This window comes from Archocentrus centrarchus, unplaced genomic scaffold (genome assembly GCF_007364275.1).
Source record: "Archocentrus centrarchus isolate MPI-CPG fArcCen1 unplaced genomic scaffold, fArcCen1 scaffold_99_ctg1, whole genome shotgun sequence".
NCBI lineage: Eukaryota > Metazoa > Chordata > Actinopteri > Cichliformes > Cichlidae > Archocentrus > Archocentrus centrarchus.
In genome coordinates, this window is record NW_022060308.1 from 75,059 (window position 1) to 147,147 (window position 72,089).

A 72,089-nucleotide genomic window follows, 5' to 3' on the forward strand; every position below is an offset into this window, starting at 1 on the left:
CATTCAGTAGCATGGTACAGTATTTGTGAGCTATGGCATGTGCAATGAGGTGTGTGTTATAGCATATGTATAAAAGGCAACTACTTGGTGATAAATTTGAGTAATATTAGTACTATAAAACATAAAATGGCACAGTATTATGTTTCACTTGAATCAACTTTCAAACTTTGGTGTTGAATGAACGCTCTGATATTTGAAAGTTTATCAAGAAATGATTTTGTTGTTGAGAATTGTGCACTTTGATGTCAGAGTACAGCTGGGGACATATCCTGCACTGTAAAAAATGAAACTTTAACAAAATATTACAGAATTTGTCCTTATAAATTTTACAGATTAAAGTAAAAATAAAGTCAGACGTTTAACATAATTTCATGAATATGTCGTGTTTATTTTAAAAATGAAACAGTTAAATTCTGGTTTATTGCTGTAAATACATATCTAAAATCTGATGCATTGAGTGTAAAACGACACAAAACATTTACCTGGATTAGTTCATTAATAACATACATTATGTCATTATGGAAGTTTTCACCACTAAAATGGTGGGGAAAAATGTATAATTTTTGTTATTCAGTCCACCCATCCATTCAAGGTGTTCCCAGGCCAACCAAGAAATATAATTTCTCCAGTGTGTCCTGGATCTGCCCTGGTGCCTCCTCCCAGCAGGACATGCCTGGAACACTTCACCCAAGAGACACCCAGAAAACATCCTAGTGAGATGCCCAAACCACCTCAACTGGCTCCTTTCGATGTGGAGGAATAGCGACTTTACTCTGAACCCTTCCTGAATGACTCTAAGGGAGAGGGCTTCCACTTTTCCAAAGAAACTTTCTGAAGAAGCTGTGTGCTCGGAAGCTTAGCAGAGTTGGACCTGGTTAGTACTTGGATGGGAGACCACCAGGGAATACCAGGTGTCGTTTGGAGTGGCTGATAAGCAGGTCACCTACTAATCAGATGGTTGATAGTTTTATTCCTGGCTGCTTCAGTCTGGTGAAGTATTTCTGTTTTGTTTTTGTATGTTTTTTTTTTTAATGTTTTATTATAGTATTTTTCTGGCTCCCTAGCTGCTGGAATATTTTAGTTTGCCTCTCAAGATAACAGAAAATTTCTGTTTTCTATGGCATTATTTTTTTGGCAGGGGGTTACAGATTTTGACTGTTACGAATGTTATTTCTCAGGTGTGTTGACGTGTTGGACTTTCAGAATGCAGCGCTCACAGTTCAACTGGAGAAGGATGTTGGACAGGAACTATGAGAGAGGAGATACTCAGTGATTATGCAAGCATGTCACATCCGATGCTGTATGATTTGTATTCAAAGGCAGCTTTTACTTACACTGGATAAAGCCTCTAAAATCACATCTTTGTTATGCTGATCATAGGATAAAAGTGAGGCTTTTAGGTGAAAAGTCACTGTTTGGAAATCTAAAAGCAAGGTGCAAATAAAAATACACTTATTTAAGTACTAGAAAGCTTTAATGTATTTAAACACTGAAAGATGCACGTTTTATTGACTGTACCTTTGTCTGAGCTGGTACCAGTTGAGGAAAATGTGTTTTTGTTGGGAACACCAGCTTTGTTTCCATCTCCTGGGAAAGATATTACACTCCCATTATCCAGATTTGCACTGGCTTCTAACAGTCTCTGTTCTGGCTGATATATAGTGGATGTTTCTTCTAGAAATGCAAGAAAACTGAAATGATTAAACAGTAGAATTAAATATAAAAAATCATCATAGCTCAAAAATCATCATTGATGTAAACAGTAAAACAAATACTCAAAATAATCACACAAAAGGTTGCCACAAAAAATTCTAGTGCATTTTCAGTGAAATAAATATTCATGAATGCTTAAAATAGCTTTTACGGGGGACAATTCCATAGTAGGAAAGCAGGTTTATTATTGCTTGCTGGAGGATGCCCTCTATTATACCTGCTTATATACTGAAAATTGAGCTGTGCTTGTCTTGCCAAGATTATCAACATGTCTTTCATGATATGGGCCCATTTAGACACTGACCAACCTGCATCAGTGGAGACTGATGTTATGAAGCCATCTAAAGGTGGAGATGCAGTAGTGCTGCTTTTTTTGCTGGTTGCTGTTGTTGGAGATGGTGTGAATGCTGTACTACTCCTTGTTGTACTGGGTGCTATTGCTGAAGACATCACTGGGGTGCTCATATGTGCTGGTGCAGATGTAGTGCTGGTGGTTGCTGAAGTAGTTGGCAGTGTGGATGCTGAGGATGTGCTGGGATCAAATTCAGATTTACTGTTGCTTGTTGTGCTGGTTGCTGTAGAATCAGAGACTGCAGGCACCAAAGTTGTGTTGCCATAATCGGGTGTATCAGTGGTTGCTGCTGTTGCATCAGAGACTGATGAAGATTTTCTGCTAATTGCTAGTGTCGAAGTATCACTGTTTGTCTGGCTGGTTGATGAAGATATTGGCACTGTGGATGCTGAGGTTGTGCTCACATTGATTGCACTGAGTAGTGGTGTGGTGATATTTGTATATGCATTTGTAATATTGCTGCTTCTTGTGGTTGGTCTTTTTGTTGGTGTTTGAGTCACAGCTGTAGTAGAGAAGAAAGATTTACACTATAAATAATCATCTCTGTCTCATTTTCAAATTCTTAAATGCATAAATGAATATCTTGCTGTTTTGCATGTTCGTTGTAACTTACATTCCATACAGGTTGACCTGTAGTCAGGACAGCAGTCACTAAATGTCATACAGAGCTGGTCACAATAACACCCCCTGAAACAACTGGAGTTTGTTCCAGGACAGCATAGCACTGGTGGACCTGCACAGCCTAGACACAGCACACACACCACAGCTTTTGGGTTGAAACTACAAGATCATCAGGGCACAGAGTTCTAACTATGACCTCAAGATAACTCTGACTTTAGAATAATTATCTAACAAACAGTAATAAAGCAGATGAATAATATTCAATAAAGAATAAATGAAATTGTTGATGTCTTAAGTATTGAGAAATGTCTGAAATATTTTGTGGATAACCTACAAAGCATTTAGGGTGCAGGAGTAAGTTGGTATGATAACAGTAATGATAGCATCATTCAAGCTGCTGCAGATTTGTCAACTGCACATGCAACTCTCCTGTTCCACCATATCTCAGAAGTGCTCTATTGGATTGAGATCTGACTGTGGAGTATCATGAACTCATTGTCATATTCAAGAAACCAGTTTGAGAGGATTTGAGCTTTGTGACAGGGCACATTATCCTGGAAACAGCCATCAGAAGATGGGTACACTATGGTCATAAAGGGATGGAAGTGGTCAGCAATAGCTAGTGTGTAGTGTTTAAACACAAAGGGGCCCATATGTGCCAAGAAAATATCTCCTATACACCAGCAGCAGCCTGAACAACAAGGGAGGATGGAGCTATGTTTTCATGTTATGTCAAATTCTGACCCCACCATCTGTATGTTACAGAAAAAAATTGAGACTCATCAGACCAGACAATATTTTTCTAATCTTCTATTTTCCAATTTTGGTGAATCCACGCCTGGTGTAGTCTTCTGCTGCTGTAGCTGACTGAGGCATGCAGAGATGCTCTTCTGCATATCATGGCTGTCATGAATTATTATTTGAGTTACTGCTGCCTCCCTATCAGCTAGAAGCACTCTGACCATTCTTCTCAGACCTCTGGTATCAAGATGACAGTTACCATGTGATGAACTGTATTGAGACACAGTTGAACAGGTGTCCCTAATAAAGTGGCCTATGAGTGTAGGTGTGCCTTGAATAAGTGACAGAAAGCTAGATGAATATTGTGGGTTTGAGGTGGAGGCAGTGTCTGTTGCATTGAACATGGTGGTTAATTGTATGAATGGTGTTGTGGATGTTACCTGTTGGTCTGGTACTTGGAACTGGTGTTTGGGCTAGAAAATTGAAACGATAAATAAGATAAATACATTTATTATTAACATACAATTAGTTTTTTCTCAGTGCCTACCGTATTTTCCGGAGTATAAGTCGCACTTTTTTTCATAGTTTGGCTGGGGGTGCGACCTATACTCCGGAGCGACTTATATGTGAAATTTATAACACATGAACCAAAATACTCCAGCCACTTGACATCTCCGTGAACTGCAGCTTTAAGGCAGTCTTGCGTAACCTGTGGGCGCAGTGGATGATGGATGGAGAGCACAGCTTAACGGCAACTGGGAGAATGCACCACCCAACTTTCCTGGAAGTCATTGGATGGATCAAGAAAACATGGGCTTCAGTGACAACCAAACCATCCTGTTGGGATTCAGAAAGGCTGGAATAATTGGAACTGCAGCTGACGACGAGTCTGATGAAAGCGACACAGAAGAGGAAGCGGCGCTTCGTCTACGTACGGAGTGTGCGGAGTTGTTTAGAAGTGACACCGAGGATGAAGAATTCAATGGATTGATGGTTTGGTTAACTTGTTAGCGTGTTCTTTATGCTATGGTTATCTAAATAACTTAATGTTACGTTAACATACCAGACACGTGTTCGTTGTGCGTCATGTAGCTGAATTAGCAACGTTAGCATAACGTAGGCGTAACCGTGTTCGCCCTGTTCTTTAATCCATTATTATTTTAAATTGCCTTTCAAGATGTAATTTCTGCTCTGAGTCTCGGATTCTATCAAATAACCCCCCCCCCCCCCCCAAAAAGTGCGACTTATGTTTTTTTTTTCTTTATTAGCCTTTTTTGGCTGGTGCGACCTATACTCCGGAGCGACTTATAGTCCGAAAAATACGGTATTTATGTGTGCAACTTTGCTAAAGACATTCCAGTAGCATGTGATGTAAGTGTTGCTAGAAGGACTTAAATTCATATTAACATTACTTTTCCTGCCATTTTGATGTTCATTCTGTATCTTCTCATTGTCAAACTTTAGTATAATAACCTCAGCATCAGCTGTCACTATTAGCAGCCTCCATGGTTCAATTTCTCCAAATCATAACTCTTACACACTCAGTCAGATCTTCATTATTTAGAATCGTTTGCTTTCTTGTTTCAAAAGCCTGTAGATTTTTTCACCTGCTACTTAAGTGAAATCCATCACCAAAAACAGAGTGCAGTCACCAAAAATGTTGACCATGCAACGACCAACACCCAAATTATCAGCCTAAAAAATATATTTGCGTCATAACATTAGAGGGAATCCAGCCCAAAACACAGTAACCAATTAAATCCGTTAAAGATGCACATTCAAAATATATATCTGAAATTAAAGTAATTTTTTTGTATTATGAGATAATTATGCCATAACATATTAAACTGTTAAGTAGTACTTTCAGTAGACATAGTTTCACTTACCATCACAGAGAAACCTTAAGAGAAGGAAGAGGCATAGAACAAACCAATTCATGACTCTGTGTGACTGCTGAGTGTCATAAAAGTTTATTTATAAAGGGATTAGACAAAGACACACACACACACACACACACACACACACACACACACACACACACACACACACACACACACACACACACACACACACACACGTACTTTCCAAACAAGAGTGATCTTATTGTTTGCTAGAAAAAAGAATTACTTTCCTTTTACATCTCATATTACAGAAGTTCTGTGTTATTTGTTTTTCCTACATGGGGTTTGGAGATGTATGTCGAGTATGTCAAGAATGCTGTTGTAGCTAAACTTGAAATTAAATGACTCCACACAAAGCAACACAAATGTATTTGCAGTGCATTTTTAATTAGAGCAGTAAGGATTTATCAGAAAACCTACAACGCAGGAAGTAAAACACACATTATGAGCATGTAATTATTTACCAGACACAATTATTTATTTTTAATAGTATCCAGTGATGGTGATTCAATTTGCAGTCATACATTTTCATTCTGTGTAGCTTAAACGAGCACATTAATATGTGCTAAAACAATATTAACTTTGAATAAATAGTGTGACAGTGACAAACAGTGTAATTCGATAGATAATCATTAAGAGTTCAAAGATTCTTTCAAATATGTGTAGAAATCTCAGAAATTCCATTCAGTATCTAAAACATGTCCAAGTCCCTGAAAAATGTGACTTCAGTAGGTTAACAGTTATTTTTGTGTACTTCTTGTGCAACAGCAAAACAGTGTCATAGACCTGCAAAGCAGAGCTAAAGAAAAATCTAAATAATTAAAACCTTGTGTTCTTATTTATCCATTCAACTTGTGGTCATGACCTCCACTGCCCACATTCTAGGACAGTGTCTCATCTGGCCTTCACACTCTCCAGCTCTCTCCAAACTCTCGAGTGCTTCTGGCCATGGTACCATCTGGCTTCATCTTGTCATTCTTCTTCTGACCATCAAAGTTTCCACACAGGCCTCCCACCTTCCTTCTATAAATGCGTGGTAGAACAATCTCTGTAGAATAAATATGATTGGTGAGATTTAATTCATTGTATGAACAGAGCAAATAACTCATTGTTTATCATCTAGGAGAGGAATTACATATTAAAGAAATTACATCAACTGCTGATGTTATTAGATTTGTAGGGGGCAAAAATTAGCTACCTGCTGTGCTGTGTCTATCAAACTCCACCGACAGGCCAAAATCAGTTTGTAGGTAGATTCGAGAGGAACGTTCCCAGATTTTTAGACCACCAGTCACTGAGATGGGTGTGTCAGTTCTCTTTCCATCCACCTGAAGAGAAACAAAACAATATGTCAGTGTGATTTATCATATAATCAAAGTATATGTAGATGTTTGTTCCACTGTTCAGTCTTGTATGATTGTGTTTGTTGTGTTAAGAGATTTTTTTTGTTGCTATGAATTCACATGGGTCATTGTAATGTAGGTTTAACACAACATAATATATCTTAACTGTAGAATGAAAATGCCATGAAATTTACTACAGACATTCTTTCATACAGGATGATTCCTGTAATGACTTTGGTTAACCTTGAAATTTAATCTACTTTCATCTATTTAGTTTATAATTAAGCAATGAGGAATTTTCACATCTACAGTGTCTTTTTGTAAAATCTTGTGTATACCTTAATGTTCCTATTAGCATGAAGACTTGGCTATATTACCAAGTAAGTGCAAGTTGTTCATATTTCCATCAGCCTTCAGTGCTCAATATTTTCCATGGTAATATGTGCTAAATCACAAGTATAGTACGCTATAATATTTATGATGTTTACAATCCTTAACCATACCACATTTTCATTGTCATAATATTATAATGACAATGCAATTAGCTAAAAGTGCTGCTGTGTAGCTAAAATCTCACAGAGTTGCTCACATGGCCTCGAGCTCAGTGCAGCACTCAATACTGGTGAGATTAGAGCATGCCACAGGCATTAAAGGTACCATGCTGCAGTGGTTTGAATCATATTTAACTAATAGACTCCAACTTGTTAATGTAAATGGAGAGTCTTCTTTATGCAGTAGGGTTAATAATAGAGTTCCACAGGGTTCTGTGCTAGGACCAATTCTATTTACATTATATATGCTTCCCTTAGGCAGTATTATTAGAAAGAATGTATACATTATCACTGTTATGTAGATGATACCCAGCTTTATCTGGCCATGAAGCCAGATGACACACATCAATTAGTTAAACTGCAGGAATGTCTTAAAGACATAAAGGACTTCTAATTTCCTGCTTCTTAAATTCAGATAAAACTGAAGTTATTTTACTCGGCCCTACAAACCTTAGAAACATGGCGTCTAACCAGATATTACTCTGTATTGCCTTGGCCTCCAGTAACACTGAGAGGAATTTAGGCTGCTGGGGAGTTGCCATGAGTTTCTTTTTCATTCACTACTTTTGATTCTCCATGTGTTTATACACCACTCTGCATTTAATCATGAGTTATTGTTGTTAATCTCTGTCTCTATTCCACAGCTTGTTTTGTCATGTCTCCCCCCCCTCACCCCCAACCAGTGGCGGCAAATGGCTGCCCCTCCCTGAACCTGGTTTTGCCAGAGGTTTCTTCCTTTTGAAAGGGAGTCTTTCAATCCCACTGTCGCCAAGTGCTTCCTCATATGGGGTCAATTTTGACTGTTGAGTTTTCTCTGTAATTATTGTATGGTTTTTACTTTATAATATAAAGTGCCTTGAGGAGACTGTTGGTGCTACATAAATAAAATCTAATTGAACTAATCAGTCTAGTTTCAGAGTTTCTGTTCATTTTCAGTCTAGTCAGAGTTTCAGGGCAGTTGGTGCTTAAATATACAGTATTTAAGCTCAAGTATTGCTGTTTTTTGAATAGTGAGTACAATATAAATTTACTTTATGCCTTCTTAGAATTACATCACTTGGACTCAAACACAATAATGTCTTGTTCTTGGATAAACATGGAATATTGTTATTGTCATTTTTAACACACTGTCTCTCTTTTTCCTTCTCATACCTACAAATGTGTAAAGTGAGAGGGAATAAGATAACACAACATAATTTAGCACATATAACATCATGTCCCTCGCTACTGTTGTAACACCTTAAAGGGAAAATGTGAAGAGGTGCTGGTTTCTCCTCAAGTGCTTTTACAAATGTTTGTGTGGAGGTAGCATCACACTGTGATGCAGTAAAATGCTAAGAAGTGAATGTGTTGTTAAAAATGCTCTTGATACATACGATCAGGTTCCGATTCTTCTTGAACTCCACAGTGTGATTGTACACTCTGATCTTAAGCTCTTGTAATCTATGGTGTTTGTTTTGTTTTTTGCTGTTGTCATCATCTTCATCTTCATCTTCTTCATCATCTTCCCCGACTCTGCTACTCTGATCTTCTTCAATGCTACTTTCACTTTCATGCTGACCATCACGATCACCTAAGGCAGGTGTGTTGATGCCTTCAATGTAGATGTCTGGAAGGTTATTTGGCAAGTTGCTGGTCCTGACCAGCACATAGGAGTGTTCACCCTCAAAATCATGCTTCATTTTATCAAATGTTCTATACTCCCCTTTGATAGTGCACTCATCGAAGCCTATGGAGAAACAAGAAGAGAAGTTAAATAAATAGGGACGAAATGAAACACACTTTAGGTACACTTTAGAGCTTATTAATGGCCTCTACAGTACCTGTAGACTGGCAGTAATAATTGCCATTTTCATTTTGAAGGCAGACAGCATTTCCACCACACTTATCTTTGTCATCACAGTCAATTTTCCCTATTCCATCATCCTCCTCACATTCACATTGCTCACTGCAATGATCAGTGTACCACTTTTCATTGAACTGAAAAGAAAGAACATGTGGTCAGCATACTTTGACCAAATGTTCATGTTTTTTTTTTATTTGCAGTAATGATCATCAGACATTCAGAGATTGTCTCAAAATTGTCAAAATGTCTTACTTGATGTTTGGTGCCATTCCTGTCCACACAGCCACATTGTTGCAGAGGCACGCAAACCTGACTTTTCAGCACAAATCCATCATCACATACACATCCAGGAACACAAGCCTCATTGTTACTGCAGTGCGGTGGGCCATTCAAGTATAAACAGGTTGGACTACATGCGGGGACACAAGTGGCGTAGTGACTATTTTGTGGGCAGGACAGTGCTGGGGAAAGACACATATACACAGTCAGAGAACCGGCAGACACTCAGAATAAAAGTTAAATGAGGGAAAAAAAAAAAAAGTTGTTTTGTGAAGGTTTTGAATTTCTGATGAAAGTAGGAGCCGACCTAATTTGTAACATTTCAGTTAAATCAGATAAACAGGATTACCTGCACACTGCCCACGATGAAGCATTACATCATCTATTGCCACATCAGATTGATCATTGGAACCTCGTCGCCCTTCAAATATGATCTAAAAATGCAGAGGTAAATGATGAATTGCATTATTATTGTAAGGCTGTTACCTACAATACAAAGAGCCTTAAGGCGACTGTTTGTTGTGATTTGGCGTAATATGAATGAAATTGAATTGAATTGAATTGAATTGAATTATACGTCTCACAGTGTACAGAGTGATTATGTTACATTTAAAACTGTTGCAAGACTTGCACTGTGAATGGTTTGCTCTGCAGGTTTCCAAAAGGAGACTTGGCAAATAAAGTAACATCGTTAATGGGTAACTCACCTGGAATTCTTCTATTGCTTCAATGTCCACCTGAGCCAGGTGCCACATATTTCCTTGGTCATTCCTCTTCTTCCAGATCTGATTGGCTGTTCTGTTTTGGATCAGGTAAATGTGTAGGCCCATTGTATCTGCTGAGCCATACATATGGTACCAGAACTGCAGACACTGAGGACCAGGGTCAGAGCACACAGAGCTGATGAAACGAGCCGTGTCTCCATATGAAGCGCTGTTGGCTTCGATGTAAAGATAGTGGCCATCTGAATGGGAATGTACATCCAGTGAGTTAAAGATCCATTTTTAGACAATAAGAATAAAGAATAATCCAGCCAATTCTACAAGTTCATGTCATTTACAGTCAGAGCTGCATCTATTTGTTAATTTTTTTCACGCGGATTGAAAACAAAAGTCCTCAACTGGCTTTAACAGCATAGCTGTGAGCAGTAAACTGAAAAATAGTGTGCAATTGGTTTTATTTTTTCTGGAAGTTTAACACTGTACACAACCTTGGTTTACCAAATTTTTTCGGATTGTGTCATAAAGTTAATTACCTCCTGTGGTGTGATCTGAGGAAGGTCCAGTATTCATAGTAGGCGTGGAGCCACTCTGCCTTGTCCAATCAAAAGCATCAGTAGGCATCTGATTCCACTGACATAAGTCTTGCTCAAAGTTACAGAGGAGCTGGCATACTGTAAAAAAAAAGAAGAGAAAGAAATTCAGTATGATTACATCAGGGACACATGAAGGACACATGTAAACAGTTAACTGTAAAAGGCTAAAAGTGGCATACGAGAGCCGCTGTAAAATTATTTCTGTACCTGGGTGCAGGGGTGGTCTGTTATCTGAAGCTTCAGTAAGATTGTCCTTGCTAATTAAGTTGGTTGTTTCTTCCACGGTGGGAGCCACAGTGATATTTGTTATTGGTGGCTGAAAGGATGTATGTACAATAGGAGGCTGTGAAGCTGCAGTGGTTTGCACAGGGACACTTGGGGGAGCTGTTGGATTTAGATCAGGTTTAGAAGCTTGTGCAGTAATGCAACCACGCAGATCTGCAACAGTGTTATTAGGGGTCTGCATTTGTATGTGCTTCTTACCTGAGCAGTGACCACGAATAAGATTTATATCATCTATGGCCACATCTGACTGATCATTGGATCCTCTGCGCCCCTCAATGATGATCTAAATGATAAAGTGGAATTGATTGATAAGTTTGCATGAAACCATTTGTCATTAGAAAGCAGGCCACAGTCTGAGTACATGGCTTGAGATGAGTCACCTGAAAAGCTGTGGTTGCTTCAATGTCCACCTGAGCCAGGTGCCACATATTTCCCTGGTCATTCCTCTTCTTCCAGATCTGATTGGCTGTTCCGTTTCGGAGAAGGTAAATGTGTAGGCCCATTGTATCTGCTGAGCCATACATATGGTACCAGAACTGCAGACACTGAGGACCAGGGTCAGAGCACACAGAGCTGATGAAACGAGCCGTGTCTCCATATGAAGCGCTGTTGGCTTCGATGTAAAGATAGTGGCCATCTGAATGGGAATGTACATCCAGTGAGTTAAAGATCCATTTTAGACAATAAGAATCAAGAATAATCCAGCCAATTCTACAAGTTCATGTCATTTACAGTCAGAGCTGAAACTGGTTTTTAATTTTTTTTACACTGAATGGATAAAAAATTATTCAATTTGCTTTAACAGAGTGACTATGGTTAATATAAAACACAAAAATAGTGTATTTTTACTGTAAGTTTAACACTGTATACGACCTTGGTTTACCAAATTTTTTCAGATTGTCACAAAGCTAAATACCTCCTGTGGTGTGATCTGAGGAAGGTCCAGTATTCATAGTAGGGGTGGAGCCCCTCTGCCTTGTCCAATCAAAAGCATCAGTAGGCATCTGATTCCACTGACATAAGTCTTGCTCAAAGTTACAGAGGAGTTGGCATGCTGTTAAAAAAAAACAAAAAAGCAAAAAAGCAAAACAAATGTGACTACATCAGAGATGCATAAAGGACACGTGTAAACCATTAACTGTAAGAAAATAAAAGTTGTGGATAAGTGCTTTTATGAAATTATTTCTGTACCTGGGTGCAGGGGTGGTCTGTTATCTGGAGCTTCATTAAGATTGTCCTTGTTAATTAAGTTGGTTGTTTCTTCCACGGTGGGAGCCACAGTGATATTTGTTATTGGTGGTTGGAAGTAAGCATTGACAATAGGAGGCTGTGGAGCTGCAGTGGTTTGCACAGGGACACTTGGGGGAGCTGTTGGATTTAGATCAGGTTTAGAAGCTTGTGCAGTAATGCAACCACGCAGATCTGCAACAGTGTTATTAGGGTTCTGCATTTGTATGTGCTTCTTACCTGAGCAGTGACCACGAATAAGATTTATATCATCTATGGCCACATCTGACTGATCATTGGATCCTCTGCGCCCCTCAATGATGATCTAAATGATAAAGTGGAATTGATTGATAAGTTTGCATGAAACCATTTGTCATTAGAAAGCAGGCCACAGTCTGAGTACATGGCTTGAGATGAGTCACCTGAAAAGCTGTGGTTGCTTCAATGTCCACCTGAGCCAGGTGCCACATATTTCCCTGGTCATTCCTCTTCTTCCAGATCTGATTGGCTGTTCCGTTTCGGAGCAGGTAAATGTGTAGGCCCATTGTATCTGCTGAGCCATACATATGGTACCAGAACTGCAGACACTGAGGACCAGGGTCAGAGCACACAGAGCTGATGAAACGAGCCGTGTCTCCATATGAAGCGCTGTTGGCTTCGATGTAAAGATAGTGGCCATCTGAATGGGAATGTACATCCAGTGAGTTAAAGATCCATTTTTAGACAATAAGAATAAAGAATAATCCAGCCAATTCTACAAGTTCAGGTCATTTACAGTCAGAGCTGAAACTGGTTTTTAATTTTTTTTTACACTGAATGGATAAAAAATTATTCAATTTGCTTTAACAGAGTGACTATGGTTAATATAAAACACAAAAATAGTGTATTTTTACTGTAAGTTTAACACTGTATACGACCTTGGTTTACCAAATTTTTTCCGATTGTCACAAAGCTAAATACCTTCTGTGGTGTGATCTGAGGAAGGTCCAGTATTCATAGTAGGGGTGGAGCCACTCTGCCTTGTCCAATCAAAAGCATCAGTAGGCATCTGATTCCACTGACATAAGTCTTGCTCAAAGTTACAGAGGAGTTGGCATGCTGTTAAAAAGAACAAAAAAACAAAAAAGCAAAAGAAATGTGACTACATCAGAGATGCATAAAGGACACGTGTAAACCATTAACTGTAAGAAAATAAAAGTTGTGGATAAGTGCTTTTGTGAAATTATTTCTGTACCTGGGTGCAGGGGTGGTCTGTTATCTGGAGCTTCAGTAAGATTGTCCTTGTTAATTAAGTTGGTTGTTTCTTCCACGGTGGGAGCCACAGTGATATTTGTAATTGGTGGTTGGAAGGAAGCATTGACAATAGGAGGCTGTGGAGCTGCACTGGTTTGCACAGGGACACTTGGGGGAGCTGTTGGATTTAGATCAGGTTTAGAAGCTTGTGCAGTAATGCAACCACGCAGATCTGCAACAGTGTTATTAGGGGTCTGCATTTGTATGTGCTTCTTACCTGAGCAGTGACCACGAATAAGATTTATATCATCTATGGCCACATCTGACTGATCATTGGATCCTCTGCGCCCCTCAATGATGATCTAAATGATAAAGTGGAATTGATTGATAAGTTTGCATGAAACCATTTGTCATTAGAAAGCAGGCCACAGTCTGAGTACATGGCTTGAGATGAGTCACCTGAAAAGCTGTGGTTGCTTCAATGTCCACCTGAGCCAGGTGCCACATATTTCCCTGGTCATTCCTCTTCTTCCAGATCTGATTGGCTGTTCTGTTTCGGAGAAGGTAAATGTGTAGGCCCATTGTATCTGCTGAGCCATACATATGGTACCAGAACTGCAGACACTGAGGACCAGGGTCAGAGCACACAGAGCTGATGAAACGAGCCGTGTCTCCATATGAAGCGCTGTTGGCTTCGATGTAAAGATAGTGGCCATCTGAATGGGAATGTACATCCAGTGAGTTAAAGATCCATTTTTAGACAATAAGAATCAAGAATAATCCAGCCAATTCTACAAGTTCAGGTCATTTACAGTCAGAGCTGAAAGTGGTTTTTAATTTTTTTTTACACTGAATGGATAAAAAATTATTCAATTTGCTTTAACAGAGTGACTATGGTTAATATAAAACACAAAAATAGTGTATTTTTACTGTAAGTTTAACACTGTATACGACCTTGGTTTACCAAATTTTTTCAGATTGTCACAAAGCTAAATACCTCCTGTGGTGTGATCTGAGGAAGGTCCAGTATTCATAGTAGGGGTGGAGCCACTCTGCCTTGTCCAATCAAAAGCATCAGTAGGCATCTGATTCCACTGACATAAGTCTTGCTCAAAGTTACAGAGGAGTTGGCATGCTGTTAAAAAAACAAAAAAACAAAAAAGCAAAACAAATGTGACTACATCAGAGATGCATAAAGGACACGTGTAAACCATTAACTGTAAGAAAATAAAAGTTGTGGATAAGTGCTTTTCTGAAATTATTTCTGTACCTGGGTGCAGGGGTGGTCTGTTATCTGGAGCTTCATTAAGATTGTCCTTGTTAATTAAGTTGGTTGTTTCTTCCACGGTGGGAGCCACAGTGATATTTGTTATTGGTGGCTGAAAGGATGTATGTACAATAGGAGGCTGTGGAGCTGCAGTGGTTTGCACAGGGACACTTGGGGGAGCTGTTGGATTTAGATCAGGTTTAGAAGCTTGTGCAGTAATGCAACCACGCAGATCTGCAACAGTGTTATTAGGGTTCTGCATTTGTATGTGCTTCTTACCTGAGCAGTGACCACGAATAAGATTTATATCATCTATGGCCACATCTGACTGATCATTGGATCCTCTGCGCCCCTCAATGATGATCTAAATGATAAAGTGGAATTGATTGATAAGTTTGCATGAAACCATTTGTCATTAGAAAGCAGGCCACAGTCTGAGTACATGGCTTGAGATGAGTCACCTGAAAAGCTGTGGTTGCTTCAATGTCCACCTGAGCCAGGTGCCACATATTTCCCTGGTCATTCCTCTTCTTCCAGATCTGATTGGCTGTTCCGTTTCGGAGAAGGTAAATGTGTAGGCCCATTGTATCTGCTGAGCCATACATATGGTACCAGAACTGCAGACACTGAGGACCAGGGTCAGAGCACACAGAGCTGATGAAACGAGCCGTGTCTCCATATGAAGCGCTGTTGGCTTCGATGTAAAGATAGTGGCCATCTGAATGGGAATGTACATCCAGTGAGTTAAAGATCCATTTTTAGACAATAAGAATCAAGAATAATCCAGCCAATTCTACAAGTTCATGTCATTTACAGTCAGAGCTGAAACTGGTTTTTAATTTTTTTTTACACTGAATGGATAAAAAATTATTCAATTTGCTTTAACAGAGTGACTATGGTTAATATAAAACACAAAAATAGTGTATTTTTACTGTAAGTTTAACACTGTATACGACCTTGGTTTACCAAATTTTTTCCGATTGTCACAAAGCTAAATACCTCCTGTGGTGTGATCTGAGGAAGGTCCAGTATTCATAGTAGGGGTGGAGCCCCTCTGCCTTGTCCAATCAAAAGCATCAGTAGGCATCTGATTCCACTGACATAAGTCTTGCTCAAAGTTACAGAGGAGTTGGCATGCTGTTAAAAAAAAACAAAAAAGCAAAAAAGCAAAACAAATGTGACTACATCAGAGATGCATAAAGGACACGTGTAAACCATTAACTGTAAGAAAATAAAAGTTGTGGATAAGTGCTTTTATGAAATTATTTCTGTACCTGGGTGCAGGGGTGGTCTGTTATCTGGAGCTTCATTAAGATTGTCCTTGTTAATTAAGTTGGTTGTTTCTTCCACGGTGGGAGCCACAGTGATATTTGTTATTGGTGGTTGGAAGTAAGCATTGACAATAGGAGGCTGTGGAGCTGCAGTGGTTTGCACAGGGACACTTGGGGGAGCTGTTGGATTTAGATCAGGTTTAGAAGCTTGTGCAGTAATGCAACCACGCAGATCTGCAACAGTGTTATTAGGGTTCTGCATTTGTATGTGCTTCTTACCTGAGCAGTGACCACGAATAAGATTTATATCATCTATGGCCACATCTGACTGATCATTGGATCCTCTGCGCCCCTCAATGATGATCTAAATGATAAAGTGGAATTGATTGATAAGTTTGCATGAAACCATTTGTCATTAGAAAGCAGGCCACAGTCTGAGTACATGGCTTGAGATGAGTCACCTGAAAAGCTGTGGTTGCTTCAATGTCCACCTGAGCCAGGTGCCACATATTTCCCTGGTCATTCCTCTTCTTCCAGATCTGATTGGCTGTTCTGTTTCGGAGCAGGTAAATGTGTAGGCCCATTGTATCTGCTGAGCCATACATATGGTACCAGAACTGCAGACACTGAGGACCAGGGTCAGAGCACACAGAGCTGATGAAACGAGCCGTGTCTCCATATGAAGCGCTGTTGGCTTCGATGTAAAGATAGTGGCCATCTGAATGGGAATGTACATCCAGTGAGTTAAAGATCCATTTTTAGACAATAAGAATCAAGAATAATCCAGCCAATTCTACAAGTTCAGGTCATTTACAGTCAGAGCTGAAACTGGTTTTTAATTTTTTTTACACTGAATGGATAAAAAATTATTCAATTTGCTTTAACAGAGTGACTATGGTTAATATAAAACACAAAAATAGTGTATTTTTACTGTAAGTTTAACACTGTATACGACCTTGGTTTACCAAATTTTTTCCGATTGTCACAAAGCTAAATACCTCCTGTGGTGTGATCTGAGGAAGGTCCAGTATTCATAGTAGGGGTGGAGCCACTCTGCCTTGTCCAATCAAAAGCATCAGTAGGCATCTGATTCCACTGACATAAGTCTTGCTCAAAGTTACAGAGGAGTTGGCATGCTGTTAAAAAAACAAAAAAACAAAAAAGCAAAACAAATGTGACTACATCAGAGATGCATAAAGGACACGTGTAAACCATTAACTGTAAGAAAATAAAAGTTGTGGATAAGTGCTTTTCTGAAATTATTTCTGTACCTGGGTGCAGGGGTGGTCTGTTATCTGGAGCTTCATTAAGATTGTCCTTGTTAATTAAGTTGGTTGTTTCTTCCACGGTGGGAGCCACAGTGATATTTGTTATTGGTGGCTGAAAGGATGTATGTACAATAGGAGGCTGTGGAGCTGCAGTGGTTTGCACAGGGACACTTGGGGGAGCTGTTGGATTTAGATCAGGTTTAGAAGCTTGTGCAGTAATGCAACCACGCAGATCTGCAACAGTGTTATTAGGGTTCTGCATTTGTATGTGCTTCTTACCTGAGCAGTGACCACGAATAAGATTTATATCATCTATGGCCACATCTGACTGATCATTGGATCCTCTGCGCCCCTCAATGATGATCTAAATGATAAAGTGGAATTGATTGATAAGTTTGCATGAAACCATTTGTCATTAGAAAGCAGGCCACAGTCTGAGTACATGGCTTGAGATGAGTCACCTGAAAAGCTGTGGTTGCTTCAATGTCCACCTGAGCCAGGTGCCACATATTTCCCTGGTCATTCCTCTTCTTCCAGATCTGATTGGCTGTTCTGTTCTGGAGCAGGTAAATGTGTAGGCCCATTGTATCTGCTGAGCCATACATATGGTACCAGAACTGCAGACACTGAGGACCAGGGTCAGAGCACACAGAGCTGATGAAACGAGCCGTGTCTCCATATGAAGCGCTGTTGGCTTCGATGTAAAGATAGTGGCCATCTGAATGGGAATGTACATCCAGTGAGTTAAAGATCCATTTTTAGACAATAAGAATCAAGAATAATCCAGCCAATTCTACAAGTTCAGGTCATTTACAGTCAGAGCTGAAACTGGTTTTTAATTTTTTTTTACACTGAATGGATAAAAAATTATTCAATTTGCTTTAACAGAGTGACTATGGTTAATATAAAACACAAAAATAGTGTATTTTTACTGTAAGTTTAACACTGTATACGACCTTGGTTTACCAAATTTTTTCCGATTGTCACAAAGCTAAATACCTTCTGTGGTGTGATCTGAGGAAGGTCCAGTATTCATAGTAGGGGTGGAGCCCCTCTGCCTTGTCCAATCAAAAGCATCAGTAGGCATCTGATTCCACTGACATAAGTCTTGCTCAAAGTTACAGAGGAGTTGGCATGCTGTTAAAAAGAACAAAAAAACAAAAAAGCAAAAGAAAAGTGACTACATCATAGATGCATAAAGGTCACGTGTAAACCATTAACTGTAAGAAAATAAAAGTTGTGGATAAGTGCTTTTATGAAATTATTTCTGTACCTGGGTGCAGGGGTGGTCTGTTATCTGGAGCTTCAGTAAGATTGTACTTGTTAATTAAGTTGGTTGTTTCTTCCACGGTGGGAGCCACAGTGATATTTGTAATTGGTGGTTGGAAGGAAGCATTGACAATAGGAGGCTGTGGAGCTGCACTGGTTTGCACAGGGACACTTGGGGGAGCTGTTGGATTTAGATCAGGTTTAGAAGCTTGTGCAGTAATGCAACCACGCAGATCTGCAACAGTGTTATTAGGGGTCTGCATTTGTATGTGCTTCTTACCTGAGCAGTGACCACGAATAAGATTTATATCATCTATGGCCACATCTGACTGATCATTGGATCCTCTGCGCCCCTCAATGATGATCTAAATGATAAAGTGGAATTGATTGATAAGTTTGCATGAAACCATTTGTCATTAGAAAGCAGGCCACAGTCTGAGTACATGGCTTGAGATGAGTCACCTGAAAAGCTGTGGTTGCTTCAATGTCCACCTGAGCCAGGTGCCACATATTTCCCTGGTCATTCCTCTTCTTCCAGATCTGATTGGCTGTTCCGTTTCGGAGAAGGTAAATGTGTAGGCCCATTGTATCTGCTGAGCCATACATATGGTACCAGAACTGCAGACACTGAGGACCAGGGTCAGAGCACACAGAGCTGATGAAACGAGCCGTGTCTCCATATGAAGCGCTGTTGGCTTCGATGTAAAGATAGTGGCCATCTGAATGGGAATGTACATCCAGTGAGTTAAAGATCCATTTTTAGACAATAAGAATAAAGAATAATCCAGCCAGTTCTACAAGTTCAGGTCATTTACAGTCAGAGCTGAAAGCGGTTTTTAATTTTTTTTTTACACTGAATGGATAAAAAATTATTCAATTTGCTTTAACAGAGTGACTATGGTTAATATAAAACACAAAAATAGTGTATTTTTACTGTAAGTTTAACACTGTATACGACCTTGGTTCACCAAATTTTTTCAGATTGTCACAAAGCTAAATACCTCCTGTGGTGTGATCTGAGGAAGGTCCAGTATTCATAGTAGGCGTGGAGCCACTCTGCCTTGTCCAATCAAAAGCATCAGTAGGCATCTGATTCCACTGACATAAGTCTTGCTCAAAGTTACAGAGGAGTTGGCATGCTGTTAAAAAAACAAAAAAACAAAAAAGCGAAAGACATGTGACTACATCATAGATGCATAAAGGACCCGTGTAAACCATTAACTGTAAGAAAATAAAAGCTGTGGATAAGTGCTTTTGTGAAATTATTTCTGTACCTGGGTGCAGGGGTGGTCTGTTATCTGGAGCTTCAGTAAGATTGTCCTTGTTAATTAAGTTGGTTGTTTCTTCCACGGTGGGAGCCACAGTGATATTTGTTATTGGTGGCTGAAAGGATGTATGTACAATAGGAGGCTGTGGAGCTGCAGTGGTTTGCACAGGGACACTTGGGGGAGCTGTTGGATTTAGATCAGGTTTAGAAGCTTGTGCAGTAATGCAACCACACAGATCTGCAACAGTGTTATTAGGGGTCTGCATTTGTATGTGCTTCTTACCTGAGCAGTGACCACGAATAAGATTTATATCATCTATGGCTACATCTGACTGATCATTGGATCCTCTGCGCCCCTCAATGATGATCTAAATGATAAAGTGGAATTGATTGATAAGTTTGCATGAAACCATTTGTCATTAGAAAGCAGGCCACAGTCTGAGTACATGGCTTGAGATGAGTCACCTGAAAAGCTGTGGTTGCTTCAATGTCCACCTGAGCCAGGTGCCACATATTTCCTTGGTCATTCCTCTTCTTCCAGATCTGATTGGCTGTTCTGTTTTGGAGCAGGTAAATGTGTAGGCCCATTGTATCTGCTGAGCCATACATATGGTACCAGAACTGCAGACACTGAGGACCAGGGTCAGAGCACACAGAGCTGATGAAACGAGCCGTGTCTCCATATGAAGCACTGTTGGCTTCGATGTAAAGATAGTGGCCATCTGAATGGGAATGTACATCCAGTGAGTTAAAGATCCATTTTTAGACAATAAGAATAAAGAATAATCCAGCCAATTCTACAAGTTCAGGTCATTTACAGTCAGAGCTGCATCTATTTGTTAATTTTTTTCACGCGGATTGAAAACAAAAGTCCTCAACTGGCTTTAACAGCATAGCTGTGAGCAGTAAACTGAAAAATAGTGTGCAATTGGTTTTATTTTTTCTGGAAGTTTAACACTGTACACAACCTTGGTTTACCAAATTTTTTCAGATTGTGTCATAAAGTTAATTACCTCCTGTGGTGTGATCTGAGGAAGGTCCAGTATTCATAGTAGGGGTGGAGCCACTCTGCCTTGTCCAATCAAAAGCATCAGTAGGCATCTGATTCCACTGACATAAGTCTTGCTCAAAGTTACAGAGGAGTTGGCATGCTGTTAAAAAAAACAAAAAACAAAAAAACAAAAAAGCGAAAGACATGTGACTACATCATAGATGCATAAAGGACCCGTGTAAACCATTAACTGTAAGAAAATAAAAGTTGTGGATAAGTGCTTTTGTGAAATTATTTCTGTACCTGGGTGCAGAGGTGGTCTGTTATCTGGAGCTTCAGTAAGATTGTCCTTGTTAATTAAGTTGGTTGTTTCTTCCACGGTGGGAGCCACAGTGATATTTGTTATTGGTGGTTGGAAGTAAGCATTGACAATAGGAGGCTGTGGAGCTGCAGTGGTTTGCACAGGGACACTTGGGGGAGCTGTTGGATTTAGATCAGGTTTAGAAGCTTGTGCAGTAATGCAACCACGCAGATCTGCAACAGTGTTATTAGGGGTCTGCATTTGTATGTGCTTCTTACCTGAGCAGTGACCACGAATAAGATTTATATCATCTATGGCTACATCTGACTGATCATTGGATCCTCTGCGCCCCTCAATGATGATCTAAATGATAAAGTGGAATTGATTGATAAGTTTGCATGAAACCATTTGTCATTAGAAAGCAGGCCACAGTCTGAGTACATGGCTTGAGATGAGTCACCTGAAAAGCTGTGGTTGCTTCAATGTCCACCTGAGCCAGGTGCCACATATTTCCCTGGTCATTCCTCTTCTTCCAGATCTGATTGGCTGTTCCGTTTCGGAGCAGGTAAATGTGTAGGCCCATTGTATCTGCTGAGCCATACATATGGTACCAGAACTGCAGACACTGAGGACCAGGGTCAGAGCACACAGAGCTGATGAAACGAGCCGTGTCTCCATATGAAGCGCTGTTGGCTTCGATGTAAAGATAGTGGCCATCTGAATGGGAATGTACATCCAGTGAGTTAAAGATCCATTTTTAGACAATAAGAATCAAGAATAATCCAGCCAATTCTACAAGTTCAGGTCATTTACAGTCAGAGCTGAAACTGGTTTTTAATTTTTTTTTACACTGAATGGATAAAAAATTATTCAATTTGCTTTAACAGAGTGACTATGGTTAATATAAAACACAAAAATAGTGTATTTTTACTGTAAGTTTAACACTGTATACGACCTTGGTTTACCAAATTTTTTCCGATTGTCACAAAGCTAAATACCTTCTGTGGTGTGATCTGAGGAAGGTCCAGTATTCATAGTAGGGGTGGAGCCACTCTGCCTTGTCCAATCAAAAGCATCAGTAGGCATCTGATTCCACTGACATAAGTCTTGCTCAAAGTTACAGAGGAGTTGGCATGCTGTTAAAAAAAAACAAAAAAGCAAAAAAGCAAAACAAATGTGACTACATCAGAGATGCATAAAGGACCCGTGTAAACCATTAACTGTAAGAAAATAAAAGTTGTGGATAAGTGCTTTTCTGAAATTATTTCTGTACCTGGGTGCAGGGGTGGTCTGTTATCTGGAGCTTCATTAAGATTGTCCTTGTTAATTAAGTTGGTTGTTTCTTCCACGGTGGGAGCCACAGTGATATTTGTAATTGGTGGTTGGAAGGAAGCATTGACAATAGGAGGCTGTGGAGCTGCAGTGGTTTGCACAGGGACACTTGGGGGAGCTGTTGGATTTAGATCAGGTTTAGAAGCTTGTGCAGTAATGCAACCACGCAGATCTGCAACAGTGTTATTAGGGTTCTGCATTTGTATGTGCTTCTTACCTGAGCAGTGACCACGAATAAGATTTATATCATCTATGGCCACATCTGACTGATCATTGGATCCTCTGCGCCCCTCAATGATGATCTAAATGATAAAGTGGAATTGATTGATAAGTTTGCATGAAACCATTTGTCATTAGAAAGCAGGCCACAGTCTGAGTACATGGCTTGAGATGAGTCACCTGAAAAGCTGTGGTTGCTTCAATGTCCACCTGAGCCAGGTGCCACATATTTCCCTGGTCATTCCTCTTCTTCCAGATCTGATTGGCTGTTCCGTTTCGGAGCAGGTAAATGTGTAGGCCCATTGTATCTGCTGAGCCATACATATGGTACCAGAACTGCAGACACTGAGGACCAGGGTCAGAGCACACAGAGCTGATGAAACGAGCCGTGTCTCCATATGAAGCGCTGTTGGCTTCGATGTAAAGATAGTGGCCATCTGAATGGGAATGTACATCCAGTGAGTTAAAGATCCATTTTTAGACAATAAGAATAAAGAATAATCCAGCCAATTCTACAAGTTCAGGTCATTTACAGTCAGAGCTGAAAGTGGTTTTTAATTTTTTTTTTACACTGAATGGATAAAAAATTATTCAATTTGCTTTAACAGAGTGACTATGGTTAATATAAAACACAAAAATAGTGTATTTTTACTGTAAGTTTAACACTGTATACGACCTTGGTTCACCAAATTTTTTCAGATTGTCACAAAGCTAAATACCTCCTGTGGTGTGATCTGAGGAAGGTCCAGTATTCATAGTAGGCGTGGAGCCACTCTGCCTTGTCCAATCAAAAGCATCAGTAGGCATCTGATTCCACTGACATAAGTCTTGCTCAAAGTTACAGAGGAGTTGGCATGCTGTTAAAAAAACAAAAAAACAAAAAAGCGAAAGACATGTGACTACATCATAGATGCATAAAGGACCCGTGTAAACCATTAACTGTAAGAAAATAAAAGCTGTGGATAAGTGCTTTTGTGAAATTATTTCTGTACCTGGGTGCAGGGGTGGTCTGTTATCTGGAGCTTCATTAAGATTGTCCTTGTTAATTAAGTTGGTTGTTTCTTCCACGGTGGGAGCCACAGTGATATTTGTTATTGGTGGCTGAAAGGATGTATGTACAATAGGAGGCTGTGGAGCTGCAGTGGTTTGCACAGGGACACTTGGGGGAGCTGTTGGATTTAGATCAGGTTTAGAAGCTTGTGCAGTAATGCAACCACGCAGATCTGCAACAGTGTTATTAGGGTTCTGCATTTGTATGTGCTTCTTACCTGAGCAGTGACCACGAATAAGATTTATATCATCTATGGCTACATCTGACTGATCATTGGATCCTCTGCGCCCCTCAATGATGATCTAAATGATAAAGTGGAATTGATTGATAAGTTTGCATGAAACCATTTGTCATTAGAAAGCAGGCCACAGTCTGAGTACATGGCTTGAGATGAGTCACCTGAAAAGCTGTGGTTGCTTCAATGTCCACCTGAGCCAGGTGCCACATATTTCCTTGGTCATTCCTCTTCTTCCAGATCTGATTGGCTGTTCTGTTTTGGAGCAGGTAAATGTGTAGGCCCATTGTATCTGCTGAGCCATACATATGGTACCAGAACTGCAGACACTGAGGACCAGGGTCAGAGCAAACAGAGCTGATGAAACGAGCCGTGTCTCCATATGAAGCACTGTTGGCTTCGATGTAAAGATAGTGGCCATCTGAATGGGAATGTACATCCAGTGAGTTAAAGATCCATTTTTAGACAATAAGAATAAAGAATAATCCAGCCAATTCTACAAGTTCAGGTCATTTACAGTCAGAGCTGCATCTATTTGTTAATTTTTTTCACGCGGATTGAAAACAAAAGTCCTCAACTGGCTTTAACAGCATAGCTGTGAGCAGTAAACTGAAAAATAGTGTGCAATTGGTTTTATTTTTTCTGGAAGTTTAACACTGTACACAACCTTGGTTTACCAAATTTTTTCAGATTGTGTCATAAAGTTAATTACCTCCTGTGGTGTGATCTGAGGAAGGTCCAGTATTCATAGTAGGGGTGGAGCCCCTCTGCCTTGTCCAATCAAAAGCATCAGTAGGCATCTGATTCCACTGACATAAGTCTTGCTCAAAGTTACAGAGGAGTTGGCATGCTGTTAAAAAAAACAAAAAAACAAAAAAACAAAAAAGCGAAAGACATGTGACTACATCATAGATGCATAAAGGACCCGTGTAAACCATTAACTGTAAGAAAATAAAAGTTGTGGATAAGTGCTTTTGTGAAATTATTTCTGTACCTGGGTGCAGGGGTGGTCTGTTATCTGGAGCTTCAGTAAGATTGTCCTTGTTAATTAAGTTGGTTGTTTCTTCCACGGTGGGAGCCACAGTGATATTTGTTATTGGTGGTTGGAAGTAAGCATTGACAATAGGAGGCTGTGGAGCTGCAGTGGTTTGCACAGGGACACTTGGGGGAGCTGTTGGATTTAGATCAGGTTTAGAAGCTTGTGCAGTAATGCAACCACGCAGATCTGCAACAGTGTTATTAGGGGTCTGCATTTGTATGTGCTTCTTACCTGAGCAGTGACCACGAATAAGATTTATATCATCTATGGCCACATCTGACTGATCATTGGATCCTCTGCGCCCCTCAATGATGATCTAAATGATAAAGTGGAATTGATTGATAAGTTTGCATGAAACCATTTGTCATTAGAAAGCAGGCCACAGTCTGAGTACATGGCTTGAGATGAGTCACCTGAAAAGCTGTGGTTGCTTCAATGTCCACCTGAGCCAGGTGCCACATATTTCCCTGGTCATTCCTCTTCTTCCAGATCTGATTGGCTGTTCCGTTTCGGAGAAGGTAAATGTGTAGGCCCATTGTATCTGCTGAGCCATACATATGGTACCAGAACTGCAGACACTGAGGACCAGGGTCAGAGCACACAGAGCTGATGAAACGAGCCGTGTCTCCATATGAAGCACTGTTGGCTTCGATGTAAAGATAGTGGCCATCTGAATGGGAATGTACATCCAGTGAGTTAAAGATCCATTTTTAGACAATAAGAATAAAGAATAATCCAGCCAATTCTACAAGTTCAGGTCATTTACAGTCAGAGCTGAAAGTGGTTATTTTTTTTTCACACTGAATGAATAAAAACTCACTCAGCGTGCTTTAACAGAGTGACTATGGTTAATATAAAACACAAAAATAGTGTATTTTTACTAGGGATGGCACGATACCACTTTTTTATTTTCGATACCGACATCGATATTTTACATTTGGATATCGGCTGATACCGATATAAATCCGATATTTAAAAATGGTTCCAGGCATTTAAAAACATTAAAAAAAAAAGAAAAAAAAAAGAAGTCAACATTCTCTCAAACAACAAAATCAAAGTCTTTTAGTTGTCCCACATACAAGACTAAGGACCAGGGCGGGCAGAGCTTTTTAGGCAGTGGCACCAAAGCTCTGGAACTGTTTACCACTCCAGCTCCATTTAGCTGACTCTGTGGCATCATTTAAAAAATAGTTGAAAACTTTTCTGTTTAACCAGGCTTTCTGGTTTCTGACTTTATTTTTATTCTTTTTCTTTCAAAATGGTAATGTTATTATGTTTTTAACATAGTGTTTTCTGGGGGTGGGGGGGTGATATTGTGTTTTAATTATTGTACAGCGCTTTTCTGTCTGTGAAAAACGCTATATAAATAAACTTTACTTACAACAATAACTATCACCTGAATCCTGTTGCTTCTGTGTGAGAAGGTGATGCTTATGGCATGTTACAAATTTCATTAGGGCTGCAACTATCAATTATTTTAGCAATTCTGTATTCTATTTATATTGATTACCCAAGAAACTGGATAAGAAATACTTTTTTTCATATTAACAGTTCATCTGCATATTTTAACTTCTGTACTGCAGTTTTTCCCTATGTGAAACAAACAGGGTGGATGGAGCAGCTACAAAGTTCTCGTTTCTTCACTTACTGATCAGGTGGTTGATGAAGGACCTCCAGCTGTTTCCCAGTAAAGGTTTAATGGAGGTTACAGGGACGAAAAGGCTTCTTTTGGACACTAGAAAAACATTTCCTTCTGCTCCATCTGAGCGCGCCGGCTCCGCCTCTTTCCGCTTGTGCAGACAGACTGCACGTAAATCAGCTGACTGCTGCTGTTGCGTCATCAGTGTTCACGTGAAAAACTAGGGGCTGCGTGAGCGGAATCTTGTAATGCTTTATATTTACAAGCATTCTCCTAAATACGTTTCTACTGCAGGTATATATTTAGTCACAAATTAGGGATTAAAGTATCAAAAATATTTTGACGGGGAAGGGGTTCTTCCGGTACCAGACGGTCACTAGTGCTAATAGCTGCGCTCACTAGCAGTATGTCCGGGAGCTGAAGTAGAGAAAAAAAATAACAGCTGATTCTCAGCACAGCGAGCACAACACACAAACAAGGCAGAGAGCGGTGGAGGCGGAAAAACATGTCAGCAATGATCGCTCAGTGTCAAAGGGAATCCGCAGCGACCGGAGGATCTGAGGGGGTTGTTTTCTAACTCCAGATCCCCACTCCATTCCAGTAGGTGGCGGTAATGCAGCTCTAAGCTGGTTTGGTCAACCGCAAACCCACAAGAAGAAGAAGACGACTGAGCCCTGTAATGCAGCTAATGTGAGCGAAACGTTATTTAATGTATCGGATTACATTTTTTATTTCCTTCCGATATCCGATCCAGTAATTTAGGCCAGTATCGGACCGATACTGAATATCGGATCGGCGCATCCCTAATTTTTACTGTAAGTCTAATACTGCATACAACCTTGGTATACCAACTTGATTTGGCTTGTGTCACAAAGCTAAATACCTCCTGTGGTGTGATCTGAGGAAGGTCCAGTATTCATAGTAGGGGTGGAGCCACTCTGCCTTGTCCAATCAAAAGCATCAGTAGGCATCTGATTCCACTGACATAAGTCTTGCTCAAAGTTACAGAGGAGTTGGCATGCTGTTAAAAAAAACAAAAAAACAAAAGAAATGTGACTACATCATAGATGCATAAAGGTCACGTGTAAACCATTAACTGTAAGAAAATAAAAGTTGTGGATAAGTGTTTTTGTGAAATTATTTCTGTACCTGGGTGCAGGGGTGGTCTGTTATCTGGAGCTTCAGTAAGATTGTCCTTGTTAATTAAGTTGGTTGTTTCTTCCACGGTGGGAGCCACAGTGATATTTGTAATTGGTGGTTGGAAGTAAGCATTGACAATAGGAGGCTGTGGAGCTGCAGTGGTTTGCACAGGGACACTTGGGGGAGCTGTTGGATTTAGATCAGGTTTAGAAGCTTGTGCAGTAATGCAACCACGCAGATCTGCAACAGTGTTATTAGGGGTCTGCATTGAAAGTTGGAAACAACTTTTCAGACCTATTATTGCACTTTCTCTTTTGTATGTGCTTCTTACCTGAGCACGGACCATGAATAAGTTTCACATCATCTATGGCCACATCTGACTGATCATTGGACCCTCTGCGCCCCTCAATGATGATCTAAATGATGAAGTGGAATTGAAAGATACGTTTGCAGAATACCATTTTGTCATTTGTCTAGCACCTTGAGGCAAATATTTTTTGTGATTTGGCGCTATATAAATAAAATTGAACTGAATTGAAAGCAGGCCACAGTCTGAGTACATGGCTTGAGATGAGTCACCTGAAAAGCTGTGGTTGCTTCAATGTCCACCTGAGCGAGGTGCCACATATTTCCTTGATCATTCCTCTTTCTCCAGATCTGATTGGCTGTTCCATTTCGGAGAAGGTAAATGTGTAGGCCCATTGTATCTGCTGAGCCATACATATGGTACCAGAACTGCAGACACTGAGGACCAGGGTCAGAGCACACAGAGCTGATGAGACGAGCTGGGTCTCCATATTTCACACTGCTGGCCTCAATATACATGTAGTGGCCATCTACAAAAGAAAAATAAAATAATTTATTGCACCTACACTTTATGGTCATACCTTACCTTCAGATGTACATTACAGTCAAAAGTTTGACGGGTACTGTACTGTCTGTTTATCATTGGTCAGTGTTAATAAAAAGTATTACCACCAGTATGGTCAGCAGAGGGGCCTGTCATCAGGGTGGGAGTAGAACCTCTTTGCCATGTCCAATCAAAAGCATCTGTAATCATCTGTTTCCAGCCACAAAGGTTGTTGTCAAAGTTACAGTCAATGTTGCAGGCTAAAGGGAAACATTTGAAGAAGAAATAACACGAGTAATGTGGCACTTTCTAAAACTTCCTAAAAACTTCCTAAAAGTTAACCCTAGTTATCTTTACAATGTGCACATACAGTACTTATTGGACAAGATGTTAATGTTAATTTGTAACTAAACTTCAGATTTTACGATGCAGAAACAACTGACTCATAAAATACAACTTCCTGTGATTTATTTGGGTGTAAGGGAAACATTTCTGTGGTTGTAGAAGATTTAGTTCCACGTCCCAGGGTGGTGAAGCTACCGACATAAACACAATATTGACTTTTGTTAAACTTTGTGATTTCAGGTATGAGCAGTCTGATATGGAACAAAAGAAAACAAAGATATAAACCAAGACACAAAAAGTAAATAGTTTCACCACTTAATCCCTTTTGGCACCCTAGAAAATATGTATTGTGTTTGACGATTCTCTCCACATCTTAAAAACCTAATAATTTCTCGATCTTTGCTCGTGTCATAGACAAAACAAGGCTGCACAGAGCAACCCCTCTAGGCTGTTGCCTAATTTGCTGATGCAGTGGACCAATCCAGATTATAATGAAAAAGGTGAAAACACAATCAACTGATGTGGAAGATGGAATAGAATGGCTTCATTTAACACAAATGTCATGATTTTAACTTCATAAAAAATAGTAGTTAACACAACCTATGTGCACATCCTACTATATATCAACATGTACAGTAATCACAGTATCATCCTCATATCTGATGTAAATACTCACCACAGACTGTGCCAGTTTGCCAGTTTGGAAGTTCAATTCCTGCAACCTGACATGCTGTGGCATAGGACTGCAAAGATTCACAGAGTGTGTGTTGGTCACCACTTGTAGCACAGTAGTCGTATACACAACTATTGAGGTAGATGCTTGGGTGAATGTGTTCATGGCAGGGAATGAAAGCATCTCCAAACAATGCTGAACACTCATTGGAGGCCTTGTCCATCTCATCCGTATCACAGAGTCTTGGATCATTTGGGTGGGCAATACACCTGAGAAAATTTAGGCAGTATAACACAGGTAGAGAAATTAGTTGCTTCTAGAGTATACTTTATGAAAAAAATAGAAATACATTTTAAAATAAATGATAATGCATAAATAAAAAGATGAGTCTAGGGCAGGGATCCTCAAATCCAGGCCTCGGGGTCCGGTGTCCTGCAGCTTTTAGATGTGTCCCTGAGCCAACACACCTGAATCAAAAGGCTGAATTACCTCCTCAGTATGCAGTCAAGGTCTCCAGAGTCCTGCTAGTGACTTTTATATTTGACTCAGGTGTTTGAGGATCCCTGGTCTAGGGTATAGTCCCTGCAGTTAGTCTGATAGCTTTCTGGTTATAATCAAACTAAGCAGGTAAGACAGATTTTTAGATTGTGTGCTCATGGTTAATTAAAATTTTTTTTTTTTTTTTACATTCTACAGCACAAACATTTCATAGCAAGACTCTGAACCTGTTTAGATTGCAGCAATGCTGGCATGCTGACTGCTCACTGCTTTATTTTAACATGTTATGTTGCTAATTAGTTTTAAAGAAAAAGCACAATTCCAGCTGGTAGGAGTTCCACTTGGCTACTGCTAAAAAAAATGTAATCATTTTGTTTGCTGTTGGAATAATAGTTTTTGTTTTCTTTGATAAACAAATGTTTACATTTACAGTTTTATAAAATAACTTACCCAGAATTGTTTGGCACCCTCCAGCTGTCACCAAACTCAAATGCTTCTGACAGGTTTTCGCCTTCTGGCGTTACAAAGTCATCATCCTGGTACCCAGAATAGGTGCCACACAGTCCACACAGTTCATATTTGTAGTGCTCATCCACCTGCAGAAACAGCCTATTCTTTCCATCTATCTGCATTCTGAGGCCAAAAGTTGTCTCCAAGATGATATAATTATTCTTCACGTATACCCATACTGAGCCATATGTTCCACTGGTTGAATATGGGAGTTGGACATGGTTATACTTCACCTAAAGAAAGGACAGTCTTTTAAGTACTGAGCTTATTTTGAATGTCATACAGTAGAAATAATGTTTTCTACAACTATCTAAAGTATAGGTAAATTTAAGTTAGTAAGCAATTAATTCCAAGTGGTAAACAATTAGCTTCCTCTAACGAGCTGATACAGTTATAACTGACCCCGAAAATCATGTGTGAAAGTCTGAACTGACATTAATGAATTACAATAGAAAATGCAGAACAGAGGAAGTCCACGTGCAGTACACTTCACTTTCCATGTGAGCTGTTAATAACTCCAGGTCATACATATGCTCAAAACAGTCTTGTCTTATTTAAATGGAAAGAAATGTTTTCAGTGGTCTTAAAAAGAGAATTGCATGCTTACATAGACCTTTCCACTTTGATTCAGGATGATATGCAGATCCTCCACCTGGAGAGCCACTGCCTCAAGCTTGGACTGGGTGAAGTTCTGAAGGGGAGGATGCATGTTGTGTCCAAATACTGTGAACTGGACTGAACTTTCTCCACTGCATGTGGTAGTTAATATGTAACTACAGCCCCCTTGAAAGTCATATGCCAGCCTGTCATAAGTGATGTAATGCGGATCACCATACACACTGCAGGTGGCAGATTTGAATGAGAAGCAGGCTTTGACCCCATCTTTAACCTTACAAACCTCATTGTTTCCACACTGCATTTTAGTGCACTGCATATTATTATTACCCATGCACTGGCACTGTTGCACACAATGTCCTTCCACCAGTGTCTCTCCTTTCTGCAGGGAGAAGAGAGTTGTGTGAATAAATTACTGTGAAATTGAATATGTGAATAAGAAATTGTGTTGTGTTCATTTACCTCACTTACCTCATAGTGTTTTCCATTATACCAGCACCCGCAGTCTTCTTCTGGGACACACTTTTCCCCACTGAGCTTGAAACCAGAATCACACTCGCATCTTGCCTCACAGCTTCCACAGGAGCCAGCTATATCCAGAGTGGAGCACACCTTGGGACAGCCATCAGCGCATGAGTTATAGTGGCTGTTCTCACCACACTGAAGGGCTGAGGGGACCCGGGAAAAGACAGGAAAGAGTGCATGACCTTTTCTGTTATCAGTTATTATTTGCCACTGTGTCCTCTATTTTAAAAAGGAGGAAGAAACAACAAAAGCAGAAATTAATAAAGCAACATACGGCAGAATGTGGAGTTCCTCAACATGGATACTGCAATTCCAGCTTTACTGCAGACATCAGAATAGATCTGTAGTGTCTCACATAGAACGGCTGGGTCACCATGAGTGGAACACATGCCAAACACACAGCTTCTGAAGTAGCTCTCTGCCTGTACAACTGATAAACAGTCAGCAAATGGACCAGTAGTAGAGAACAGGCCTCCACAGTATAGCTCACTGGCATACTCTGCCTTCTCCAGTGGGTCGCACTGATGAGGCAATAGAATGGCTTCGCAGGAGGAGGCAGTTTTCCCGGTCTGCCAGCTTTCAGCCAAAGCTGTTACATTTTGTGCATTGGGGTTGTGAAAGTCATCTTCTTTGAGGTGGTTAAAGTTGCCACACATGCCACAGACTTTATCGGAGTAGGTCGATGGCAGGGTGACATGGACTGCACCAGCCTTGTCAAATGAGACTGTAAGACCAAAGGTGCTATCCAGTACAATAGTAGCAGGGTTGCTCTTGATATTGACAGTGCCGCTGCTAAGGGTCAGTGGAAGCTTCCTCCAGACCCCATTAACCTGAAAAACAACATTAGTTTTATACTTTCTTACCAAATTTGGACTTATTGTATTTGAAAGCTTACATGAAAGACTGCATTTAGAAGATAGCTGTGTCTATAAAGGCCGATAAGACCCATTAGTCCTTTGCCAATGGCAATAAACTCTGCACTTTATGCCCTTACGGGAATCGCTTCAATTGGTACTTTATGTGGCTCAGTGGTCATTACATCATAATGGTATGGTAAAGAGAAGTGCATTTGTATAGCTATGTATAATATGCTAGCTATGTATTATGATGTTTATGGAACCATGTAAAACAGGAAATGCAAATACGTAGCACAATATTTTTAATTGGAAAAATAGCTGCTGCCTCAGTGGTTGACAGTGACTTTGTTTGCAAAATACTGACTTTTCTTAGCAATGTAAAATACTCAAACTGTATTAAAATGTATTAAAAGTTGGAGTTCAGCTTTTGTAAATGTTAAAAGCTAGTGTAATTGGTGATTAACAGTGGATTAGGCTATATATAGCTTCCTATATAAGTAACTTACCACAACTCGGCCTGTCTGGCTTTTCAGCAGAGACACCCTGTTGATCCCGATGTCAATATTGATTTTCTGGACATTTAGCAGAGATGCGTTATCATTCTGCTCACTGACCGCTTCCACACTGAACATGGGCAGAGCTTCAGTGGGTGAGCAGGTCTTAGCCAGGACATAAGTGCACGTGGCCATGAAGCGGAACAATACTCCATCAAAAGTGCTGCCATCTGTGTGACTGTGTATAGTGCACATCCCAAAGGTGGAGGTCCCATCAGGGCCTCCTCTTTGAGGACCACAGAGTTGGCCTTCAGGGCACTGAGAGGGAAAGCAGGAGAGCTGTCCAGCAGAACAGAGGCAGCGGGTGGTCTCATCTGTCCATAACTCTGTGTTTGATTCACACTGTTGTCCTGTTGGGGTGACCGTGTTAACACTTTATCAACACCTATCTAGGATTAATAACACTGACAAACTATGGCCAGTTTTAATAATGTATGGACTTTAGAACATCGTCTAAATCATCTTAATCAGCCAAACTTCTATTCACATACATTATTTTCCTTTATTTAAATAAAGAGTACAAAAATTTTCTTTGTGACAAGCCTTTTGCTAGTCTTATGTATTGCATGATGATTACTATGTACACCAGAATATAAAATAACCTACTCAATGATTTGTGGCACCAAAGATGTTATTGAGAGAGTAAAAAGAAGTTTAACTTGGTAAATACTCACCACAGGAGCCTCTTCTTACACCTATCTGTTTAAATGTGATCTGTTTCTCTATGGACAATCCTTGAACTGCTTCAAACACAACCTAATGTATCGAGAAGTTAATTTATTTAAGGACACATTTAAGAATATTTTGACAGTACAGTTCTTATCTGTCGTGCAATGTTCCATTTTACCTGAGTCCCACGTTCTGTGATATTCAGGAGCACAAACACTTGCCTCCATGCATTCTGGGGGAGAGCGGGAGAGGTCCAGATTTCTACCGAACCAATGCTGCTTTTAAGCAGAACACGAAGTTCAGACCCATTAGCTGCAACTGGGACAAGGTACCAGAACTCTAGACAGGCCTGGCCCTCAATACCCAGTGGACCGCTCTCTAAAACATGCACTGCAGCATCCCCTGAAGTAGAAAAAGACAAAAAGAAAAGTAAATACACTAGATACTTTAAAGTGTCAAATACATTTTTTAATCACACAATATAAATGCTGAGAATGTATCACACACATCCAACACAGAAAAAACATTTCTTCATCTTTGTTATCATAATTAAACAAGATGTACTGAACATCTGTTGTGAAGTAGCACTAGCTGTAGAAGATAGCTGTTTGTGTTGCTGTTGCACTAAATTTGAATCTCGTGTATAGACTCTCTGTTTGGGTGCTCCTGGGAAAACACCAGGTTCTAAAAGAACATAGCCTATTTCAGATCAATTTGTGATAATGTGGTGAGACACGAATACAACCGCAGCCTGTGTGCAGATTAAACAGGGCTGTGGCCCAATGTTCCAGATATTTTGCCAAAGGTTGGGACAAAATTAAAGGTTAATTAATTCATTCAACTTATCTCTCGGAGCCAGAGTGAACCCAGAACTGTAAACTGGCTTGATGACTTTAAAACGCTCTATCTACTGTTTTGCAGTAAATACAATCTTCTTCACCTGCTCTTTTTTCACTCGCTGTCCAGTCACAGTTCAGATTCGTACGTCTGTCATCAAAACACTGTGTAATGTATTCTAAAGGAAACAAAGGAGATAAATACATCATAACGCATAATATGTATGACTGTCGGTTTGTCATTTGAATCCTTATCTAAAACAATCCAAGCAATTATGAAATCCTTACAGGTCTTAGTAACTGTAGTACATCATACCTGAATGTGCCCTCCACTCTGGTAAACCAACCAATAAAAATTCATTTTCAGCTCTGGAATAGGAAAACAATGACCAATCACCATAATTTAACATAATAAGGGACTAAATTCAAAAAATGTTTTCAACATGAATAAAACTCTCTTTTGATGGATTTTTTTCTTTTATTCATTTACTGTGAACACTATAACAATAATATTTATAATAACAGATCAGCTAAAACAGACAAACAAAAAAAAAAAAACAGACTGATATTGAAACCCACCTGCACAGAGTCCCTGTCTGAGTTAGAAAGAGAACAGCAACTGTGACCACCAAATCTGTGTGGATGCCTCCAAGCATAGCTGATCCTGTAAGAGCAGCCTCTCAGCTGCTCTGCCGTTGCTAAAACTCTTTCTCTCTTTGATGAGTTGAAGAATGAATGATGAGCAGTTAACTGCTGTTAAGCCTTTTGGTGGAAGCACAGCTTAAAGTGACCATTTAACTGCAAGCACAAAGATGGTTCCCAATGTAGAGCATTTGGTTTAGATATTTATGCCCTTTGCTTTCCCATCTGACTAGGTAACCTCAGCAGTGGGAAGAGAAAGAGGGCACTTCAGGGGTTGGACTGCCATAAAAATGTTGTAAAGGTGATAAAAGTGACTAACACCGTTTTGTTAAACAGTAATAGGTGAGGTCAGAGTTTAGTGTTGCTATGCCATAAAAAGCTGTAGACCATGGTAGTTACACATAGATACATGCTTACACAAAAAAGAAAGAGCAGACTGTTTTGGAGATAACTGTTCAGACAGTGCAGCTATATAGTATGATTTTTAAATATATGGACGAATGTAACATAAATTATTGAAGGACAGTTTGTGTAATAAACTTTTGTTGATCCAACATAAAAGACCAAAGTCCCGGCAATGCTAGGAAGTAGGACATGACCCCCACAGTCTAGATGCTGGCTATGGTGGTGATACAGCTGGAGACACTGATGGGGTTCTCTGAGGGATTAGGTGGAGATAGTGGGTCATACAAATGAGAGTCTGAAAAGTGGAATAACAGAATAGCACTGAGATTTAAAGCGCAGGAAAAAGGGATGCAAGAAAATGATTGGACCAGTTTGATTGAGCGAACTGAGTCTGAACTGAGGGACTTGAGTCTTTCCCGGCTGTCACAGGGCGGGGTTCACCAGTGCATTACAGAGCTAACACAGAGTGACAATTAACTCCACTCTGTCACGTCCACACCTAAAATCTAAATTGTCACCCCCCCCCCCCCCCCCCCCCCCGCCCCCGCAAGTGTGGACTAAATGCTTTCCTGTAGCCAGGTATGTTTTGCATTCTGGGTAGCTTCAGAGTACCAGAGACATGCAGAGTACACAACCTGTAAATTATTGCCCAGATAAATACGAATGTTAGGAGTAACTTCTCCATGTTATCAACAATCCACAGCACAGCACCTTCTTCCTGTATTTACTTTTGTTGCTCCCAGCCCAAATAAGTGGACTGGAAATGAATAATTGTTGAATTTCAAAGCCAGAACATTCTTGCTATAAGGTTATAGTGGTGAACCACTGCTGCCCTCAGATGTTAAATTTAGAGCAGCCAATTAAACGGGCTAATAACAAATTAAACACAAATCAAACAAATTGATCTGAAATTGATTTTGAAAGATTTGGAGAGGCTATGTAAAATTTTCAAGGCTGTAATATGAGATTTGTTGGCATTCGAGTTCACTTAAACAGTTTGGCATTCTTTTGGACTGTGGATAATAAGTCTAACACAAAGGTCCAGTAATAAGTCTCCAGTTATTTAAACTGGCTGCCTAGGGTTGGGAAGAAAAATGTGAGTCAAACATAGTTTTGCATTCTGTTGCTAATTTTCATTCCAGACAGCATGTTTGTATGTGGATGGAATCATTTGTGATAAAAAAGGAGCAGAATCCTTGTAACTCATCCCTGCTGTTCAGCCTTTTGTATTGTTAACCTCTGCATGCAGTTCAGGTACCGACTGAATTAAAAATTTAAAGGCATTCTTACATTATTGGAAGATGGTTACCATGTTCAGCTAAAGAAAAGAAGAGGTGTGCACACATCCAGGCAAAAAAAAAAAAAAAGAACAAAAGAGCTCTACACACTGTTTGGCTAAAATTTAATTATTTAATTCTAGAAACGTTCTTGTCAAGGCAACAGTTTGATCCACAGGATCTCCTTCAAGCATGTGTCACAGTGAAAAGACCCTGCTGCTCACTTGTTGATCACCAGCTGATGTGATTTGCACTGATACAAAAGAGAGCCTGATTTTGTCTCTTTCACACATGCCTGAAGAAGATCTTACCTTTTGAAACACTGCTTTTGCAAGAATGTTTTAACAATTCATTCATTAAATGAAAGCAAAACAGTGCACAGACCTTTATCCCTTTTCCTTAAATTACTGAAGTAGAAGTAATAATTATGTTACTGTATTTCTGAAAGACCTCAAAAGACAAAGGTATTACTGTGACTCATGATCCTCATGAATTTGACTCACGTGAAAAGGTTGACAATGTAACTTTATTCTCCAGCTGGCAGTTAAGGTGCCGTTTACACGAAGCCGTTTTCACTGGAAACGGTGTTGTTTTGATGCGTTTCAGCCTTTCGTTTACACGATGGCGTTTCAGAAACGATCCGCGTTTACACGAGGACATGTGAAACGATGAAAACGATGTAGTTCCCATGCCAGGCCACAAGTTGGCGTTGGTTTTCTCTTTGCAGTTTGTTTACGCAAGACGCGCATGCGTGGAGTGACACAGTAGGTAGTGCGGCAAATTGTTCATTACTTACAAAACGGCCAATGTGAGAGGTTTTGTGTGGACAGATGATGAGGTTGGATCGCTGCTGCACACAACGCTGAATTACAAAACGGTAAAAACACAGGAAAAGCATAAGAAGCACTCGTGAATCCGCGAGTGCTGTTTATCAGTTTGCGCGTGCGCGAAAAACTGGCCGTCGCAACCATAGTGCGCATGTGCGAGTCGAGCGTTTTCAAATCACCCCGGTTTCAAGTGTTTACACGAAAACGCAAGCCGGTGCGTTTCTGAAACGCTCCACTCTGGACCCCGTTTCTGAAACACATCGTTTTCACTCTGTTGTCGTGTAAACAGAAGGGCGAAACGCATCAAAACGACACCGTTGTCGTGTAAACGCAAGGCCGAAACGCATCAAAACGACACCGTTTCAAAATGAAAACGGTCTCGTGTAAACGGCACCTAAGTCTTTATCTCCATGACTTGCGAAGATAAGCCAAAAACACGAGTGTCACCTAATGCCATCCATATTTCCGGAAAACGTACACAAGGCATGTGTACATCTCAACCTGATAATGTTGTTGTAAAAAAAAAAAACACTGTTAAAGTGGTGTCTGCTTGAGTATATTTAGTGTGTGGTCAGCCAGATAGCACTACACAGTGTAAACAGTAGTGGGGAAAGAAGCGATAAGAAGGCTACATTGTGAGGGAGGTTTGGCCTGAACCTCCTACTGCGACATCCTGGAACAATGGTGGGATGTGTCAGAAAAAAGGGTGGACCGAAACAAATATTAGTGCTTTTTGTAAAAGTAGCCAAGTTAAAAAGAAGGCCATTGTTAACAATCAGTAAATTACCAAGAACTCATACATGTCCAGAAATTAAAAAGCCTTTACAGTAATTTCTTTGTGCTTGCTGGCAACTTAACTACCGAAACAATCTGGAGTTATCTTAAAGACAGTGACCTGATTTCTTATCGGATATCCAAGGCTTTATCTCAGTGTCTCCGGTATTTGATGAATATATACTGACAGCATCAGTGTAACATTGGATTGGGTTTTTCAATGTCTTTCAAACGACACAAAGCATCGGCTTTGCAGTATCTTGCCAATAAATAAATAAATAAATCTAATTGTAAACTCATAGGAAACACAGTTTTGCTGATATATATGGTTAACATCATTCAGTTCATGTTTTGTCCTATTCTATTCATTGAGTCCTACATATGCATTTATTTAGTACTCTGTCAATGTAGCAAATATTACACTCATCCAAGAAATAATAACTGATACCAAAGCCTTCTACTTTTTGACTATTCAGTGAGCATAACTCCTGAAAGGGAGTTGTCCAGCTTCCTATAAGGCCTATCCCAGGATCAAGTGGATTAAGTAACTTTATTAGAGTTCAATAACTCCTCCAGAGTGAAACATCATGTTGCATCATTGCTGACTGAAGATGTTTTGTCCTGCCCACCGGAACCACAAATCCTTATCAGCAGATCTGTGTAATGTTATACGCAGGTATAAAGCCACAAACCCAAACTTCCCTGCACCACTTCAGTCAACCAATAAAAGTGCTGTTAATAATAAACCTTGGCCATGGGAAGCAGGAGAAAGACTATCAAGACAGCTGGGGCCAAGAAAACTACAAAGTAGCATACTGTGGGCTTTTCCATAGCAGTGCAAATTCTCTGATCCATGACTAACAATTAAGAAGACAGTGTTTTCTATTTATATCTCCTCTTTGCTTGAACCACTATGCCGTACATAAAAATAGAACACTGGAATAAGCAAAGGCTACACGGATCAAAAGCCATGTGTCAAATTTCTGCAAATGATCCGCTTTCAGGATGTTCCATTGAAGTCTACCATTAAATACTGTAATGCCTTTTTCAAGATCTGATTTAGCATGTGTTTGTTGAGCAATAAAGATGCATGCATATTCTATACTCACTTGAGCATTTCCCATACTCTGCTCTTAAACATCATTATCATGAAGACAAGATGCAAACACAGTAGTTACAGAGCAGCATCCCAGGTGAAGGTGGGAGATAGGGACGGGATTTGATGTGCCTATGAGTACAACTACTACTGTGATTGGTACACTGACTACACACTACAGATGAAAATTAGGTTTTACTTATATCTGCTACAGCATATGCATTGTGAATTGTCCTTGCTAAATACAAATAAAAATGAACATGCTAGTTATTTTCCATAATAGGCTGGCCTTTATATGACACAGGCCATAAGCATAAACTTACCTCTTGCCATGAGTAATGGCATATGCCATTATTTTGTTCCTTGATCATGGAAAATTTAGAGCATTCTCCCTCCCAAGCTTTAGTATTTGTTCTTTTATTTAATTGGATACTTATTCCATAGATGTTGGACATCTGGGATCATGCTGCTGCTTATTTTTGTTATCTGGTAAAATGTCCAGTGGTTCCGTGCTAGATCAAAGCCCCCCCCCCCCCCACCCCCCCTTTACATTTATAGAGAATAATGTATGGCCTTTAAAAAACTGCAGAGGTCTGAGTGTCTGTGAACCTCGCTGATAATTATAGTACTAAATTATAACCATGAATGTTGAGGACATAGGTAACAGCTTAAGTGGGTCTATAACATTGCATTTTAAATCCCCTGACTCTTTATGGTCACATTTTTACAAGAGCTGCCATTTATAGTCTGCTAGAAAATGACCTATTTTCATCGATGTTTTTAGAATCAAGAGTTACCACTGAAGGGTGAATGAAAGCAGCGAAAGACCCTTCTGTAGAATGTAAAGTAGGTGGTGTTTAAGTTGAAGAAATCTCTTAATTTCCCCCAAATAATAAAAGTTTATTGAAACCAATTAAGCCTCATTATGCATCTTGTCTTTAATATTCACTGAATTCACTAATCTTGCCAAAGCTTTTTTTTTTTTTTTTTTTTTAATTTCACAGGGGCAAGTCAGAAATGTTAACATTTCATTCCCAAACATCAAAAGTGAACAACTGTTTCATTCCAGTTATTATTCCAATAAACACACCCAATTTAAATCGATGGGTTTTGGTGGCATTTTTCCTTTAAAACTCTTTGTAACACTTCCTGTTTTTTTTTTTTTTTTTTGGTTTTGTATTGTTTTTCTCTTCCTTTTTCGGAAGTGAAGGTCATGATGTGTTCCTCCCTTCCTGTCTGTTCCTTCCTTCCGTCACGCTCCGTTGAAAAGTTTCCATGCGATCTTCCAGGTGTTTCGTGGCCTGTGGCACCTTTTTTTTCTTTTTACAAAGAGACCCAGACTTCTCCTTCCGCTGCATGGTTGCTAAACAGGTTGTTTAATGAATACAGGTGCTGTGGTTCTGCTCTGCCTATCAGGGAGACATGATCAATACTGTAGGCAAGCTGCGTTTAATTGTCAGCGTTGTCTGAGAGGAGAAACACTCCTCACCCGTCACATGCATCCAGCTCAGGGCTTTTGTTCTGTTCTTATTTTTTTATTATGCGTCATGCAATTTATGCATCTCTTTTAAACACTCGACTCTCTGCTAAGCATGCCCAGTGTGGCCACAATGCATAAAAGAAATAAATTATGAAAAACCCTATCATGAAAAACAAAAAATAATAATAATGCCAAGACCAGAGTCAAAACAATTGTTCATGTGAGGGTTTAAAAAATGGAAACATCTGCATTATTAGACATTTCAGAAATTTCTGACACAGACTCATATGGACAGTATTGTACTTTGTGTGTGCATTTGTGATGTGGCAGAATTTTAATGTCTTGTAGGTTTTATTCGGTTTTATATTTGCATGTTTTTAAATGTTTGTATTGCATGCTTTTATTGTTTGGGTTTTACTTCCTGCCACATCAATTAGGGGAATGGGCAACACCTGCTGGGGCATCTTTATAAAGACTGGAGCAGCAGCAGAGGAGTGGAGAGAAAACCAGAAAAGACTGGACTGAGGGGGTGTGAGGAAATGGAGCTGACACCCCCCCCAAGTGAAAGAGGAGAACCAGCAGAGCTGATACAGCAGAGGGACGTCATAACATGGTGAAGGATAAAGAGAACTGTGTGTTGCAATGACCATGGTGAAAACTGAAATGTGTACATGATTCTTTGCTGGACTTCAAGCTTTGCCTTGTGTTAATTTTATTTTGTTGTTTTAATAAATGGCATGCTTTTTACTTGCTCATTGGTTGCCTCCCTTTTTTTTTTTTTAGCTGCTCTCTGCCTGATTTAAATGAACCTTCCCCTCTTCCACGTGAAACATTAAAAGCTGTTGAAATAAAATCAGTTCTGTGCACCAAGGATTTGTTATGGCTGGCCTGGGGATTTGCAACTTTGCTTTACCTATTTGTACTCTGTGAAGGCATTTTTCCTGCCTTTACACTCATTCTTTAAAGCCACATTAATAGTGACACAAGTTAACGGAGCAGAACATCGCCGTCCTTAAATCATTCCACCAGAAGGTGGCACTTTATCTCTTTCTGAAAACCACCGGTGTGTCAGTGCCAAGACTGCAACAGTGTTTCTGAACATTTACCAGTCAGGTCATGCTGTGAAAACAACTCCTTAGGTTTTCTATCACTGATGGGTGTCTGTGTATATATTTAATAATTACTATTTGTTTGAGAAAAAGTGATAAAATATGCAAATAAAAAATAATAAACAGCTTTGGCACTATATTTGGACATGGATGGCTCTGCCAGGCCTTTATGACCATGAACCTGGCCTAGAAACAGATGAAAAGAATATGAATTTAATTATGATAACAATTTATCTTGCTATCTAGTCTGATAAAGCCAAGTAATTCTCATTTGCGAGGTCTGATAAGGAATTGTTTTTTTTTTTCTGGGTTCACTGATTCCCTCCATGATAAATCCTGTTCCCTACTACAATACTCTGGCAGACAGTGGCCCAGTGTCCTATCTCCCCTCAATTAACTTCATACTGCTCTCCATTACACGCTACAATGAGACACGCAATTTCATTACCTCACACAGGCTCATCAGAGCTACTAATTGTTTTCTTTTCATTTTCAGCATCCCTCCATCTCCCAGGGAGTGGGTGTGAAGATATCCCATGTTCAGAAAGATAGGAATATACAGGAGGTCAGGGGAGAGGGAAAAGAGCATGAAACAGTTGTCTGGTGTGCTTACCTTTTATTGGTTCAGTGGAGAGCAGACCCAGGGAGTTAGTCCATATAACCTCCAAAGGCCAGGAACCTGAAACACTCTCAGATATTTAATTCGTGATCAGCAAAAGGTCAACACAGACAGACACATACAGAGAGGAGCTCAATGCATCTGTGAGCTAACTTACCAATGTCTGTGAGGCTTTACTTTCTGTGCCCTAAAAACAACAACCCATCAGCTGTGCGCTGACAGAATCTAAAGGTAGCCTACTTTCATTGTTCTCCAAATAAACATAAACAGACTTTTAAAACAAATAAAGCAGCCTTGACAGTTTGTTACTTAGAGGCTACAAATCTCACTAAGAAAACACTCTCTCTCTCTCTCTCTATATATATATATATATATATATATATATATATATATATATATATATATAAAAAAATTTATAACACACACACACACACACACACACACACACACACACACACACACACACACACACACACACACACACACACACACACACACACACATTTTGGACTGAAAAAGCCTTGAAGAAATACTTTGAAGAACAACAGCAACTTCTAAATATTACCAAATGTTCGTGAAAGAGAAAGTTTACAAGATGGTGGTCAGAAGAAGAAGAATATTATTATATTATTTATTATAATTAGAGAAAATGTCTGAAGTTCAGGAGCAGGACCACTGCCTCCTGCCATATGCACCTGTTTGTCCTAGTTTCTATGACCCATACCCCCTTCCTCTGTCTCTGTGTGTCATCCTCTCTCATAGGTACCGAGGAAACCAGCCAAACCCAGGAGCCACTGCAGATGCTCAGTTAGACCTTCCAGAAACTGCAGCCTCTGGCTTGTCTCATCTCTCTTCATTTATCTATCACTCTTTCCATCTTCTTATCAGTAAAGATTATAAACACGTCTGGGGTAATGGTACTTGTCAGTACCGCAACCCTAAATCCAAACAGTAGGAGACCGGGAGCAATAGTAACAGGGGGCAACTGTAACACTCAGTTCCTCAAAGCAGAAACAAGCCAGAGTGATTACACTTACTCTGCACATGCTCATTAGGATTCTCTCTCTTCCTGTGGAAGAAGTGCAGAGTTACTACAATTCTCAAGGACAAAACTGGTTTTAACATAGGGAAGTTACTTTTAGACAGTACCATAGTTTAGATGACTGAATTCAAACTTACATCAATTTTATGGGTTATCTGGGTTATCTGTTAAAAACTTGCATGAACAACCCATGCTAATATAGGTGTTGTTAGCTACAAAAAAGATAAGATAGCAACAACTTAAGTGGGTCTATTACACCCCTCATCCTTATGCCCCAAAATGAATGACTGAGCCCATATACATAGACTTTTGAAGGTGTTTACAAAGGTCAAGACAGAAAGATGTTTTCCCATAGACTTCCCAGAGGTCCTTTTGCAACCTTGGGTATCACCATCTGGTGGCCTTCAGAAAGAATTCAGCTTTAAGGCACTTCATTTTTTTTCTGACTGGGAAGCTATACTTATAGCTTATACTGTGTGCGGTTACATCCATCAAAGAGGTAATACAAATGGTTCAGTTTGTTTGGTTTCTGTCACTCAAAAAGTTATAAACAGATTTCCATGAAAATTGTATCCAATGTGGGACTTTGACCAAGTTAGAAGTGATTAACTTATGGAGTAAATGTGGATCAGGATCAGGTTCCAAGAAGTTTGTGATTCTTTGCTAAGGAATAGAGAGATTTTGTATCCTTTCTTCAAAAATATCAATAAAATATCACAAAACCAGTCTTGAGACTCAATTCATGCATGGAGTGGAGGGAAATTTCAGCCTGGACAGAGATCTGCAGTGTCAGATTGCTCCTGTTGCTAACTTTGTTGGTTGGTGCTGTGCAGGTACGTAGAGGCCATGTTGGCTTTAAGGTTTGTTTATTTGCACGAACCAGCTGGTTGCTGCAGCTGGAAATTGTGCCAATGACTTTGAACCCAAACATTTAAGCCGAGAGTGCTTAAAACTAAAACAATGAGCAGTAGAACTGCTTGTGCAAGTTATGACTTCCTGAGGGTTTGTCATTATGAGCGACACCCCCCCTCCCTTACTCTCACAGCCAGGCATGCACACACACACAAATTTTCACTTGCTCCATAAATGCACTGATTATAGCATTTTAAGCACTATTGTTGTATTGAATTTAATAGTTTTCTCTCACCAGGCTGGGAAAATGCTGGAGTGTTAGCCATTTGTGAGCTGAGAGAGAAATCCTGGAGGCCAAGAGGCAGGAGGTCTTAACTGCTATTTAACTACTCAGACGAAAGAAGCCTCCTAATTAATTATGCATTAAGTGGCACATATGAGTCCATGTAATGTCACACGCAATGGACTCCCTGCATCAATAAGACTAACACAATGACTCATTCTCCTTGAAATAACCTTAAATCACAGTTAAAGTGTTTTCAAAGGTCAGAATTACACATAAATACAGAAGAGCACAATGGTGAATGGATTTAGTGTTGCATTTTATGTTGTGCTGATTTAGCAAGTAGTATTTACGTATGGCCTCATAGTGGGCCTGTGAATTTTTTTCTGCAGTTTCAGTGAATAATCAGAGAAATCACTACCTTGGAAATTTGAAATTGTTGTGATTTTGATTTAGTCTGTCCATGGGTTGGAATTTCTGGTTTGTTGGCTGTAGATAAGAAAGGTTACCCTATGTTAAATTTCACACTTTTCCGTGCACCGTTCACACTATTGTTTCAAAGCCTTAGCTGTCCTTGACCAATGTCTGCTCTCCCTGTTCCTTCCCATATCTGAACTGAATTGAATGCATCCAATTGAATGTGCTCCAATGACTGAGATGTGAGGCAGGTCTCCACTCTCAAACTGAAATCGTTTCAGTCGTGATATCGAGGATTTGATTCGCTCGCCCAACCAGCCGAGACCAGTTTGTGATGAGGTGCTGGTCTCCAACAGAGCCGTAGAAATCACATCCACACTGTTTCACCTTAGCTGAGGCATACAGCCACTACACTGAGAGAAAGAAGGATAAAAAAAATGCTAAACAGGCAGAGAGAGAGAGAGAGAGAGAGAGAGAGATAAGAGTGAAGTTTTGGAGCTTTAAGAAGAAAAGGATGCCTGCCCAAAATCCTGTGCAGTCGAGCATATAAGAACAATCAAAGCTTTCAAAAACACACACACATACACACAGTCTTTGTACATATTCTTAGTTGTGTCTTAGCGCCTTCCTGTGCCTTTGTTTTTTTCTCCATAAATCATGTAGCTCTACTCTATAATGGTCAGCCAATGTGACATAAGAGGAGAGGGCCTTCATTTCAATTAAGGTAAAAGAAAAATGGTGAAACCTTTCGTATTTTAATTACTGAACGATCTGCATATATTCAAAAAACAGTATAGCCCAAGGTGCCCTCTGTACCCTGACATGGAGAATAAAAGCACATTCTTTTCTGCAAAGGGGCCAGGCACAGAGGCACCCTGGCAAACTCTCATTATGTTTTGAAGATCTGTCTTCGCCTGCAGCGCCCAACCTATGCACCTTTTTGCTCTTCCTAGCTGAAACAGATAACAGTGAGCAGTCTCAACCAGGTAGAAAGCACCGCATTTGAATGTCAACTGTCAAATATCAGAAGAAAAGCTACAAATGGCGCTGCGGCGTCAGAGTCGTACAGACGCACATTATCTCAACATGGAGCAACTCTGATAAGGCGAATAAAAGCTGTGGGAATTTTAATCATGATATTAGGGATTAGACTTGGGAACTGAATGGCATTAATTTTAAGTTGCCTAATGCAGCACGGAATGCAAAATGAACACAATTCATAAGAGATGCATAAAGAATAGTCATAGTAGGAGGTATGTTTTTATAATTGATGCAGTGCTTTATTTATGCAAATACTGACTAATTTGTAATTACCTGAGTGGGTGCATATTTGGAACCTTTTTTCTTTTAATCATTTCCTTCATGTTTGACTAGCAGCATCTACCTTATACTACTGAGGAGAATGAGGAAAATAGAGAGTACAGTAACTTGGCAAAGTGTGAGATAATGTATTGTATTTCAGAAATTTCAGGTATCCTACAGTACATCATTTCAGGCTTGGTTACATCTTGCAAAAATAGTGGGCAAAGTGCATGAATACTCAACGTGTGAATAGAACTCCTCTCATCTTTTGTGGACTGTCAGATATGGGACTCAAGGTTTCTTACAGTGGTTTTCTCTGTGCTTGCATCAGGTGACTGTGAGAAAATATGTTGCTTCCTAGGAGGTCCAACTGCTGTTTCTTTCTCTTTTTTTGTGCTTGCAGTGTGTCTTTACTGGTTCAAAAGTTGTCTGACCATGTCTTTTTCTGATACAACTTATGTATTGATGAGCAGATGAACTGGTTTTTCCAGTTTTCTCCGGAGGACTCAAACACTGACAAAGGCTGGTGGTGCATGCTCACCTAGTCGATAAACATCTGAGGACCACAAAAAGAAACAATAGCCACATGCCATTGCCCACCCAGCAAACACGTCCTTTTTTAAAATGTCAAATGAAAACGCTGTTGCAAGGGTGCAGTGTTCTATTGATTGAAAATGGTCCATCATTTGACCACAATGGCCAATTTATGGGCTACCTTCATTTAGATTCAAAGAGTAAGACCAAGATAAGAGTCAGGCCACTGTTTTTTTTTTTTTTTAGGAAATTGCAGAAGAAAATACATAAAATTTTTGAATTACAGTGCAAAAAAATTATTAGACAAGTTTACAAAACAGAGTAGGAGCAGGAACCTAAAGGTACCGCAATGGTAGTGTCCATACAGGAAAGTGATTCGCTGATTGCTAGTAGACATTGCAGGCTCTGGTTGTCTAGGTAACCCTTTTGTGCATTTACCACCTTGTCAAATGTCAACTCAGCAGTAGTTGCTCCAATCAATCACCTGGAATTTGAGAAAAGTTTAACTAGGGACCTGCCCCCACTTCCAGTTGTCAGAAGCTATTTTGCCTATCATGGCTAGAAGTTGCAGAGAGTCATTCATTTCTTAAGATGTCCAGTTGACATGCAAATCACTTTCTGTGTTAATACTTGAACACGGAAAAAACAAATGCCACTGTATTGTTCATATGTTAAATATGAATTCCTTTGAAAATTGTAATCATTCACAGTTTCATATTATTCTCAGGAGCTTAGCCCAGAGAAGTATCTCTGTCTGACTTTTATCCCAGCTGTAAGTCCAACCATTGTCCCTCTCATTGCCCTCTGGTCTCTTCAGCTAAGGGTCTAACCCATTGAACTCCTCCCTCTTTTTCCAGCTAGCTTTTCTCTCCTGAGGCAACTACATCTGTATTTCTGAGGACCTACAATATGTACTGTCAGCAACTCCACAGTCATATGTTCTTCTGCCCTAATAACAAGAAAATTGTTTATGATCTTAGATGCGGGCAAACTATCAGTTGTCAAAAAATCATTCTTTCAAATTTTCAGTTTAAAAAAAAAGTTAAGCAGAAATTTTGTAGGCTTCATGTACAGATGTTAGAGTATCAGTGAAAGATAAAGATTTCAAAAGAGAGCTTAATTTCTTTTTCTCCACTGCCTGCAAGCAACTTTAAAGTCATGCAATTGTTCTATAGGAATTTTTATGGAGACATGTTCCTAAAACAGAGATTACTGATGCCTTATACTCGTTGACCTTACATTAAATGTGCAAAATTAAACCTATTTCTAATTTTAGATATATTCACTTTTTTCCCAAACCATTTAACACTGTTATGGCTGTGAATGAAAGAATTGTCTCAATCAGAATAGGCTAAACCTAAACACCATATTTTATTTTCCTTATAGTTCTGATGTATGTTGGAATTCTTAATTCTTGTTTTTGTTCATGTGTCTAACTTCTTCATATGCTACCTGCACACTCCCAGTTAGTGTCTCACTGCTATCCATGTGAGCTCATTCCTAATTGCTTTTTTTCAGTTTACTTCCCGTCTTGTTTATAAGGCATAATGTAATTTTCAGTGTTTTTATTTCCCTCCTTTGTTCTATTTTCCACCCTCATTATTATGTTAAGTTCACATAAATGTGAATGAAATTGTTACACTGTATTTCCAAAAGGTTAAAGTTCACTTCACTGTGATGTCATGATGTTTTCCAAAACGCTTTTTAAAACCATTGTTTGATAGCATAATTCAGGAACAGAAGAAGAGATCGTAGCAATGTTTCACATTTGGTCAGATGCTGAATTGGGGACACTCATCTACATCTGTAAACTTTTAAACCTTCAGTGCATAGCATATATGCAGTGAACTATAAGAAGAGAACTACTGCATGCACCTTAGGATAAGCATCAGAGTACAGTACTTTGTAAGTATACCTCTAGCAATGAACAGTCTTCCTGCTGTAAATATCCAAGACATTGCAGCTGGCCCTTTTGTAATGGAACAGACTGTATAGACAGCTGGTTTGTTTGTTAATACTGGAGTTCAGTTGCTCCGCACTGCTAATGTTAGCCTGTCAGTGATCGAGTCTGAAGTGTTTACAAAATAAATAAACCTGTGTCTTGCAAAGCTTAAACGAAAAGATAACTCTGGTACGGTATGTGGATGATGTACACTGCCCAGGAGCAGTACTGTGCCCTTTCAGTTGAGTTCTGCTTTTTTGTTCATTCTGCATGGCGTGAAATTCACAAACTGTGCCATCCAGATCAGTGTTAAAAATGAAATACTTTGCTCTGTAGACATAAAATCTCTCAGAAATTATTTAACCTCCCAGTAATTTATTGGAGTAGCAAAGCAATAATACTGCGTATGCTGTCCAGATCTTTCAGTAAAATTACTGACGTGAAAATGTAATGAATGACATTAGCATCATTGTCCTGCAATACTAATCCAATTTAGAGAGGATGTTGGAGGATGGAGAGAACATTTAAGGAGGCAGTGATGGAATATTCTAGCGGTGGGTTCATTTCCTTGGTAGGGCTACAGGTCATTTTATTTATCATCCATATATCTGTCATTTGGAATAGAGGAGATATTTCAGCAACCAAAGTATAACAATATTCAGAATTGAACATGCTTTCTAAGGCGCTGAAGGCAAAAAAAAAAAAAAAGTTAGTTAAATTGAAGTCTATAATTATGAAAATGTATATCACATCAGCTTTTGCGGTAACACTTACCTTGTGGGTATATTATAATTTGTTGCAGAGTAAATTACCACCCTTCACAGATAATCAGTGAATCATCCTGTCTATGTGTAGCTTCATTGAAGTTTTTGCACCCAGGGGTTTTGAGGGGCAGGTGTACTAGTGCTACTGCTGCACTCCATTTAATCTCCATAAACACAAAAGTTAAAGTTGTGTTTATGCTAGTGCTACTGAAGAATAGGAACTTATAATTTTCAGTAATAACTGAGTTGCTTTTTAAAAATTGCAACCAAAACTTTACTATAGTCCCATTGTTGTGAGAAGATTTAATACAGCCACTGTGAAAACTTGAGAGGTAAACCTATTCTGGCCTTTGTATTTCTTCCTAGAGTTTTCCCCTTTGCCAAAATATAGGAGAAAGCTCCAATTCTACACCTGTGTTTATCTATGTATGTATGCATCATGCTGTCCTATGTGGTGTGTTCTTCAGGGCTCACTGGTTTTGTGATGAAGCCTTATGGCCCAGCAGGCATCTGCCTGTATTACAGCTGGGCCAGACTAATGAACTGGACCCAGACATAGTCATAATCAGATTAATGACTATGTTCAGGTATAAAATGACCAAAATCAATGGGGAGAAAGGGAGGCGGAGAGAGAGGGAAGCCAATCCACAGCAAAGGATGATTAGACACCGTGGACAGGCACAGAGCCAAGGTCAGATACCAGCCAGCCAATTCTAGGTCAGAGGAAGGTACTAAGCCACGGATCAAAATAAACGTAAAAGGTGGCCCGGTAGTCAGGGGCATGCAACAGTCTGTCAGCTTGCTGTTGATGCCATACGGAAAATTACTCTTAACGAATGCAGATCACTGATATTTTTGAGAGGCACATGAAGACAAAGGTCAGGGCCAGTCTTGTCTGGCATAGTCATATCCCAGAGGGCAGTTTGACTCATGGCATAAACTTTAAAAAGGACAAAGATCACAGTGTGACTGACTAAAATGAAATCCAGTTTTCCTTGATTTTGAGCATAATATGTCAAGCAAAAGCAAGGATTATATAGCAGCAGAAATAATAAATGGTCAGACCCGTGTAACTGGAAATAACTAAAGGCATACTAATTACTCTGGCAACTTTCTCTCATGAACTGAAGTAAATACAGTTTGTTTACAGGATGCAGCAAAGGCAAGGAAAAAAAAAGACTTGATATGTATATAGAAGGGGAATGGGCCTTTTGCAACAACAACAAAAAACAAAAGGACAGAGAAATTGAGCAGACACTCTGGCTGCTAATGTGAAAGTGCCTTTTACGTCACTTGCAGAGCAACAATATAATTATGACTAAAATCCAGAGTAATGGATGTGCCGAGCAGAATCCATGCTGACACCAGCAAGACACGATGGAGGACAATATAGAGAACAAGCAGCTGTGGTCAGATACTGCAATAAATGATAATTACTGGCAATTTGGGTGGTCGGCTGGAAGGAAAGGCAGGTTGAAAAGTTGTGTCATAAGCAAAGTTAATGATGTCTACTTCATTACCACAGCAACTCATACAAATGAGCTGGCATAAATTAGATCTGATCTAACTGTGTCCTGAAGAGTTGTTTTAAGTTTGCAGTCTGAATAAAGCAAAGGAGCAACCTGGCTAAGATTTTGTCTTTCTGTGGAAGATGTAAAAATACAATGTATTTTATTGTGTCTCATTTTAATAGATTGTCTGTAGCCTCAACAACAAAATAAATACCAGCCATTGTAATCAAAGCTGAATTCTTATAGCCTCTGAGATTCACTGTTACAGAAAGAAAACTGCCCCTTTAATGTTCGCCTTTACAGATTTAATCAACACATGCTAAACATTTTCTGCATTGGATGTTTTATACGGAATATGATCTGTGGATGCTCAGTGCCCATATCCCCCCTGGAGAACTGTAATTTTAATTCATTTGGCTTGGGATATACTTTGGAAAATCTATTTAAATATTCATTCAGTGGAATACAGTGAAATTTAAAAGTGCCAATGGTAATGTTGTGGCAAACTTTTTGATCCCCCACCATGTTTTTTTAATAGGTTGTTGATTTTGGTATGCTGTTTTTTCCCCACTTTTCAAAGCTCCACGTGCACACATGTAAACCTTCCCCCATGACCACCACATCACCATCTCGCACAAACGCGCACAAACACAAACCGTTTCATGTCACGGGGCACATGGGAGGCTCTTCACAGCAGGCACAAACACTGCATGGGATAGCGCTTCTCATTCTAGTGTATCAGCCTGAGACAGATGCCACCCTTGGAAAAAAAAAGAAGATTTGAAGCACTTTAATACTGTGCTTAAAACTGTGATGTTATTATAGCACTTTTGAGTCCACACAGCAGAATTCAAAAAAGGTGGATTTTCTTATTTGGTTAGTTGAAACCAAAAGAGAAAATTATATGTTGATTAAAAAGAAAAGTTTGTAAACAACACTGTGTAAAACACATACAGGTGCTGGTCATAAAATTAGAATATCATGAAAAAGTTGATTTATTTCAGTAATTCCATTCAAAAAGTGAAACTTGTGTATTATATTCATTCATTACACACAGACTGATATATTTCAAATGTTTGTTTCTTTTAATTTTTATGATTATAACTGACAACTAATGAAAACCCCGAATTCAGTATCTCAGGAAATTAGAATATTGTGAAAAGGTTTAATACTGAAGACACCTGGTGCCACACTCTAATCAGCTAATTAACTCAGAACACCTGCAAAGGGCTTTAAATGGACTCTCAGTCTAGTTCTGTAGGCTAAGCAATCATGGGGAAGACTGCTGACTAGACAGTTGTCCAAAAGATGATCATTGACACCTTTGCACAAGGAAGGCAAGACACAAAAGGTCATTGCTAAAGAGGCTGGCCGTTCACAGAGCTCTGTGTCCAAGCACATTAATAGAGAAGCAAAGGGAAGGAAAAGATGTGGTAGAAAAAAGTGTACAAGCAATAGGGATAACTGCACCCTGGAGAGGATTGTGAAACAAAAGCCATTCAAAAATGTGGGGGAGATTCACCAAGAGTGGACTGCAGCTGGAGTCAGTGCTTCAAGAACCATCACGCACAGACGTATGCAGACATGGGTTTCAGCTGTCGCAGTCCTCGTGTCGAGCCACTCTTGAACAAGAGATGGAGTCAGAAGAGTCTCGCCTGGGCTAAAGACAAAAAGGACTGGACTGCTGCTGAGTGCTCCAAAGTTATGTTCTCTGATCAAAGTCAATTTTGCGTTTCCTTTGGAAATCAAGGTCCCAGAGTCTGGAGGAAGAGAGGAGAGGCACAGAGTCCATGTTGGCTGAGGTCCAGTGTAAAGTTTCTACAGTCAGTGATGGTTTGGGGTGCCATGTCATCTGCTGGTGTTGGTCCACTGTGTTTTCTGAGGTCCAAGGTCAACGCAGCCATCTACCAGGAAGTTTTAGAGCACTTCATGCTTCCTGCTGCTGACCAACTTTATGGAGATGCAGATTTCATTTTCCAAAGGACTTGGCACCTGCACACAGTGCCAAAGCTACCAGTACCTGATTTAAGGACCATGGGTATCACTGTTCTTAATTTGCCAGCAAACTCGCCTGACCTTAACCCCATAGAAAATCTATTGTTGTGAAGAGGAAGATGTGATACGCCAGACCCAACAATTCAGAAGAGCTGAAGGCCACTATCAGAGCAACCTGGGCTCTCATAACACCTGAGTAGTTCCACAGACTGATCGACTCCATGCCACGCCGCACTGCTGCAGTAATCCAGGCAAAAGGAGCCCCAACTAAGTATTGAGTGCTGTACATGCTCATACTTTTCATGTTCCTACTTTTCAGTTGGCCAACATTTCTAAAAATCCTTTTTTTGTATTGGTCTTTTCTGAGAATCATAAAAATTAAAAGAAACAAACATTTGAAATATATCAGTCTGTGTGTAATGAATGAATATAATACACAAGTTTCACTTTTTGAATGGAATTACTGAAATAAATCAACTTTTGCATGATATTCTAATTTTATGACCAGCACCTGTATAAGAGGCTGCAGTTATTTTTAAAAATGAACCTTATATTTAAATAGAATCAACAAAAGAGACCCTATCATTGTGAAACTGATGAAACTGTTTAGATGCAAAATATATTTCACCTCTGCTTTAACGCTTTGGTTGCTTTTGGGAAATGTACAATTTCTCAGTTTCAAGAAGCAAATATTTTTCCTACTCTGGTTTGAGATATAATTTTAGATGCCCAGCTCTATGAGAGCTTCTTTTTATTTATGTATATATTTATTTAATATATTTTGTTTTGCAATGCACCAAATGCATGCAGTGAGTAACAGATTTGGACCACAAGAAGGGAAATTTAGTCTAGCACCTTGACTCATTCACGGCAGAGTCATTTTGATACATACATACATGCAGAATGTGGTTTGACTTGTCTTACTGACACAGCACTTGAGCTTCTCTGAAAAAAAAAAAAAATCTTGTTGATAAGCAGTTCCAAGAACTTCACATATCATTTAGCATTAATGGGACCTTCACAGATCTGCATTAGAGTGCCACACACTCTGTTGGTTCTCGGTCATCCAGGTCATGGTAGTCTTAACAAGAGGGTAACTGACACAACCTAAAGAAGTCCAGCTGCCTTCTTTTCAAGCTCTCAGCCTTTCTGGGATGATCTCTTTGTACCCAGTCATGTTTATAACGGGTTAGGCTCACTTGAAGTGTTCCACCATGATGGAACCTCTGATGGAACAAGGGGGATGATTATACTCTACTCTCTATAATTGAAGATTTGCTTTGCGACTTAATATAACTGGCACGTTCCTCCCCTGATTGGAAATCTGAAAGCCATTTAATACAGTGTAATCTTCAGACATGAATGAGGTTCTATTCCTTTGTCATTGCTCACCTCTTCACCCTGTTTGCTCTACCAAAGTTCTTTGACAAACAATGCATGTACCTTCGTGAAATGCAGCAGGAATTCCTGCAAAAACAAAAACCTTCAAATGCTAATCATGCTGAGAGTGATTGATTTTTTTTTTGCAGCAGCAGCCAAACATGTTGGGTAATGTCATTTCACTCATCAATGCAATCTCACTAAATGACTTATAATTTAACATCATTTAGTCAGCTGGCATTTACATTTAGAACTTGCTGTATTTTAACCCCTAACTTGCGCTTGTATGCATTTTTTGTAAAGCCTCTTTCCTTTTGATTGCATTAATTTAACTTGAAAAGTCCTTTAGTTGTAGTTACTTGTAGTATCACATCTCCTTCTGATGGATAATCACTGCCATTGACACTGAACACAAGTAGCCTTTTTTGCAAATCTATCTAATTTTTAGTCAGTCCTGTTTTAGGCAAAGCTACTCTAGTCCAATTTACTACAAAAGTTATTGCAGAAACCTATTTTACTTTAAATCACTTTACATTCTTTGGGCACGATTAAATCTATGTTTAGATTTAGAGTTCTTTTTATAATGCTTTGACCCACTTTCAGCTGAGTGCTGCAAAATTGTTCAGAGCTTGGTCAAACACATCCATATCCAATCAGACACACTATTCACATTCACATTCTACTTCAACTGATTAGATCATTAAAAAACAAACAAAAAAAAAACAACAACAACATACATATGGTTTCACTGTTATTGACTTTACTGTTGTTGAGTGGATTAGTCTTTGATTTTGTTTGATCAAAAGAAATAAAACAACAAGAATCAGACTTTGATAGAGACTGTCTGTATGTCTCATACAGACAGTCTCTATCAAAGTGTGGTGCCTAAAACAACCAGGAAAAGAGGAGGAAATGTTCAAGAAAATGCTTAAATTACCAGAGCGTGCTAATTTTCCTACACCAATGTGGGGGTTTTCTTCTTTCTGATGCGACTCAATTATCTGTGATTTTAGGATTACTGTATGGATGTACTACTCAGGATTTACAAACAGGAAATTTTAATTACAACAATGATGCAAGGACATATTTTCTTATTGTTTGCTGTAATGGTTGATTAGGTGGATAAAGTCATTAAACATTTCCTCTATAATTAGAAAGATGCTGACAATCCAATTTAAGACGGATAATAATGAATTAACACTTCAGGTCCCAGCCAAAGTCTGCTGACAAAAGGTTTGAGTTTTGCAGCTGAAATGCCTTCACTTCCTAAGTGATGCTTTTTTACATTGTTACCTTAATTTACAGTCTAAAAGTCTCTTCAAAAAGAGATGCTAAACAGATACAAAGTTATAAAGAACATATTTGACTCTACACTCAACTGACAGTTGTCAAAGGTGCTCTTTTGGGTTGAGATCTGATGACTGTGGAGGTCATTTGAGTACAGTGATGTCATTGTCATGTTCAAGAAACTGTTATGGTCTCTGGGTCACTGAGTTTAAGTTTTTTTTATTGAAATATGATTTTTGTTCATTTTTTGCTCTTTATTTTGCTCTTTGAATATAATAATTCTTTGTACTTGTTAATTTATCTTGGTTCCTTGTTTAATGATGGTAGCTCTTTTCTAACCTTTTCTCATCTCTGTGGTGTCTTATGCGTGATTTCTGTTTTGGCTCTGTGTGAGTTTACTTTTCTATCTTGGTGTCAAGTTTATTTATCTCGGTCCCGGTCTCAGTGTTAGTTTCTTCCGGTCTTACTTTGATAGTTTCTTGCCTTGTGAGCTTTGGGTTTTGTTCGACTTCCCTTATCTGTGATTAGTTTCTGCTGCTCCCCCACCTGTTCCCTTGTTGTCCGGTGTGTATTTATTCTCTCAGGTTTCCCCTGGTTCTTTGTCGTGCACTCCTTCATGGCTGTGTCCCTCCTCATTGTGTGTCTCCAAGTGGAGTTACAGTTTCTCACTACCTGTTCCTGGCTTGAGTCTGTACGTACTTGTGAAAGTTATTAGATTTTGATCTCGTGCTCTGAGTCCTGTATCTTGGGTCCATCTTCTGCCTGCCACACAGCCGACTGTGACAGAGACCAGTTTAAGATGACTAAGATGCCAGCTTGGTGATTTGGTGCATTATCCTGCTAGAAGCAGTCATTAGAAGCATAGTACACTGTTTTCATAAAGGATCAGCAACAACACTCAAATAGGCTGTGGCATTTAACCAATGCTCAGTTGGTTCTAAAGGGCCAACATGTGCCAAGAAAATCTCCCTCACACCGTTACACCTCCACCAGCAGCCTGAACTGTTGACAGAAGACAAGATGGATCTATACTTTCATCTTGTTTACTCCAATTTCTGATCCTACCATCTGAATGCTGCAGAAATCAAGACTCATCAGACCAGTCAACCTTTTCCAGTATTCTGTTGACAAATTTTGGTGAGTCCATGTGAGCTATAGCATTAGTTTCCTGTTGACAGGAGTGGCACCTGGTGTGGTCTTCTGCTGCAGCGGGTGATCTGTTTCAAGATTTGTATGTTGTGTGTTCAGAGATGCTCTTTTGCATCCCCTGGTTGTAGCAAGTGGTTATTTGAATTACTGTTGCATTTCTATGAGCTTCAGGCAGTCTGACCAGTATCCTCTGACTTTTGGCATCAACAAGGCATTTTTACACAGAGAACTGCACTGGATACTCTAGAGATGGTTGTGTCAGAAAATCCCAGTAGATCAGCAGTTTCTGAAATACTCAGACAAGCCTGTCTGGCACCAACAATCATGCCACATTCAGAGTCACTCAAATCATCTGCCTTCCTCATTCTGATGCTCGGTTTGAACTTCAGCAGCTTGTCTTGACCTTCTCTACGTGCCTAAATGCACTGGGTTCCTATCAGGTGATCAGCTGATTAAATATTTGCATCTAACACTTGAACACACACACCTAAAGAAGCAACTGGTGTATGGCTTCATGGCTTCTTTCAGGTTATCTGTATAGATAGCTTAATCACAACAAGCTGCTGCGCTCGTCACATATCCAGAAGGGGTCATCCATAGAGTGATAGTCAAAGGTTGCCAAAAGTCTACTTAATTATGCTCTCTACACAGTAGGACTTATGAATAAAACACGCCAAGATCAATGAATTATTGACTATGTGTCATCAAGTAAGGATATCTCTGTTGAAAAACTGATAAAAGTCAAGGCTCTAATTTAATGCATGCAAACCAAAGCCATTAATTTTATGTGGTCGGTAACCAAAATAATTATGATCCTGACACAATGTTAATGTAATTTTGGCAGACTGAATGTAAAGACAAAGAAATCAGCTTTACAGTGAGCTAAGTGTTCTAAACATTTAAAGGCAGAATTTTAGACTCAAAGTGGAAGATGTCTTTATTGTGAAAATGAATCTTTCCGCTGCCTGTCTGTGTCATACAACAACCACACCGGATATGTAATAAAAAGGATGCATTTCCATGCAAATAGACTAGAACTGCATCAAAAAATGTTTAAAAATGCTCACACCATCACTTTGCCTGTGTCTGCTGTCTGAAGCTAAATAGTGAAGTGGTTCTGGCTGTCTATTCGGAAGAGCTGTGAAGCTATGGGCCCATTTTCTGTCTTTTTCTGACAGCCCTGTGATGTGTACAAAGCCCCCATTCCTCAGCTGGGAAATCAGCCTTACTACAGCCCCTCACAAACAATCAGCACTCATTACCCAACACGTAGCACTACATTCTACCCCATTTACCTGCACTGTCTAGGGTGTGTGCTTATGTTGTGCAGGCTTGGTGCACACAGCTTAGAATCATTTTGTTTGTGCAAAATGAATTGTGAGCACTCTTGGCGAATTGCTGTTAGCTGCATAGATTTCAGTCGTTAACTTGGTGAATGAGCTCTATTGTCACTGCGCGTTGATGTTACCTAGGCCTTCTGACCTTGCATTGAGTAGAGCAACTGTCAAATTTAGAGAGGTGCTTTTATCTGTTTGTGCCCCAACACTGAGCACTCAACCAATTACCTCCCTGTCAGACATAAACATGTATGCCATGTTGCTACTCTCTGTGTATGCCTCTTTGAAGGACATGATGATCCCAACCAACCTTGTGTCAGGGAAAGGGCCATTCCATGAATTGAGTGTAATTGGCGAGGAGAGCTGCGAGCTAGTTGCTCTGTGCGTAAGCAGATTACAGGCTGGCATAGCTGAGACCCCCTCAGGGCGCCACAACATGGCTGTTGGTACGTGGTGTGTAAAACAAGTATGTCACTCATGAATTATACATGGGAGAATGCCCAGCCATGAAATTGGGAGACTAGAGAAAACAAAGGATATGAGCAGGTAAAAATAAGGGAAAGGCTGAAAGAGGCACAGAGCGGGACCTTACTTCCTGACAATTAAACAGATGCAGTCATTCACTAGCAAGCCAGCAGGAATTTGCTGAAAGCAGTGAGCCCCAGTGTTTCTGCCATTTTGCACTGTTCACAACACATTGTCACTGTTTTGTGTACTAACCCTCTTGCTAACAATGAGCTTTCTTGCGTAGAGCCTAAATTATTCCTTATCGTTTTTGCCAAAGAAAGGTTTTCTCGTGCAAGCTTTTGTTCTCCTGTGCAAGTGTGTCATCTTTAGGATTAGTCCCTTTCATCATTTTAAATAGTCCCTTTTAGACAATTAAGCTTTCCACAAAACACTATGCTTCACTGTTCATTAAAAGAGAATTACACAGTTGTCTACACATAAGCCACAATTATTTGGTACATAGACTAAAACTTTTACAGAGCAGTTTACTACAAATACATTTCACGCACATATACTATATGTGAAAATTGATTTTCTCAGTATTTTCTCAACATCAGATTTGTATGTTGGCAGCTTACAAATGACTGACCCTAAAGCATGACACACTGGCAGAAATATATATATATATATATATATATACAAAAAACAAGCAAGCAAACAGACAAACAAAAAACCCCATAAAAGTAAGCACAAGACTGCTACACATCGGGCAGGCGAGCTGAGGTAAAGGCTGAGATTGGTGACCAAAAAATATACAAAACTGATCAGAAGCAAAATGCAGGCAGGCAAAATAAGTGTTGCTGGAATCCTGCAATGGCTGACACACAAGGACAATCAAGCAAAGAGTGACTGTGGAAAAATACAAGCACGGGAGAGCTAATGAGCTGAGCCCAAGCAGTTGAGTGAGGAAGCAGGGCAAGTAGAAAAAGGAGCTGATTATGACAGAAGAGTAATGCTGTAGGCCGCACTTCCTACCTTAGTTGTGCGTGACAGTCACAGAACATCTTTCTTTTTCACTTTGGGACCCGTGTTAACAGGTTGGAGCAGCTACAAAGCCTGCATGACGTGACTAGCTCGAGCCACACTTCAGTGGGGCGGTATGCAGAGTTTCAGTATAGAGACTATTTTTAACAGCTGTCAGCAAAAATAGACAGGAAACAGTCTATTGATACTCATATTGCCAGCAACATTACATAACTGACACCTTTCACTTGGCTTCAGCGTGGAGGACGTGTCTGAGTACGTCACAGACTTAAAATCATTGCACATTATTGAATGAGACCTTGAACACCACAGAAGGAAAGTAATATTGGCTATAACTGTAGTAATTAAAACAGAACATTAGGTCAAGTTCTGTGTTTTCTAGTGCTTCCTCTCTCCTTGAGCTGGGAGTAGCAGCAGTAAAACCAGCGGTGTGGACCTACACAGGCATGGGAGCCACAGCGGTTTAGCTCGGTAGCTGTCACACACAGATGGGTTAAGCAGTGTGGTAAATCAGATTATTTTTTCTTCCATAAACAGATCTATAAGACTTACTGTCCACTGTGACACGTGATCAGACTGAACTTGTGTGTCCAGCCTATCTGCATGTGTTACTGCTTTAACCCTGTGGATGTTAGTTTTTCTAAAGCACAGGCACAAGACGAAGCAGTCGCACTGTCAAGCTGGGGTGCGGCAACCAACCTGTTCAGCTTCTGTAGAATGGCTGCTGCTCTTCATGTTGGGCTCAATAACATGCTGCTGGTATCAGCATGGATTCTGTTCAGCATTTCCAACATTTTATATTTGATATGGTCTCTGTTTTGTTGAAGTAAAAGAAACTTTGGAATCTGATTTGAGCATCCAGACAGAGATTCCCATTTGGACTCAAATTTCAAACCATTCCCAAATGTGGCGTGGATCTGCTTCATAAAGATCACATTTTCTGTGTGCCGTGCGTGCGTGCGTGCGCATGCGTGTGTGTGTGTGCGTGTGTGGTGTTTGTTTTGCTTTTCAGGTGCTATAAATTTGTGGATACAGTCTGGATATTCCAAAACAGATGTGAACAAGGCCTTAGTGAATATACACAACAGAGCAGAATAATTAAAAAATGATAGTCTGATAAATGTTCCTGCTGGGATCTTTTTTTATATCTTTGTTCTTCGCCATTGTTTAAATGAAGAAGGCTAGTGGCTTTGGCTCTTTAAGAGTTCAAATAATTAATGAATGCTTTGAGAAATGACCTGTTAAACCCCACAAATAAAACATGAGATTATCTCCTTTGCAAGCATTTTTGCCATAATGAGACCAAGAATATGGTACAAGTATTCACCTTCTGCAAATTCACATCTGATCAGTGTTCAGTAAGCATACAGTATGATCTGTTTTACTTCAGTTCACTGTTAAAAGTATATCTTGTGCCCTCATATTGATTAATTTTCTATATTGGAATGATGAGAAAACTTTGATGTCAGCTCAGCTCAGATTTGCCCTCATTGTCTTGCTTGTATGTTGTTATGAACCAGAGTTACAGACTCAAACCAGTCTAAGCCACAGCTCACACTAAGCTAAACCATTTGAGATCACAACTGCAACTGATCCATATTAAGGGATTAAAGCACATATGTGGCTCAGTAAATGCTGATAGCAGGAGTTGTGGCATTGTTATTTCTTAAGCGAGAACAGTATGATAAAGTATAACATGCAGTGTGGACAATGCTTTCTCAGCAAGATGCTTATAATTTATTTAATGAAAATCTGCAAAAAATAAAGTACAACATTATCTTGGCATTCTAAGGTATTTAGAATAACTTCTGTCTATTTACTTCTCGTTCATTGTTGTTCTAAATTAAAATGGCTTGTCTTCATCGCATTTTATTCCAAAATTACAAGATGGCTGCACTGCAGGACCCAAGCAGCAGTGCATTAGCCCATTGAGAGTGTCACAGTTAATAATGATGCTCATTTCAAGAGACATGACAAAACAAAACAAAATCAGCACGCAAGAAAAGCCCAGCCTCTGATCGAGCTTGTCCAGTGCCAAAAAAGCATCGCCGGTGCAGCTTTAACAATTCAAATCACCTCTCTCCTGTGCTTTGCATTAGGATTGGGCAGAGAGAAAAACCTTGATAATGGTTTTCATTTACCCCCCAGCCAGACTAATCACACTGCCACTGGTTCCACTCACTGCTCTGGCTGACTCATTGGAATACTTCAACCCAGCACTGTAGGTGGCAGTGGAGCAGGTTGATGCCCCTGCACCACTCCATGTGCCAGAGCCAGTTTTCACTACACAACCTCAGAGCAAGAGCGTAGAGGATTTGTCACAGCATTAAAACAACAACAACAACAAAAAACACTCACACATTTGTCTGCTTTTATGTTTGGAAGTGAATTTGAACACTATGCAAACTCAACACCAGGGGACAAATGTGTAAAAATATGCGCCCAAAAAAAAAAATCCATGCATATGCTGTTACCCACACACTGATACACAAAGTTAATGCGTTTAGAGAGGAAGATACACATTAAGAATGTGCACATCTCATGCATACTTCAGATCGTGCATACAAGAGTAAAGACACTGTGATTTTCTGAAGGAGAAATGAAAAAGTAATGGGAAAAAAATAAATCCAATATGCAATGAATTCTCTTAGGCTGCTAGTTATTTTCACTGAATGTGTGACTATTTTGCAGTCCTCTACTACTACTAATAATAAAAATTATTTTATGTGCATCCTAATTTTCCTTGTTACATGAGTTGGTTATTCATCTAGCTGTTTTTTAAAATTATTTTCTTTTTGATCCTTTTTTTAATCACAAAGTTTTTTAGGAAGTTTAGACATAATTTTTATAATATTTATAATATTTTCTTTTATTATTTGTAATCAGCATCTTTCCATTCTTTGATGGCAGTTACTGCTCTCCAGTATCCTGTATGGATACTTTTGGGCTATGGAAGAACCCATACAAGTATAGGGAGAACATGCAAACTCCACAGAGAAAGGGCCCAGCTAGCTGGCATGCTCAAACTCAGAACCTTCTTTCTGTGAGGCTGTAGTGAATATGAGAACTGTACACACTTTGAATTCATTTATGTGTATACATGTGTAAACTGTCAGTTAAAGATGATTTATGAAGTCCCTTTTTATAGTGTGAGAGTTGACATTTTAGCTACAGCCATGTTCATTTTATAAAGCCGCAAGTGGCCATGCTTGGATTAGAGTGCACAATGCCAAGTTACAGTAACAGCTAATGCTAGCAAGTGCATCTATACACTATTTGAGTGTGTACCCTCACTCATCAAAACTTGAAGACAGACTTCTTAAAAGGTTTATTATCATTTGTGAACTTTGGCTTCCTACTTTATTAAAAAGGCCAGTTTTAAGTTTTCCTGATTTGCCGGTGAGTCCTGCATTTCTTGCTGAATTGTGACAGCAAAACTGTTTTTTATCCATGTATGTAAATGTTTACTTCCGCTGGAACCTTTGGGAACTGACACATTGGCAGCTTGCGGCACTGCAATTTTGGCCCTTCAGGAGTGGTACTGTATGATCATGGATTGTTATGATCAGTATTTTCTGTAGCATGTACAGTGCAGTGACATAGGTGACACTTATTAAATGAGGCATTTAAAATACGCTAAATTATTAAAGACACATTAGCAGCATTAGTGATATTTGTACTGTGTGTGTGAGTAAAAATGGTGAGCATTATTTATCCTCATTTTTATTTCTTCGCATATATCTGTTTTATCTCAACAGCAGCCAAGACGTTCGTGAGGGTGATACAAAAACAGCCAAGAGCTCTTGCAGGTAGCACTCTCCACCAGGCTTTTCACGATTAATCATTCAGAGCTGAGGGTTCTATTTGTGGAGATTGTGTCCATTTGCCACCTGGTCGAATAATTGAATAAGTCAACAGTAACAACGAGAGAGAATTTGTTCTTTGCTTAGCTGTTTCTCAGAATAACTCTCCTGAGGCTGAAATTGAGATGATGAGAAAGGGAGAGGAAATGGAAAAGCCAAATGCATGCTGACACTGTGCACTACCATCTATGAAATAATAAAGACCTAACACTAAGGTCATGCTTTATTTAGAGTAAAAGCCTCTTGTGTTTTTGTTGCCTGAAAGAACTAATAATAAAAACCTTTCAATGTCCACATCTGATTCAGTCTTCTACCAATATCTCCATCAGAAGTAAAGGCCTCTAAACTGCGTGCGCTAATACTGAATTAAAGTGAATTAAAGCAAATGAATGTACACTACACAAACCAGCCTTCCCTGCAGCTTCCCTTCTGTACAGGATACAAAGAATCAAAGAATCATAGAAGTGCTGGCAGAGGTGCATAAACCTGCCAGGACAACGGCAAGAAATATAAAATATAATGAAAAAAATAATCAAGGAACATTGATTTCTCAACACAGTAATACTGATGTACAGCTCAGTATTTATGAACAGGAAATTATAATTACAACAATGATGCAAGATTGCATAACTATTGTTATTGTAGCCGTGATGGTTGATTAGCCATATGATTTTATTCTATAGCACTTCAGTGTTTAATTAGAAAGTTGCTAACAATCTTGTATAAAAAGAAACACTAAGAATTAACACCTCTTGTCCCAGGAATCATCAACTAATGGACTGCTTTTGGGTAGAAAAGCTAAGAAGATGTAAAGATTGGTTGTGCCGCATCTGCTCTATGTGGCTTATTAGAGTCCGTTTCTTCGCAATGGAAGACCTACAAATAAATTAATTTCCCATCAAAAAAAACATTTTTGAATGATTAAGCTAAACATGAATTCAAAATGCTATTTTCTTTGTCGCTCTCGCTGTCTCAAACATTTAATGTGTAAGCGAGGTTGTTTAACACCGCTCTACAAAAGAAACTGCTAAATCGCACAGTTCCCATTTATTTGCATTCCGTACATACAACATGTCTGTCTGTGTGTGTTAGCTCTATGTGTGCATGGATTTATGCTTCATCTGCTTCAATGCTACTTCACTCCACAGACGCTGATGTGCCCTGTCGGAGAGTAGCAACATGGGTCTCTAACCTGTCACACTGTGGCAGGGCATAGTGTGATGATAAGAGTGTGCTGAAGACACTCAGAATCCTCTGGGGTGATCAAATGGTGCAGAGGGGCAGCAAGTTAACCACAAATTTGTTTTAGACTGTGCCACATGCTGTCATAGGCTTATGTTTATTCACATTTCATTCTTTTCTGTATTTTCACCATTTTTTTCATTTTAATAGTCTGATACATTGTTCTCTCTTAAGCGTCACTAAATGGATTCAGTCAGATTCAAAGGGCTCCACTTGTCCGTGCTGGATTAGCGTAATGTCTGTATATGTCAAAAACGCCTTTTTGTTTGTTTTGCACAGATGCGACTGCTTTCAATTTGGCTTTCAGCTCAGATTTCTTTTCTTAATCTTTTGAGGTGATTTGTGGTCTTTAACAATGTCTTATGAAAAATGATTGAAGGATAAATGTAGTTCTGAATTTTTTTTCAATCTGTCCTTGGTCTTTAAGACATCAAATTGAAAGCTTGACAGCCACAGGTGTGAGACTTTGAAATGAATCAACAGCAAGTTGTGTTGGCCTTCATAGTTCTGTACCATGGGCTTCGCACCCTAGGTCCATAATCTTTAAAGCCCTTGGGCCAAATAAGAGAATTTCATCAAAGGGAAAATATGGAGGAAAAAAAAATTTAAAAAACATTCAACATAAAACACATAAAGGACAGAACAATTATTTTAGTTATAAGTGTTAGCCTTGTGTTAAGAACAGTGCTCTTCAGGCTGTTGTGTAAGATGCTTGTTAAACTTGCTCAAGCAGTGCTTCAAGATTGATTTTAAAGTTCAGATATGGCAGTCGCTTTTCTGAATTATCACCTAACATGGGCATTCTGTCAGGCCAAGCCACGAAACAGTAGGGGTGGGTCAATTCAAATAGTAGTATTGATCAGATACCAATACCATGTTGGTATTGGTATCTGATCGATGCTACTTGATAGGATCACTGCTCTCCTCTAAGTTCCGTACATTCCTTCCGTTTCATCAAGGAGTAAACACATTTGTGCAAACACTGCTCCTCTCATGCAGGCACACTTTGCTTTGCCCCCTCCTCCCTTCAGGCCTGTAGCACAGAGCTGGATTTCATCTTATCCAGGTAACTTAACTCTGGGTTTTGTATCATGAAGGTGGTTGAACCTAACCAATTCCAGAGGAGCTTGCGTTTCAGGTTAGAGATCAAAAGGTATGAAATCACCACCTACTAACCAATCAGCTCTCTGGTGATCTCTCAGACTAAATGGTAAATATTTACTCATTCATTTTATACTCCATTGATTAAAATAGGCAGCTTTTCTGAAAAGTTCTGAAAATGGAGATGAGAATAAAATTACTAGTTCCCCCTCATGAAATTAAAGTTTTTGTCAAAAATTTCCCAAGTGCTTTTTAAAGAGAATTTCAATCTAAACATACTAGTTTTCCTTAGAAATCATAAATTATTTCTATTTGCACACAATAACAGAATTTTTTTTCTTTCTTTTTTTTTTACCAGGTTCAACCCAAAGAACACTCTCCCCATAGTGAAACATGGTGGCGGGAGTATTATGCTGTGAGGATGCTTCAGTCCACCTGGAACTGGGAATTTCATCAAGGCGTAAGGAATCACGAAGAAAAGCGACCATGTGAAGATTTTTAAAGAAAAACTCAGGCAGTCTGCAGCAAAACTGGGTCTGGATCAGCGCTTTGTCTTCCAGCATAACAGCAACCCAAAACATGCATCACTCCTGGTTAAGAACTACCTCCAGAAGGCTAAAATGAACATTATTGACTGGTCTGCACAAACTCTTGACATGAATTCCACTGAAACTCTGTGACCAACTGAAGATCAAGTGCATGCCAGAAGCCCATCAAATCTGGAGGAGCTTGAGAGATTTGCCAAAGAATGGGCTGGGATTGCTCAGGAGAGACAACAAATGACTGCAGGCTGTTATCCTAAATGGTACACAACTGACTACTAGCATTGGGGTGGGGGCGTTTGGAAAAGCTGTGTTAAAAATTCCTTGCTCCCTTTAACAGCACATGGGAAATACTTTAAAAAATTCAATTTTCATTGGGGCGGGGTGTGTGTGTGTGAGTGTGTGTGTAATAATTCTGTCCTCTGTATTTTACTTGTACTTCCTGACCTTGCTCTCTGTCTGTTGTGCAAAATGCCGGTGAACCTGTTGACATCAACTATGCAACAATTTGTTCTTCAGTGAGCGTCTTATATAGTAGATTGGTTGTCAGTGCGGTGGCATTTTAAATTATGTTTAGCAAGCCAAAGCAAGAAAGTGGTGCTCGATAGACAAAGGAGAGACATGAGCAGGATGAATATACTGCCAGGACTTTAGATTTGAGCAGTGTTGTCACTGACCTTGCTGGAAACAGTGTCTGAAAGATGAAGTTCTGAAGGATGAGTAGTTTGCGTTTCTATAAAGGACTGAAACATTGTTGCTACTAATATAATGAAAATACACACGTATACTATAATGTTAATGTGTGTGATAGAAGCTGATTCATTGGTTTATCGATTGTTAAATGAGGAATTCTATAAAAGAATGTGGTTGTTTGGTATTGTGACCCTGTCCAGTCACCCTGTGAGGACATGTGTTTACAGAGTTCTGTGGCATCGCCCGCTGCTTGCTTGCGTTCACCCGAAAGTCACTGCCATCATGTGGTCTCTGTGGATGCTCGCTTCTCTCTGACCCATTCTCTCTAGTTTCTGTCATTTTTGTGGCCATGTCTGTGTGGTGTTAACAAAGGCCGAACCTTGGCAAGCTGAGAGAGGAGTCGCTTTTTTATATTGTCTGTGCATACACATGCACTTTGATGGGAGACTGATGGGAGACCAGTGTGTTAGACAAGCTGCCCCTGGCTCTGCTCTCACTCACTTTGACTCACATCAGGTCCAATCTGCACATTATATACATGTGCACATATGTGTGAAAATAGCGGTAGCAGTATGAAGTAAATGAGCAAATCACACTGTGATTTATCGTCCGATAAATACCAATATGTTTTCTCCTGTTATTCACCTTGGCCAACATATGTGGTGTAGAGAACTTCGAGTGCAGGGGAAATAAACTTTTAATAAGTCTTTTACAGAGAATTAAGACATCAGCGCCTATCCTGCTGGGTTTGGTAAAAGAAGCAGGTTCAACATGTGCAGGCTGCACCAGCATTTTCCTATTAGCATGCTGACTAAATGGAACATGCTTAGGACCATGGAGCAAAACTTTTAATTCAATTGCATTTTTTTTCTTTAATTATATGAATATGTTTTAATATACATTTAAATCAACATATATACATATATATTCAACATATATATTCTGAGCTTATTAAAGACTGTGTTTCTAGAGATAGGACAGTGACACTGCAAACATATGATTTTATAGAATATGATGCAAAAGATAAGATTTATTTGTCACATGCACAGTTATACACAGTACAATGCACAGTATATTAAGCAGAATTTAAAGTATTTAAAATTAACTCAGCCTTAAATACCTGCAGCTTTTATTTTAATCCATATAACACTGATGGAATAAATGCTAATAGTATAATGTATGCTAGTAGTGAGGCGTTTAGTGTGGTATTGGTGATTTGTCTAGGTATGGTTCTAAAAAAAATCCTCCACTTCTCATCATTGGCAGCTAATGGTAAATATGTTGACAACCACTGTGGAAGCAACAATCGTAAAATTTCTGTCAGCCAGGAAGGATTGCAGAAAGGTAGAGACCAGAGATTAAAGCAGGCCGTGATGATTCCGGACGGTGTTCTGGCAACTTGAGTTAATGAGTAATTAAATCTGATAGGCATTTCAATACAAATCACTATCGAAGCAAGTCATTTTCATGTGCTGCAGTTTGGTGGTCCTTTCAGCTGGTATCACAAAGACAGTTAAGTCACCACATCCTGCCTGCAAGCATCTTTTTTCTTTTTATTTCTGTAATGCGTTCATGGTTTACATGTCAGTAAAGTTGTGTTGCTGTACTTCACGTTGTAGCAAGTGCTGCAGAAGTGGCGTGAGCATTTATTTATTTTTTTTTGAAGTGGCAAGTGATTTCAATGTGTGTTTATAACAGCTAGAAAATAGTACAAAACACTGCAAATATAAGTCTTTAGATGATTTAGATTCAATAGGGCTGCTGAGTAACAGGACTTGCTTGTAGAAAAAGACATCAATTTGAATATAAGCTGATGAAGTAACACTTGTCAAATTCCATCATTATCCTAATTTTATACTGGCTAGCTCTTGGGAAGCTGGCTCATGTAATGTGGGTTGATATATTGTAGAATACAGTTAACTAAATCCACAAAAATAAACAACAGCAAACAGCAGCACACGTCACTCAGCTCATCACAGCCTGGAAAAATCTACTCGAGATCACGGCAGAAATTATTATGTGACTCATTTCTAAGTAACACCTGATCATGTCATAGTTGTTATGTTGGCTTGTGACGGGACTGAGATCCTTCTTATACCCTTATTCTGTCACTTCTGAAGGGATAGGGAGGAGTCAAAACGCAGGCTTTTAGAATCTTTTTTCAGTTAATTTATTTACAGTGCTCAAGACAATGAATTATGATAGTGGGAAAAGGCGGCAGGCTGGACTCTCCAGGTCTGCTCCACAGGTTTACAGGAGGCTCTCACAAAAAACAACACTTGGACCTCTCCTCTTTTCCTCTTCTCGCTCACTCACTCTCAGGCATGTACTCCAGGGTTCCAGTTTCTAGGCAAAGAAGAAACAGAGGGTCAACAGATGTCCACTGAGAAGTCATGACAAGACACTGGAGAGCTTACATCAACTAACTGGGAGGTAAGTAACAATCCGGCATCAAGTGTAGGTCTTCCTCCACTTAAGTGAGCAAGATGATCACCCAAACCATCATCAGCTGTGGGAACTGGGCCAGGTGTCCAGCAACTGATGCTTGGAGGAGGACCGCTTCTACAACACAGGGACTGGTTAATGAACATGAACAGAATGGGAGACGCAGAGTGAGCAGCCAGCGGAGTCCATGACATATAAAGCCTGACTCTGACTGTTCATTTGACTGTGTGTGTGTGTGTGTGTGTGTGTGTGTGTGTGTGTGTGTGTGTGTGTGTGTGTGTGTGTGTGTGAGTGTGTGTGTGAGAGAGAGAGAGAGAGAGAGAGAGAAAACTAATGCATGTGAAGAGTTGAAAGAACTGTGTGGACTGCATGCAGACTTTTAACAGAAAAACTTGTAGTATTTTTGAGGTTATCTTCTCCCCTGTCCTTCTCATTTGATACTGCAAATGAACCCATAAATGTGCTATACTCTGATACGTGTAGCGTGTACATCTGAGGATTCCTCCTTTAACTTCAAAGAGAAGTTTAACTTGCCCATTCAGTAGGAAGCAGCAGTTATGACAGACATAGGCTGAATTGTAAAAACAGTGATTTTTTTTTCCCTCCTTGTTGCTGCGCTCCAAAAAGTCAAAGTCAAACTTTGGTGAAGAGTAACCAATAACAGGAAAGGACCATGTACCTAATTGTGCAGATTTCGAATTTGAAGGGTCAATTTAATGCAATTCTGACACTAAAAAGAAAAATGAATAATAATGAAAAATCAAGGAAACAATCACTGATTTTTGTAATATCTATTAACAGCCATAAGTGACTGTGACCTGCTATATAATTCAAATGTTTGCAACTCTCTGTACAAAGTCGTAAGTTTGCAGCTTATTGCAAGTTCTAACTTTGTACTTAATTTATTCTGCATAACATTTCAACAGAATTCATCTCATTGCATTTCTCTTTAAACCTATGAAAATATTGACATTTAGTTCCACTGTCTCAACATGATCATAATCCACTGAAACGTCACCTTCATACATTGTCTCCCTTTAATTTATATTATATATAGAAAGCTACCTAAAGCACATTTATCTTTGCAAGTACAGCTGATAGTGGGATTTTTTCCATTTCTCTTTATAGGTGCTACCCATCCTTCTCTTCAGCCAGTCAGCAAACACAGCTAATCTTATCATCATTACATTATTTATTTTGCTGCTGAGATTACCAACACATCACCTATAGGCCCTACAGGATATCTCTTCCTGAAGTAAACACTTGTTAAAACACATAAACACGGCATCAGAATGATAAGAAACACCCAGGCATGTAGAAGAACTCATGCTCTTTCTCAGACACACACAATGGCAACCAAAGCAGTTTAATGCAATATTCAGCAAATAATAGGGCTATTACCCAGCAAGAGAATTTCATATTGTTGCAGGGGAATGTGGAGTTCAGACAGCCAGACAGATATCAATCTCATACTCAGATCATCAACATGGAGAGACAAACACTGTGGCTGTATGAAAGAAATGAGGTGTTGAGGCTCTATAACAATGCTTATAGAGCCACAATACCTGCCTTTGCCTCCGAAGAAACAGTTGTGATTTCCGTAGAGCTGAGAGGTTGTGGTCAGGTAAATGTAAACAATGGTTGAATTAGAGCCAGGAAGCCAATAAATTTGTAAACCTTTTCCAGTTGAACTTTATCTTGAGTTCAGCAGAATCTCATATTAGTGGTTTATGGCAGTATTGAAATGGTCTGAATCAGGTGCTTTCAGAAAGATGTGGACTGTCATCTCTCCAACAACCATATCATAAATTTGGCTGGTCTCTCCTTCAAGGTCATCTCCTTGTGCAGTTCTGCACTGCTTCCAGGAGGTGGACTCACTCACATTATGCACTTTGTCCTCTTCACCAAATTGAAATTTAAGTTGCAGAACTATCCTTAAGACACATGAGAGGAAGTCAAGCGTTCACTGCAAATGCTCAAGTGCAATATGTCAGAACAAGACTACTGGAACACCAAATTGTAAACAGATTTGTCTTTTAGGTTTTAATAGGTGGAGTTCT

The 72,089-nt window shown here is 39.5% G+C and overlaps 1 protein-coding gene across 1 annotated transcript; it reads right to left on the reverse strand.

Annotated features, from left to right (window-relative positions):
• Positions 1 to 6,025: 6,025 nt before the first annotated feature.
• Positions 6,026 to 39,982, reverse strand: LOC115778053 (MAM and LDL-receptor class A domain-containing protein 1-like). Its single transcript, XM_030726072.1, has 60 exons — positions 39,973 to 39,982; positions 33,971 to 34,194; positions 33,798 to 33,879; positions 33,076 to 33,473; positions 32,068 to 32,542; positions 31,659 to 31,855; positions 31,180 to 31,569; positions 30,513 to 30,805; positions 29,568 to 29,833; positions 28,276 to 28,532; positions 28,028 to 28,112; positions 27,706 to 27,882; positions 27,440 to 27,577; positions 25,331 to 25,587; positions 25,149 to 25,233; positions 24,873 to 25,049; positions 24,591 to 24,728; positions 24,043 to 24,299; positions 23,861 to 23,945; positions 23,585 to 23,761; positions 23,312 to 23,449; positions 20,215 to 20,471; positions 20,033 to 20,117; positions 19,757 to 19,933; positions 19,484 to 19,621; positions 18,945 to 19,201; positions 18,763 to 18,847; positions 18,487 to 18,663; positions 18,213 to 18,350; positions 17,675 to 17,931; positions 17,493 to 17,577; positions 17,217 to 17,393; positions 16,944 to 17,081; positions 16,407 to 16,663; positions 16,225 to 16,309; positions 15,949 to 16,125; positions 15,674 to 15,811; positions 15,136 to 15,392; positions 14,954 to 15,038; positions 14,678 to 14,854; positions 14,405 to 14,542; positions 13,867 to 14,123; positions 13,685 to 13,769; positions 13,409 to 13,585; positions 13,135 to 13,272; positions 12,597 to 12,853; positions 12,415 to 12,499; positions 12,139 to 12,315; positions 11,864 to 12,001; positions 11,328 to 11,584; positions 11,146 to 11,230; positions 10,870 to 11,046; positions 10,603 to 10,740; positions 10,055 to 10,311; positions 9,697 to 9,781; positions 9,321 to 9,529; positions 9,046 to 9,202; positions 8,599 to 8,951; positions 6,527 to 6,656; positions 6,026 to 6,376 (listed from the first exon to the last, which is right to left on the reverse strand). Exons 1-60 carry the CDS (start codon positions 39,980 to 39,982, stop codon positions 6,234 to 6,236), a joined length of 10,896 nt encoding a protein of 3,631 aa, XP_030581932.1. The 3' UTR covers positions 6,026 to 6,233.
• Between the last annotated feature and the right edge of the window lie 32,107 nt (positions 39,983 to 72,089).

Coding starts and splice junctions, on each gene's coding strand:
- LOC115778053 (XM_030726072.1), bottom strand. Junction 16,664..16,943: donor CTCAGATCACACCACAGGAG/GTATTTAGCTTT, acceptor ATTCCCATTCAG/ATGGCCACTATCTTTACATC. Junction 9,203..9,320: donor GGAATGGCACCAAACATCAA/GTAAGACATTTT, acceptor CTTTCTTTTCAG/TTCAATGAAAAGTGGTACAC.